We start from the raw sequence: 72,089 nt of genomic DNA, 5'->3' as shown, positions 1-72,089 counted from the left end.
TTCCTCTTGCCCTCCTGGCTCTCCCAGAGCCAAGCCCGCTGACTTTTAAAGCTCCAGGTGTTAAGCCCCACTGATTGTAAGAACTCATGAAGTTAGGCCCCTCTGATTTTCAAAGCCAAATGTTATCAGGGATTTGTCTTCTCAGTGTGAGTCCCCAGCACCCAGGGTGGTTGCTGTTAGGTCTCCTTCTCTCCCGTCTGCGTGCTCGAGGCATCCCTCCCTCCCACGGACCTTCCTGCCATCCAGCTCCTGACCCCATCTCTGCCCTCTTCAGTGTGGCTTCTTCCCTACATTTGCTTTGGATAATCTGTTCCGCCAGTCTTTGGGTCATCAGTCACACTGACCAGGTGTTATCTACGTGTATCCGTGTGGCAAGATAAGCCTAAGATCCTCCTCCTCTGTCCTTGTCCCCCCTAGTCTAAATTTTGAAAATCTTACCAAGTTGGTGGTAACATGAACTCATTCATGTATATCCAAATCTCTGTAGTCATTCTGTACGTGTTTTTTGAGTAACGACGATATGTACAAGGTGCTAGAAGCATTCAGATATTTTGACTTGGGATGGAAGGGTGGATTTTCCTGGCCGTGTCTCACATTTACCAGCCACACTGAGGGGAATGATAAACAGATGTTCTGGGACCCAAAGGCATGATTATGTTGAGTCTGACCTGCTAATATTTCTCCAAGTCCTTCCTTTCCTTGTGTTTGGCAACGTTATCTCTACCTACAGATCCTCCACCTGAAGTTACTAGAATCAGTTATGATCTAAGAAAGGGAATTTTCAACCGGCTTTCCCCATGCTTCCCACACAGCCTTTGCCTCATAATCCTTATCAGTCTGAAAGGAAGGCTGTGTTAATGTCCTGAGGCTGAGGAGCAAAGTGCACAACCTTGTTTACCACAGCTTTGTGGTAAATCTTGAAATCAGGGAGTGTGAGTCCTTCTACTTTTTTATAATTGTGTCAGCATTTCCATTAATTTTAGGATTGGTTTGGTCAGTTCTTCAAAACAAAGTCATCTATATGCATAAGGAATATTGGTCTATAGTTTTCTTTTGGTATCTTTGTGGCAGCCAGGAATAAGTCTGATTTTTAAGAGAACAATGATATAGAGAAAAATTATAACACAATACTCTGGAATGAATTTATCATTAAAGTAGCATGTTTCTTTTTTTAAAGATTTTATTTATTTATTTGACAGAGATCACAAGTAGGCAGGTGGGGGGGGAAGCAGGCTCCCTGCTGAGCAGAGACCCCCCCCCCCATGTGGGGCTCGATCCCAGGACCCTGAGATCATGACCTGAGCCAAAGGCAGAGGCTTAACCCACTGAGCCACCGAGACACCCCATGTTTGAAATGATTAAAGAGCATTTCAAATCAAAATATTAAAAATCAGAGTTAACCATAGGGCCTAGGTGGCTCAGTTGGTTAGGCATCTGATTCTTGATTTTTGGCTCTAGTCATGATCTCAGGGTCGTGAGATCCAGCCCCACACGGGCATGGAGCCTGCTTGAGATTCTTCCCCTCTCCCTTTGCCCCTCTGTCCACATGCCCCCCCCCCCAACAAAAAAAAAAAATCAGCATTAACCTGAATTATGATAGACAATAGAAGAAAATCATCTTAGCAATGAAGACTTAATTACATTGTTCTCAAATAAGAACAGATTTAAGTGACTATCGACTGACTTTGAGGAGGATAATGAAAACAGCCTAGAGAACTGAAAACAAAGAGGTCAGAAGGATACAAGAGGAAGTAAGAGATATAGAAGATAGGGGATAAACCACCAAGAGTAGAAAATCAGCACATTATTTTTTTACATTATATTCAGGAGAACTTTTTTTTAGAAATAAAAGGTCTGAATATTCATATTAAGAGTCCACCATTTACCTAAGAAAACTGAACTATAATGTTCAAGTTTGAGTCCAAGCCTTACAAACTATTAGACTTGAATGAATTTTTGTTTTGAAGCTGGAAGCTCCAGGTAAAAACCTAGGTCACTTGCCAGACTGATTGTTGTTCTTTGTTATGCACATGTCTACGTCCATGCCTGCTGAGGGGTCCCCCACACCACGGGAGGTGCTCTGTTAATAACAACCTTTGCAACTCCTTCACTTGCCACTTACTGCCCTGTTTGGGGGTTGAGCATTTGAGAGCAAGAGGTAAATCACAGGTCTGTTCGAACTCCACTGAGGTGGAAATATTCTTGGAACTAAAGGTATGTTTTTCTTTCACTCCCTGGGTTGCATAAGGAGTTCTTAAAACCTTTCACCTTGCCATTTTGTTTTTATCCTTGCTTAAACATGTTCTAGCATGTTCTACCATTCAACAATGAATTACACTGTATGCTGCTACATCATTATTTCTTTACCTCCATACTCAATTTGTTCATGATAGTAAAATTCACTTCAGTAACCCCGCAGCCACGCATCTTTTTTCCCCTCCCTTCCTTCCTCTCTCTTATCCTTCCTTCTTTGCATTTTGGGAAATATCGATCTGCTTTTGCTTCCTTGGAGTATCTTGACTAATTTCGTGGCACTGGTTTATAATCAAATGGATTAAAGTTTGGTAATTATTCATTGAGTACTGAGTAATAAAGGCATTTTAAAGAATGCAGAAGCTATTTTAAATATGGAACACCTCATGCCATATACCTTTGTTCTATTGTTGTTTGTTTTAATTTAGATCTCTGCTAGTTGAAACTACATGAAGGGGTAAGAACATCCTACATGAGGGACGCCTGGGTGGCTCAGTCAGTTAAGCCACTGCCTTCGGCTCAGGTCATGATTCCAGGGTTCTGGGATCGAGTCCTGCATTGGGCTCCTTGCTCAGCAGGGAGCCTGCTTCTCTCTCTGCCTCTGCCTGCCACTTTGCCTCCTTGTGCTTGTGCACTCTCTCTCTCTCTCTGACTAAATAAATAAATACATATAATCTTTAAAAAAAAAAAAAAAGAATATCCTACATGAAATCTGAGTTAACAATACAAAACGTGGAAAAAGTACAATGCATGATGGCTGTTATAATCAGGACAGGCAGCAAATAAAATAGGGCCAAGCAGAAAGACCATTCGTGCTACTTGAGAAGTTAGGCATTTGACAGCAGAGTGATTTTTTAGTTCAGCCTTGGAGGATAAGTAGAGTTTCACTATACAGTGTAGAGAAATATGGCTTCTAAGATAAGAAACCAATGCATAGGGCTGGTTTTGGAGAGTTCTTGGAGATCGTGTCAGGAAATAATGTGAAAAAAATGCAGTAAGAGGCTGAGAAGCACTGTAGGCTGAAGGTAGAGCTGAAGAGGTTAGACTTTATCCTTCCTCTGACAGCACAGGGACTATCAGAGGTTTTCAAGCCAGGGAACAAGATGATTGCATCAGAATTTTAGGAATGTTTTTCTTGAAGTGGTGAAGGGGGTAAATGATGGAGGAAGAGACTATCAGAAAAATTCATGAGAAAAGGTGGTCTACCCAAGTAGTCTTCAAATATTTTTGTTCATGAAGTCCCTAAAAAATTTGAGGAAAAAGTTCCTTTTCACATATTTTAAGTTGAGATATGTGTTTTTTATCATAAATTTAAATAATGACAAAAAAGTGCAATTTTTAGCTTACAGTAACAATATTTTCCAGTAAAACAGTATAAGACTATTTTTAAATGTAAATGGAATAAATATGAAAGTAATTTGATTTTTACCCATAACCATTTTTCAAAAATATACAATCTCTTATTTAATCCTTTTCTTTAATTCCATTCTATTATCCTTCCAAGAAGGTTATATAACATATTTTATACTTGAAAGGCTTTTATTAATCACAATTTTTTTGCAACAAAATACACATGTATATGTATATGATATATGTATATATTCGCCAGGCCTAAATCCCTTGAAGCCAGAAATTAAAAATTGACCTACCTGAAATTTTTTTTTTTAAGATTTTATTTATTTATTTGACAGGGAGACACAGTGAGAGAGGGAACAGTAGCAGAGGGAGTGAGAGAGAGAGAAGCAGGCTTCCTGTCGAGCAGGGAGCCTATTGTGGGGCTCAGTCCCAGGACCCTGGGATCATGTCCTGAGTGGAAGGCAGATGCCCAACGACTGAGCCATCCAGGCACCCCTTGAAATAGTTTTAATAGCGGTAGGCATATAAGGAGAACACAAGTGTATCAATGAATTATCCTGCCACCTTTCCAAATTATATAGTGCAGTTTCTGAATATAAACAAAATTCACTCTACACAAAGATTTTTCATCTGTCAAAAAGTAATAAATTCAACTTTATGCTCTAACTCTGAGGAAGGTAATAGTGTTGGATAATGCCACTTCCTGAAAATAAATTTGTAAGATATCCAGTGTTGTTTCTGAGTTGCCTAAGTGGAAATTAAACCCAAATTCCAGATTCACATTCTCTATTCTGCTGAATTTCCCTCCTTCAGTATTGCTGCAAACTAAAGAATCGTAGCTAACCCCCAAAAGCCATGGCAATTCTCACTTTTCTTTTGTCTTCTAAAACAAGAGTTGAATCTTCCCTGTATTTCTCGCTTTTGTTCTTCTTTAAGGATAAGTGAAAAATTTATTCAGGGAATATAAAACTGAATGGCAGAGGACTGATGCTGGACAATGTCAAGTCAAACTTTTTATGAGTAGAGTTTTTAATATCCCAGGTTGGACAGCCTAGAACATTCTCCACTTAGGCCCTTCTGTATTCTTGCCTTCCCTGAGTATTCCTGTTTAATGATTCTGTAGAAGACTATCTTCAGATGTCTGTGTTAGACATATAGTTACAATAATCGTGGTTATTTCTCATTGGAGTACTTACTCTTCTGCTGCATATTTTATATACATTGTCTCTAACCCCCTATTTTGAAAAGGAGAAAGCTGAGGTTTTATATATATTTGAAAACACCTACCCAAGCCCAAACAGCTAGTTAGTAAAGGGGCCTGGATTTAAATTTGGTTGTTTAAAGTGATATCCTTTTTTATTTTTTAAGATTTTATTTATTTATTTGACAGACAGAAATCACAAGTTGGCAGAAAGGCAGGCAGAGAGAGAGGAGGAAGCAGGCTCCCTGCTAAGCAGATTGCCCCATGCGGGGCTTGATCCCAGGACCCTGAGATCATGACCTGAGCTGAAGGCAGAGGCTTTAACCCACTGAGCCACCCAGGTGCCCCAAAGTGGTATCCTTTATACAGAAAGAATGTACTATAGTCTATGAAACTGATAGGTTGTAAAAGTGTCAGTCTTAAAAAGTCATTTAACTTTACTTTCTATATTGTTCCCATTACAAAAGGAAAAATCTTATAAGAATTCTGAGTACCATGTTTTTTTAAATTTATTTTTAAAATTCCAATGTGATTAATGCATGTCATATTAGTTTCAGATATGCAATATAGCTATTCAATATTTCTATGTAGTACTCACTGCTTATCATGTAAGTGTACTCTAAATACCTTCTATCTATTCCCCACCCCCACTCCAAGCACTTCCCTTCTGGTAACTACTAGTTTGTTCTCTATATGTAAAATTCTGTTTTTTATTTGTCTTTTTTCTTCTTTGCTTATTTGTTTTCTTAAATTCCACATATGAGGGAAATCATATGGCATTTGTCTTTCTCTTATTTCACTTAGCATTATACTCTCCAGATCCACCAATGTTGTTGCAAATGGCAAGATTTTATTCTTTTTCATGGCTAAACAATATTCCATGGCATACATATGCCAATCTTTATCCATTTATCAATCAGTAGACAATATGGCTGCTTCCACATTTTAGCTATTGTAAATAATGCTACAACAAACATAGGGGTGCACATTATCTTTTCAAATTAATGTTTTTGTATCTTTTGGGTATATACCCAGTGGTGGCATTACTGGTATCTTATATGGTAATCCTAGCTTTCTTTTGGGGGAATTCCCATGCTGTTCTCGATAGTGGCTGCACCAGTTTGTATTCCCATCATGAGGCTTCTTTTTTCTCTACACCCTCCCCATCACTGTTGTTTCTTATTTTTGACTCTAGCCATTATGACAGATGTGAGATCATACCTCAATGTAGTTTTTATTGCATTTCCCTGGTGATGAGTGATGTTCAGCATCTTTTCATGTGTCTCTTGGCCATCTGGATATCTTCTTTGGAGAAGACATTCATTCATTCATATCTTCTGCCCATTTTTAATTGAATTATTGGGGTTTTTTTGTGGGGGGTCTGGAATTGTGTATGTTCTTTATATGTTTTGGATACTAACCCCTGACTGTATCATTTGCAAATATCGTCTCCCATTCAGGAAGTTGTCTTTTAATTTTGTTTTTGTTTCTTCTGTTGTGCAAAAGCTTTTTATTTTGATGTAGTTCCACTAGTTTATTTTTGCTTTTTTCTTTCCCTTGCCTTAGGAGACCTATCTAGAAAAATGTTGCTATGACCAACGTTAGAGACATTATTGCCTGTTCTCTCTTCTGGGATTGTTATGGTTTCAAATCTCACATTTAGGTCTTTAATCCATTTTGAGTTTATTTTTGTGTATGGTATAAGACAGTGGTCAGTTTCATTCTTTTGCATGTAGCTGTCCAGTTTTCCCAGCCTTTGTTGAAGAGATGGTCTTTTTCCTATTGGATATTCTTGACTCCCTTGTCATAGATTAATTGACCCAAAAATGGGTGTTTATTTCTAGGCTCTCAGTTTCATTCTGTTGATCTATATTTCTGTTTTTGTGCCAGTCCCGTACTGTTTTGATTACTACAGCTTTGTAGTATAACTTGAAATCTGGGATCATGAAACCTCCAGTTTTGTTCTTCTATTTCAAGACTACTTTGGCTATTCAGTCTTTTTGGTTGTTGAGTCTTTTGTGGCTCATACAATTTTAGGATTGTTATTCTGTGAAAAATGCTGCTTGTATTTTGATAGAAATTACATTAAATCTGTAGATTGCTTTTGGTGATATGGATATTTTAACAATATTTGTTCTTAAGACTAGTCGATGGGCATGAAATATCTTTCCATTTGTTTATATTTTCTTCAGTTTCTTTCATACATATTTCATAGTTTTCACAGTATAGGTCTTTTACTTAAGCAGAGTTTATTCTTGGATATTTTATTCTTTTTGGTCTAAATAGAATTGTTTTCTTTATTACTCTTTCTGCTGATTATTATTTAATATTATTTAATATTTATTTAATATTTATAAATTTATATTTATAATTATAAATTAAACATATTAATTTATAAATTAAATATTTAATATTTATTATTATTGTTTTCTTGATTACTCTTTCTGCTGATTATTATTTGTGCATAAAAGCACAGTGGATTTCTTTATATTGACTTTGTATCCTGCAGTCTTACTGAATTCATTTATCAGTGTTAGTATGTTTTTTGGTGGAGTCTTTAAGGTATTCCGTATACAGTATCATGTCCTATGGAAACAGCGAAAGTTACTTCTTTACCAATTTGGATGCCTTTTATTCCTTTTTCTTATTTGGTTGCTGTGGCTAGGACTACTAATCTTATGTTGAATAAAAGTGGTGAGAGTGGACATCCTTGTCTCATTCCTGATCTTAGGGGAAAGGCTCTCAGTTTTCACCATTGAGTCTGATGTTAAGTATGGGTTTTTTAATATATGGACTTTATTATTCTGAGGTATCATAAATGGACTTTAAACTCTGTCAAATGCTTTTTCTGTGTCCACTGAAATGAACATAAGCTTTTTATCCTTTCTCTTGTTGATGTGGTGTATCATGTTGATTGATTTGGGAATACTGAACCCCTTGCCTCCTAGGAGTAATCCCACATGGTCATGGTATGTTGAATGATTTTTTTTTAATGTATTGTTGGATTTGGTTTACTAATACTTTTTGATGATTTTGGCATCCATGTTCATCAGAGATTGGCTTATAGTTTTGGTTGTTTTTTGTTTATTTTGGGTGTTTTATTGTTTGTTTTTTGTAGTGTCTTCATCTGCTTTTGGTATGAGAGCAATTATGGACTCGTAGAATGAATTTGGGAGCTTTGTGTCCTCTTCTATTTTGGGGGAATAGTTTGAGAAGAGTATGGATTGACTCTTCACTAAATATCTGGCAGTATTTGCTTGTATTTGTGTAGGGCCCTGGACTTCTCTTTGTTGGAATATTTTTGATTACTGATTCAATTTCATTGCCAGTAATTGGTCTGTTCAAATTTTCTATTTCTTCCTGCTTCAGTTTAGGGTGGTTATATGATTCTAGGAATTTATCCATTTCTTCGAGATTGTCCATTTTGTTATATAATTTTTTTAAAGATTTTATTTATTTATTTGACAGAGATCACAAGTAGGCTGAGAGAGAGGACGAAGCAGGCTCCCCGCTGAGCAGAGACCCCGATGCGGGGCTCGATCCCAGGACCCCTGAATCATGACCTGAGCTGAAAGCAGAGGCTTTAACCCACTGAGCCACCCAGACGCCCCTATATAATTTTTTATAATATACTCTTACCCTTTGTCTTTCTGTGGTGGTATTTCTCCTTTTATTTCTGTTTTGAGTCCTCTCTCTCTTAGTTGAGTCTGTCTAAAGGTTTATCAATTTTGTTTCTTTATTTAAAGAACCAGCTCCTGGTTTCGTTAATTTATTTTTTTAGTTTTTATTTCACTTATTTCTGATCTAATCTTTATTTCCTTCCTTCTGCTGCTTTGGGTTTTGTCATTCTTCTAGCTCCTTCAGGTGTAAGGTTAGTTTGAGATTTTTCTTGCTTCTTGAGGTAGGCCTATATTGCTATCAACTTTCCTCTTAGAATAGCTTTTGCTGCATCCCAGATTTTGGACCATTGTGTTTTCATTTTCATTTGTCATTATGTAAATTTTGAAATGCTCTTTAGTTTCTTGGTTGACCCACTTGCTTTTTAGTACCATGTTATTTAACCTACATGTATCTGTGTTTGATCAATTTTTTCTTATGTTTTATTTCTGGTTTCATAGCACTGTGATTGGAAAAGGATGATGTGGAGTATGTCTTCAGTGATTTTGAATTTGTTCATGCTTGTTTTGCAGCCCAATATGTAATCTATTCTGAAGAATGTTCTCTGTGCATTTGAAAGGAATGTGTATTCTGCTGTTTTAGGTTAGAATGTTCTGATTATATCAGATTCATCTGGTCCAGTGTGTCCTTCAAAGTCACTGTTTCCTTGTTGATTTTTTGTTTAGAGGATATATTCATTGATGTATGTGGGGTGTTAAAGCATTTTATTACTAATATATTACTATCAATTACCTACTTTGTTAATGGGGCTTTATGTATTTGGGTGTTCCCACGTTGAGTGCATAAATATTTACAATAGTTATATCTTCTTCTTGGATTTTTCCCTTCATGATTATGTAATGTTCCTCTTTGTCTCTTATTACATTATTTGTTTGAAGGTCCATTTTGTCCCATGTAAGTCTTGCTACCTTGGCTTTCTTTTCACTTCCATTTGCATAACTGCTTTCCCATTCCTTCACTTTCAATATGCATGTGTCTTTAAGTCTGAAATGAGTTTTTTGTAGGCAGCATGTAGATGAATTTTGCTTTTGTATACATTCTATCACCCTGTGTCTTTTGATGGAATGTTTAGTTCATCATTTACATTTAAGGTAATTTTTATTATTTTTTAGTTGAGAAAGAGCACGAGCGGGCAGTTCGGGACCAGTAGAGGGAGAGGGAGAAAGAGAATCTTAGACAGGCCCCATACCCAGCACAGAGCCCTTCATAGGGCTTGTTCTCACAACCCTCAGATCATGACCTGAGCAGAAATCGAGAGTCAGTAACCAACTGAGCCACAGGGTAATTACCTCAAGGTAATTATTGATAGGTGTGTTCTTAATGCCATTTTGTTGTTTGCTTTATGATTGTTTTTTACTCTGTTCTTTTCTTCTCTGCTCTCCTTTATGGTTTGTTGGCTTTCTTAAGTGAGATATGTGTATTCCATTTCTTTATTTTTTGCAAATTCTATTACCAGTTTTTTTTTTAATTTAATAGTTACTATTGGGTTTGTATATAACATCTTGAGCATATAGCAGTCTATATTAAATTAGTGGTGGTTTGAACACATTCTAAAAGCACTAAGTTTTTACTCCTCTCCTCCCTCACCCCCCATTGTAGATCTATAGTGTCATACTTTAACCTTTTATTGAAACCCTTAATGGATTTTTATAGATATATCATTTGCTTTTGTGTTTTCCTATTTTTCTTATTCCTGCTTATTGATTTCCCTTTCCACTCAGAGTGCCCTTTAATAATAATTTTTAGTGGTGAAGCATTCCTTAAGCTTTTTTTTTTTTTTTGGTCTGGGAAACTATCTCTCCTATTCAGAATGATGGCCTTGCTGGATGTACTATTCCTGGATGTAGGTTTTTCTCTTTCAACACTTTGAACATGCTACTCCCTTCTGGTTTGTGCAGTTTCTACTGAAAAAGCCTCTGATAACTGTTACATAGAAGAGAAACCCCATAAAGTTTTCTTTTCTCTCACTACTTGTAAAATTCTCTTTATCACAACTTTTTGCCATTTTAATTACTGTGTGCCTTTGTGTGGACCTCCTTGGACTGATTTTGTTAGAAGGTGTCTTATCTCCTAGATCTAGAAATCTGTTTCTCCAGATGAGGGGAATTTTTGGCTATTTCTCTAAAATTTTGGCTCCTTTTTTCTCTCTTCTCCTTCTGGGATCCCTATAATGGGCATATTACTATGCTTGGTGGGGGTCACTGAATTCCCTTAGTCTCTTCTCATTTTCATTTTAATGCAATTCTTTTCTTTCTCCTATTCAGCTTGATTCCTTTCCATTACTCTGTCCTCCAGGTTGCTGATCTATCCTTCTGCTTCTGCTGGTCTACTCTTTATTCCCTCTAGTGTATTTTTATTTCAGTTACTGAGTTCTTCATCCCTGGTTGGTTCTTTTTTATGTTCTCTATCTCTTTGAGATCCTCCATTCTTTTCTCAAGTCCAGGGAGTATCTTTATGACCATTATTTTAAATTCTTTATCAGACATTTTACTTCATTTCATTTAGGTCTCATGGCTTTGTCCTGTTCTTTAATTTGGGACCTATTCTTCTGTCTCATTTTGTCTCTCTGTGTCTGTTTCTCTGTGTTAGTAAAGTCAGCTATGTCTCCTGCTCTTGAAAGTAGTGGCCTTAGAAGAAAAGGTCTAGTGCCCTGCAGGACAATGCCCCCACGTCCCTGTGGGTTGCACATACCCTACTATTGTGCCTGACCTGCGTTTGACTTCAGTTGTCTGCAGTGGCTTTTTTTGCCTATTGTGGGCAGGATTTGGTGCCTGTGATGTTAATATCTTGGGCTTGTGTTGAGTCCAACCAGATATTTGCCAAAGCTGTAGTAGCACTAAACTGTGGAGCGCTCTCCTTGTGTTGTCCTTGTGTTGTGGGTGGGGCCTGCAGTCAGACCAGATGTCTGCTCCCAACCTATTGCTGGGACAAATGTCAAATTGATATGTGGTTATTTCTCCCCACTCCAGTGGCTTGAATCACCTTGGAGTGGTCTTGGCCCTCTTGGGCTGCTTATACACTGCCAGAGTTGTGGCACCATTTTGTGTGGTCTCCTGCTGATGGTGGGTTAAAGTAGGTGGGTCTGTAGAACAGAAGGGCTGGTTTCACTGCTGGGCAGAGTGTTGGAGCTGCACTGGTTCCTGCAGGTGTCTGGGTGTCTAGGCTGGGGGGTGGAGGAAGGAAATGGTATCTGACAGTTCTTTTGTTCTCAAAGAAGTCTCTTAAAGATTCCTGCCCTTCCAGAGCATGTTCTGAGAGCAGTAAATAAACTTCCTTCCAGTATATCCGTCTTTTTTCAAACTGCTGCTTCTATGCTTTATCTCAGTGTGCATGTTTGTTGTGCTGTCTCTTTAAAGGTGGGAACTCAGTTTCTTACTGCACTCCTGCTCTCCCAGAGTGGAGTCTGCTTATTTTTAAAGTTCCAGGTGTTACATCACTGATTATATGAACTTGGAATGTTAGGCCTCTCTGGTTTTCAAAGACAAATGTGGGGGGGGGGGATTCCTTTTTCCAGTGGGGGTCCCCATGCTTCAGGTGCCTGGCATGGGATCTGTACCCTTTTCTGTGCCTTTAGTTGTCCCCCCACCTCCCTCCTGTAGACAGTCTTGTAGGTCAGCTTGGTTCCCGACCTCATCTGCTCTCATTACTGTTCTTGGTGTGGCATCTTTATATTTGACTTTGGAGGGTTTGTCCTGCCAGTCTTTGTGTCATATTCTGGGTTATTTACACGGGTTGGGTGTTATGTAGATGTATCTGTGGGACAAGATGAGTTGGGTATCTTCCTATTCCACTGTCTTTCCTGGAAGTCCTTTGGTTAGCGTGGTCATTTTTACCACTAAACCTAGGTTTTCACAGTCACTTCTCTTGATATTCCCTAACAGCAAACAGTGGAAGGATAATGCCAAATACTCCGAGAGGATTTTTTGTTGTTATTGTTTTGTTTTAAAGGTATATGCCTCTACAGTCATTCTTGACTACTATTTCCAGTTTCCGGTCTTCAAGCTTTTGTGTACTTGAAACATGACAAACTTGATCAGTGCAACCATGCTGTTCATAAAGGTTCACGGAATCACAATTTCAAATAGTAAATCCCAAGGAGTAAGTAGTTGTAGATTGAACAGATGAGCTCTAGATGGCTGGCCATCCCTACAGGAAACACATACAGGAATTTCTAAAGAAAAATATACCACCTGTTGTTTATTGATTTCATTTTTACATAGTGTTTTCTACTTTTTAAATATACCATGGTAATTGTGGTATAATTGTACTTTTGGATTGTACTTTTTCACATGTTCTCTCCATTTGTTACCAATAATAGGCACTGGTTGTTTCTAAGTTTTTGCTGTTCTAGAGACATTAAGAGTATCATCATTCATGTGGATTCTATTTTCTTGAATTAATGTACTTCCTTTAAAATTGGGTCAAAGAATATGACCATTTTAATGATCCTCGATACATACACTGCAACATAACTTTCTAAAAAGGTTATTAGCAATTTACACTGCTCCCACAAGTATATGGCCAAGCCTGACTTGGCCATCTCACAACCTGGGTGAGCTGCTTAAAAACAAGCTTTAATTTCATCACTGTATAATGCCTATCATGTGTCAAGCCTGTGATGTCAGAAAGTCAAGTGAATCATTTCCAGACCCTTCCTTACACACTGACCTTCTTAGAGGTTTTATAACTTGATACGGTGGTAAGGTCGAGCCAGATGCCTGGGTTCAAAGTCAGTTTCACCGCACATTACCTGTGTAAATCCTTTGACAGTCACTTAACTACTTAGTCTTCCAGTTTTCTCATCCGTACAAGGAGAATGCCTACTTCACAGGATTCTTCTGTGGATTAAATATGGTCTTACTACATGTTGAAAGTAAGCCTATGCTCTTTTCAATACCCTAAGCCAGGACCCCAAAAAATCCTTACGCATACATTTAATTTTGGTGAACAGCCAAAAGCTATTTGGAGGCAGGTCTACAAGAGAACTCATTTATTAAAAACTGTTATAAATGTTTAATGTATAAAACCACTTAACATTTTTAAAGTGCTGGCATTTAAGCATTAGTTTATGAAGAAAATTTATTTTTTTATGAAGAAAATTTATATTGAATTCATACTAGGCCAGTCCTGTCATTGCAGATCAATGCCAGACAATGGAGTTATTGCTATTCTGTTTGTCCTCGGTCTGCCTGTGTAAGCTCGCCTTCTTTCCCTTTAAATGAGTCAGTTTGGTCCCTGAGAAAGCAAGATTATTTTTGTCTTGAGGTCTGAGAAAACTACTTGTATTAATTGCTTCTTCTCTTGCACTCTCCTTAAAAGGCTTCTATTAGATGGATGTTAAAATTTGAACCAATCCTCCACGTCTCACACTTTAACGGGTCTCTCCTTGTGTTCTGGAAGGGGCCCCCATCCAACCTTCCACCTCACTCATTCATTCTTTGCATGCATTCTTCTATTTTGCTCATCTACTTATTTTTATGATTCATTCACTGATTCAACAAACTTCTGTTGAATATTTCTGTGGTACCAGGGATTGTCTAAAAACATTTTTTAGATTTCCAGGTTTTTTGGAATTATACATCCTCAAATCGAAGACTGTTTGTTGTCTCATTTAGAATTTTTCCTCAAATTTCTAGGACTTGTCTATTTATCTTTGACATTTGGGATCCTTGTTCATTCTTTCGGAATTGCTGGTTCAGTCACAGGTCACCTGCCTCCATTAACTGTGGGGGAACATAGGGACACACGGCCACATGAGGTAGTGCAGGAGTCTTCTGCGGTCTTAAGAGTGTGGGGATCTACACTCTTACTGGGGATCTATAGCTAATGTTTCACGGGCCTTCTCTCGCCCAGTGTCCCCATTCTGCGATTTGGCTGGAGAACTACTGTTGTTGCTACCTACAGCTCAGCCCAAGTAGGGAAAAAGCCAAATGATCTACTTTTGTCAGGTGTTAGCTCCCCCAGAAATCCTCTGGAGTCTTCTAAGATCCTCCCCTAGTTTGGGGGACAGTCTTCCACTTCCACAAAGCTGTGCTCTCCTCCGTCTTCTAGATCATGTCCTGTTTCCCTATCTCAGAAATTCCTCAAAAGCATTTGTCAACTGATGGATTTTTGGTTTCACAACATCATTAGATTTCATTTTCTTTACTGTCATTCTGTTGGATTTGGAGGAGAGAAGCCAAAGGCATTGCTCAGTCTAACCATATTTATATAGTCTCTCTTCTTAATGGGCATTTATTTCAGTTCAGGGGTCAGCCTATTAAATCTGTCCAAACTGCTAGACACCAGTCATAATACTCGTGAGAGGGTTTATGCACGATTCAGTTACCTCCTCCATCAGTGCCATCAGCAAAGTACAAGGAAAGTGCTATGGAGTTCAGAGTTCTATTTGAGTGAAGGCGTCTGGGTTCCTTGAAGAACAGGAAGATATGGGCATGTGGAGGCGGGCGTATTTAGGGAAGAGCAGCAACTAGCTACTTGGACTTGAAATGTTCAAAAGTGACAGAACTTAGTCATGTCAAGTGATGAGGGTAAGAAATCGATCAGGTCTTTGTTTCCCTTTCTGGATAAATGGTTCGTAAGGTACAGGATGAAAATAATTGTCCAGGGTTCTAAGAAAATCTATAGACATAATAACAGAACATTCATCACAAAATTAGGGTCAAATGATAAAACTCATGAATTCCCATGTACACATATGTATGTACATGTAGTATGTACATGCAGACAGAGATCCTTTCATGCCCATTTGTGTGTGCACTTATCAGCCGTAGATTCAGCATCAGGTAAATCCTACTTCTTTCTCCTACATATTTTGAGAACTACAGGTAAAATCTGCATGTGTATTACTACCCGGACACTACTCGACAGGCATTCAATAGTTTATTATAAGAAAGTTTACCACTCCAGAACTACCAGTAAGGTACTTTTGGGGAATGGCCCACTCTTTCAACAAATCCTTAATTAGCATAATTAGCATAAATTAGCTAATTAGCACAAATTAGCATAATTGTGGGGGCAAAGGAGAGTTCACTAGACAGTCATTTGTGAATATATTTTTTATAAGAATATTCGCTGTTCAAAGACTTATCTATATTTGGAAAATCCTACCCGGGAAATTGGGGCCTGGTGTTTAATCTAGGAATCTCCAATGGGGGTAATGTGAAGAATCATGTCTTTACCCTAATTCTAAATGTTGAAAAATGGTACTTTAAAGGTTTGTTTTAGGGTCTAAAGCCACCTTCAGACACTGGATTATTTAGTCAAATATGATCAAAAGAAGTATTTTGAAGGCTATAAACTTCTCGTGTCACAAAACAATAAGCAAAACTCATCTGATCTTTATGACACTGACCTAAAATATAAGAAAAAAATTATTATGAATTTAGCTTTTATTCAAAATTAAATAAGCAAAAGCAAAAGTTTAAGAAACTTTTACAAAGTACTTACATAAAAGAAAGTTAATAGGGACAGTCACAAGTTTGCAACAAATAATTACAAAAGTATCTAGGGCAGCAAGAATATAAACCATGTCACAGCATGGTGATCTAATTGTGATATGAATAAGGCATAACTAACATTTGCACCAAGACCAGAATTAAAAAATAAAACATACCTTAAAAGCTTAGTTCTACATTAAGCTTCTCCTCCTCCCCCAGATCCTTAATGCGTGTATCCTATGTAATTCTTTTAAACACATCATGTCAAACTATAAATTATATAGATGGGCAGTTAATGTGAAAAGCCCCCTAAAATGTACAAACTAACTGGTACTGAGTTGAGTTCTCCATTTACCTTTATGTACAGTTAAATGTAAACCATATTTTCACAGTTTTGAGTGTTTTATGAATAGATGCACAGTACCATGGCAGGTTTGCAATTGTTCCTGAAAACTGGCTCTAGATTCTGCATCCCCAGCCTGCCGGCCTCTAGGACGCAAGTATTTATATAAATAAGGAACTGTGTCATAGTCAGTGGTCAAGACAGTTCAGCAAGAGCAGGATTTCCAACCGAGAGAGATACTCAATACCGTAGCTTACAGACTTGTGCAAATAGAAGCATTTAGGACAGATACATCTGAGGCGAATTCAACTCGCAAAAACTTGTCTCACTGCTGTTGTAAACTCGGGCAATAACCAACCCTCAGCAAGGTCTGCTCTCTATGGCTTTTTTTTTTTCTTTTAAAATTTTAAAGCCAGAGAAAATGCACACACGCGCGCGCACACACACACACACCCCACATACACACGGGTCTCATTTCGTTTTTTTAGAATATGGTACATAGTGCAACTTCATGACAATGTAGAGGTCTGACACACATTCAGTGCGTGTTTTTCTGTGCAAGTTCTTAGTGGTCTCCGTCCTACTTGAAGGTATTGATTTGCAGAACCACATGATTCAGGAGGTTGAAGGAAGGGGAAAAAAAAAAAGGGTTTCCTTACATTTCTCAAACCAGCACTGGATGTGCAAAAGGCAGCAGACAATCCGGCCGTTGGCACAGCCAGATCAGGGTAACTTTAAAGGAAGATCCAAGCAGTCAGTTTACTTAGATTGGTCTCTAGAAAAATAGGTCAGTATATGCTGTATCTTTGTCAACCGTTCTTTCAAAGACTTCATCGACAAGACAGACAGCTGGTACCGGGGATCTACAGGGAGAACGGCCAGCAGCCACCAACACCAAGCCGGTCCGTTAGGGGTTGCCTAAAAACGATCAAGTTCATAGTGTTAATACAAGGCACATCTCTGGGACAAAAGCAGTAACAAACCAACAAGCCACTGGTCACTGAGCGCTTTACTATGTGTCCAAGAGTGTCTCTCAAATTCTTCTAACAGGCAGGTAAGGAAGGCTCTTATGCCCGAATGAAAGGGGGCAAGGGGACACCAGACTAAAACCCAGACCTGACGCCAGGGCCGGCCCTCTCTCCTTGGCCCCGCGCTGCCTTGCGCCAGGGTCTCTCTGCTTCAGGCTGCGGACCTCTGGGGACCGTCCTGTGCCTGGTGTCCTGTTCAGCAGCAGGTCTGACCTCTCTCCACTAAGACGCCAGCGGCGGCAGTGAAAAGTTCTCTCGAATTGCATGAGGGGTGAGGTCTTCAATGGGAAAGACACACATGGAGTAGCCAGGGAAAGAGGAGACGAGCCGTCAAAGACAGCGACACACCAGATGTACCACGGGGACAAACTGTCCTCAGAACTACTTTCTTAAAATACATATCTAAAACGTTAAGTGGATATTTAAAAATGTCTGCAAAGAACTGTGGAATCCTAGGCAAGATACGAAAAGGCCTCCGCCTCTAGCTTTGTTTAAAAAATAAACATTTCCAGCAAAGAAGTCCTTCGGATGCTGCTCTGGTGTTGCAAGGGCTGTCTGCGAGCTACTGGAAGAACTTGGAATTTGTACACAAGAATTTTTAAGGCACTTCTGTTGCACACGGGCTTGCTTCTTATTGAACCTGAAACCCAAGGTTTCAGAATGGCAAAAGGTGCTCCCTCTAGAATCTCCTGGAATCACACTGAGGTTGCTGTGTCCGTGGACTATCCCTGCTCAGCTCAGCATCACTACCTCCTTCTCCTCGCGTTTCAGGGGGTTGGAAACGCTTCCCAGAATCCGTTCCCTCACGTGGTTCTGGGTTAGACTTGGCTAAGGAGAGGCACACTTCTGTGAGATGTGGAAGTTGGAAAAGAAGAAACCATTGTTCTCCTGAGACTGTTGCAAAGTGTTGGCAGATCCGCAGGAGCATTCCAGAGAATTCTGAGCAGCCACCTGCTACAGACTGATACTGGTGGGTACCTCCCTGGTCTTCCTAAGAATTACAGAAACTTCCTGCAAGTTCTTGAGAAGATGGTGCTTCACTGCGTCAGGCTGAGATCTATGGCGGCAGGTCCCCTGTCTCCCACCCATGAGGTCCCTAATCTTCAGTCCTCCAGCTCTGCCAACAGCTGTGTCAACTCTACGTCCTACAGTAAACCCCTCCCGCCTGGATCATACAGCGTGGCCGCTTTTGTTTTCCTGACGGAGTCGACTCCCGACAATACGACCAGAAAGCAGTGCTAGAGGACTGGATAATAAAAGGGAAGGGTGTTAAGGCAAGGTTGGATTTTTACATTTAAAATCTACTTGTTCAATTTGACGATTATCAAAGGCCATTCTGTCCCAGCTGATCAGATTCAGGTAGCCACGATAAAACAAATGTGTGGCAACTGCTGGGACGCAGAGGGATACTCAGTTCAAAGAAGATGGTCCGGTGTTAGAAGTTCAGGTGAAGGATTCAACTGGGATTCAGACAGACTTAGGCGAGCCTTTGAAAACCAGAATGAGAGGCAGTGTCCATCACACTGGGATCTAGTCTCTCTCCCTCTTCATCTCTTTCTAGACATTCCATTATGAAATCTACTACCCTCTGACCATCAACATTTTAATCAATTCAAAATGCTTAGGTCTAAAAGTTAGTGTTTTGATGGATCTGTCATCAGATTTTCCAGAATGAGGATACCTCTTTTTGTGCGTCTTACAGTGCTGACTGCACCGATCGGCTTGCACAGAAAGTGCCTTCTATACATTAAAGTTAAACATAAACCTTAAGTACCTGAGCAAGACCATCAGAACGAAAGTTTCTTGAGGAGTGAAGTGTTAAATGTGAAGACACACAAAACCCAGCTGTCACGGAATAGCTGACTGGCTCCAAGGCTGACAAGGTCTCTTAATCACAACTTACTAGGTGGGTACCATTTTACCAGAATATTCTACCTTCCACTCCTTATGCCTCCTTCAAGCAAATCCCCTGTGAAGGGCTTTGTTCTATGCACTCACAGCTACAGCTACCTCAGGTAACAACTCTGTCCTTGCCCATTCCTGTGCAAACTGTAGTGGACATCAAAGGAGAACAGGGTCATGACTTGAAAGACAGCAGGGACAAGGAAATGCTGTGCAAAAGGAAAACAGAACTTAAAAATCCACTAATGTGAGTTTATTTAAAGAAGACTTTTGGAAACGATACCCAGGCCGTCCCACCTGCAGGTTCTCCTCCGTCCCAGGCATTGAGCCAAAGTGCTGAAGAATCTGGCTTCGAAATCTGTCCCTTAAATTCTGAAACCAGCTGCAGGCTTGTGAGTAGACCAGATCATGAAGCTGTCTGAGGTTCTTGATTTCCTCCTCATCCTCAACCTAGAAACAACACAACAGTCAGTTAAGACTTGTGTCTAGTCTTCCGGTGCCTTATCACTAACCCTACAGAAATGAGAAAATAGTAAGAATTTAGAAAGAGGCAATCCCTAGTCCAGCGCTGGATCAGAGTACTCTGCAATATATATGTATATAAGAAATATATATCATATATACTATGCATTTCTGCTTCACGTGCTGCCCACGGCCAGACGGAAGAAGCACCAGTGGAGGGCCACCCCACTTGTCCACAATACTGTGGAACCCTCCCGACAGCTTCCAGGTGGGAGCGGGACTCCTGAGGGTGAGTTCTTGGATAAAGGGCTATGCAAATTTAGCATTCCTTTTCGGCTTTATGGATTAATGGCCCTTGAAAATAGTGGAACAATAAAAGGGAAGAGCAGCGGGGAAAGTTTTAGGCAGAGCTCGCCCAGCAGAACCCAGGAACGGGATGGAGGACAACCATGAGGACACCTTTTTACCAGGGAACTGGGTAATAACAAGAAACTAAAACCAGTATATCAGAAAAGAGAGAATAAATTATGCCAAGATGAAGTGCTTCCTCTGAAGGCCAAGGCTGGGCTACCTCCATCATCCCTCCCTGCATCCTGCAGACAACACGAAATTCAACGCATCCGCCTTGCAACCTAAGATCCAGAAGGAGTAGCCTCACAGAACCCACGAGAGAAAATAGAGCATTAACTCATCCATTCTGCATTGATTTCTTCGGCACACGCTTCTAGCCCACTCGCTCCGTGCCAGGGAGTGCTCCACTTCACATACATTAAGTCCTCCGAACAAACACCAGGCCTGACTCAGCCTTTGATACTTTTAGAGTGACTCACTATAAAAACAATATACTTTTTATTTTTGAAAGATCGGAAATGAGAAATTAAAAATCACCTGCTTTTTGCACAGTGTGAATGTACTTAATGCCACTGAACTACAGACTTAAAAATGATTAAACTGGTAAATTTTGTTAATAAAAAGACAGAGGAACCATACAATTGAATTCTGGTCTTGGAATGATGACAGAAGGTTCAATCCCCTGCTAACACACATTGGTCTTGACAGGAGCTGGAAACAAACTTGTGACTTGTTAAAAGTATTAAAGAAAACTGCTACTTTGCACCCTGCTAAAATTCAAGGAAACCACGTGCTGGAGAAAACAATGACAAAAAGGTGAGTGCCTGAGATGGAAAATGGAGCTGGCTAAAAGCGAGTAGAACTTGAAGTCTTCAGTAGACGTCAGAAAACAATCACTACACTAAGGAAAAAAAGAAAAGGGTTTGCTGTAAAAAACAAACTTGAGAAGCTCTTCCAAAGAAGACAACAAATCATTATGGGGATGAGGCCTTAGGAGGAGGAAAAATTATGAGACATTCCTAAGACTACAAAGACAGAGAACTGTCTCTAAACCTCAAATCCATAATGCTTTCAATATGCTATTCTCTTGCCCCGTATCGACAGTCACAGGCTTAGCTATATACTCAAGGGATTTGTCATCAAATCCAAATGTGAAGATGTAAACTTGCAAAAAGCTAAAACTTTTACAAGGAATATTGCCTTTAGCACATGATTCCGTTAACCAAGTGTGTCTGGTTATCAAGGCACAGACGTTATCAATCAGCTCAGAATTTCAACTCCTTTCGACGTGATGGGGAAGGGGAAGGGAAATATGTGCCATAGGCCACCGGCAAAGAAAAAGCGTCGTGTCCCCATGGCATCGGGAAGGGAAATTTGTGCCACAGCCCACCAGAAAAGAAGTGTCATGTCCCCATGGCATCTTTAAATAAGCTAGGACAGGCAATATCAGACTAATCGAGTTCACCAGAGAGGCAGTACCGCATATGAAAGCAGAGCACTCAGGGGCCAGAAAGCTTGCTTTCAGTTTTAGGACTCTGCCTCTAGGATCTTAGGCAAATTTAACACCTTTTTTTTTTTTTTTTTTTTTACCTCCCTCATCTGCTAGCTGAGTTTTGCAAATTCAATGAACTTATGTCTGTAGAAGTGCCTAATGTCAACATTCAGTAAGCAATTAAAATGAAGGGCCCAGTGGGAAAAGTCCATGAACAGAGGGAGCGTAAGTTCAGTGGTTTGATAATGTCCTTCCAAAAGGAACTGCCTTTAATTTGGTACCTAACCTAACTGCAGATGGTGACTGAGCTACTGGAAACATCAGAAGGGCCCCATGAACCCTCTCCAAGAAGGTCATCCCAATAAACCTCCCCAGGTAAGCCGTCACCAGGAAGTGTAGTGATGGTACTTTCTCCGTGAAGCCCTAGACTTTGAACACATCACCCAACTATGTCCCTTTATCATTAAGGTTATGTCACACACATATAGAGCAGTTTTTAAAAGATTTTGTGTTTACATTTATGTCACATTTCAGTCTGCTGATTGTATCAGTTTTGACTACTAAATTTAATCAAGAAGGGCAGGGGTTAGCAGCTTTCCTAACTTAGATGGACTCAGCACCCACCATGCCCACATACTTCCAGGCACCATGCTGGTTCTAGAGCCTGGAGAAATGAAGACCTACGTTCTGGACACCCAGGCTCACCTGGAACTCTCCATAAGAATGAGACAAGAAAAAGGTAACTTGCAAGTAAAATGTCTACCTCTAGAACTCTAAACTGCTTTCCTCCAACGGTATCAACCACAGACCTTCCAACAGGTAAGAAATGTACATTCCTAATTTGTAACATACAGCCATAATCTGCAAAACTAAGAGAGAACTTCTGATAAATACCAAAGTTCAGATCAGTGAGGATCTCTGAGAGGAAGAAGCGTTTTATGTGCCTGGAAAAGTATCAGCCTGCATGTCTGTGTAAGGACTCGGGCAGAGGATACTGAGGTGGTGAAAATATCATTTTTTCATACCTTCACATCTTCCAGATATTCAATGTCTGCAGTGCAATATCCATCTTTCATTCCCCTTTTTAAAACTCTAAACCGTTTTCCTCCAACGGTATCAACCACAGACCTTCCATCAGGTAAGAAATGTACATTCCTAATTTGTAACATACAACCATAATCTGCAAAACTAAGAGAGAAATTCTGATAAATATCAAAGTTCAGGCATGCGAGTTCCGATACAAACAAAAATATTTATGCACAGAAAAGCGTACCTATTTTGTGTGTCACTGACACACATTCCAAATTGCTTAGTCCCAGTTTGCATACTTCTTCGAATCATCAATCTGTATCTTGGCTCAAATACATGAAGAGGGCAAGGCACAGTGGGGTAGGCCATAGTGCAAACAAATATTGGAACATTCTTGGTCAAGCTGAAGAAGAAAAAAGTTTCATTATCACACATCAGAACATAAAAAAATCTGTGAAGCTTGCCACATTATAAATTAATATAAACAATTAGCTCTAAATGCGGTGATTTTTATTTTTGCCAAGAGCAAGAATCAGCATCTCTTCATTATGCTCTCACAGATGCAATAGTAATACTAAAAATCTGTGATCCTTTTATCAAAGTAAATCTGAATTTAAGATACCAAGTTATTATATAGAGCTAAATCATCTTTACGAATAAAAGGTATAATTAGTATTTGGTATTAAAAATTTGTTTAAAATATATATAAGTTTAAGTTAACCTTTTGTCCAGAAAATACTCTTAGAGAAGGAAAAATGAGCTCCCACAATAGACAAAAAGCAAATCCCTAAGATTCTTAGTGCATTTGAACTCTTTTTTCAGGATGATTAAAATTAGAGAATATTTTTCACTGCCAGATTGGCAGGAAATAAGAAGGATAAAGGCAACGCCCAGTCCTGGCAAGTTCGTGGGAAAAACCGGCAGTGCGGAGGACAGTCTGAAACCAGACAACCCTGCTGGAGAAGAATTTGGCTGCGTGTGTCAAAAACTTTAAAAAGTTCATATCCTTTGAACTTCTAGAAATAATTCTATAAGCACTTTAGGACAGTTTACTGTAACGTTGTATACAGTAACCAAAACTTAGAAGAGGGACTACTAAAATCCTATAGGCCTATCCACAAAATGAAACACTGTTTTCATTAAAAGATGTGTACATGTTGACTTGGAAAAAAAAAATAAATAACAGGAGATTATAGACTAACAGAATAAAATGATCTCATTTTTGTTTAAAATGTATTTATACATATATTAAAATCTAGAAGGATATAGATCAAAATGCTCATGGGCGATTCCTTTCAGGTTATAGATTGTGACCTTCCTCCTCCCTTTCCCCACAGGCTCATTTACAGTATTTTCTAGTTTTTCTTCAAAAAGGCATAACTATATTAAAGTAATATTTCATAATACAAGTGCTCGTTCCTCTTTTGAAAATGTGTATTCTACCCTCACTGAGCACTCTCTTGGGTCTTCTTACAGCTCCTACGTTGACGAGCAGTGGATCTATTACTTAGGAAAACTCTCGAGTACCTGGGGATGAGCTACCTCTTAAAAAAAATCCCCCGTTGGTAAGCGGCAAGAGTCCCTCCGACCTCCCTGCCTCACTCAGCACCCCCTCCCGTGACTCCTTCCTCTGTCATTTGAAGATTCCAGTCTTTGGCAGAGTTTGGTTGTGTTACTATATTTAAGATTTCTAAATTATATCTGAGGCTTTCTTATATCTGGCTTTTCACACTGTTGACCAAAAAGGTTCATAATCCTCGTATCAAAATATTTTCTATCCTAAAAATCACACAACAGAACACGAGTTCCATGGAAGACCAATCAGTACCCATTTTGGTACAGAGAACACTGGAAATCGCTCTTCTGTGGAAGGCCCCTGGCCCAGTGAAGACAGTCAGCGGACACATACTAATTTTGCAAGCACAGTTTTTTCTTAGAAAGTAAGAAAAAAATGTATTTTGAAAAATAGTGAAAGCAAACAAAGTATTATGTAAAAACTGCAATTCTGTTCTTCAGGGTGGAAGAAAAAGTCAAGAAATTAAATACCTAGGAAAAATCTGAGAGACTCGGGTGACTGGAGCAAGAGGGAAAGACGGGAAGGGAAAAGAACGGAAGAGAAGGACGAGGAAGAAAGAATACAGAGCAACAGAAGCAGGTCCGACCTCCCCAGCCCCGACTAGCCCTGTGTGCTCGCTCTTCACAGCGGTCTATACCAGCTGTACCAGTCAATAATCCTCACTGACTGAGAATTTGGCCCCTAAGTCACTCCTTCCAATTTCAGTCTCAGGCCTCAAGGTCCCACCCTCTTCCCCAAGCTCTAATTGGCTCCCACGCCTGCCAATCAGGGCCCTCTCTCCTCAACCCTCTTCTTGTCCTGCCTCGGGGCACCGAGGCACCTGAGGGCTCCATTCCCAGTTCCACGGCCTGAAGTCCCTGCAGGAAATCCCTCCTCCACCTAAAAACCTGCTTGGGGCAAAGAGCCGAGTTGCCAGCCTCCAGTGGAAGATCTGGAAGTTACCAGAGAAACTCTTAAAAACTTCTGTCTGTTGAGGACAGGGGAAGCTGACCAGGGTTTGTTTAAAATGCGCCTCTGGCTAGATTGGCTTGGACTGCAGACAGGATCCAGCTCGCTGGGAGGAGGTCTCTCCTTACTGTGTCAAGGGGTGGGGATCACAGTAACTTTATGAGAAGAAACTTACTGTGAGAGCTCAGCAGTTTCTTCATCATATATTTTTTTTCTCTCAGACAGCTCATCAGGCAGATACTTCACTATCAATTCTTCCAACAGCTGTGTGACACAGTACCTCCTATCTGCTAGATACTAAAAGACAATATTATTTTACATTCCAGTGCTTTTCCTACGGTATAAAACAGGCAAAACAGTTGAACTGAATAGAGTAAAGCCTCAAAGACATATTTATACAGTCGAGTCTGAATTAATGGGGGAGGGGGGACATGACAATGGATGGTGCCACACGGGTCCACCTGCCCAGGCCGTGCCTGAGACCCTGAAGGCTACACGGCTGCAGTGGAAACTGCGCCCTGGACAGAAGGCCCTGGTCTTGCGGTGGCCACAAATCCTCTCTCAGCAGCAGTCAGGCCTGCCCTGCCCTCTCCCACACCAAAGGCCAACTTCTCTCGCGTGGCTCCTGGGTACTTCAAACTAGCATTTTGTCGGAGGAACAAAAGCTAAGAAATAAAGAAAATAAGGCCCTCGCCTTGTTTAAGTTGGGTTCCCTATTTCAGGGGTGAAGTTCCCAGATCATTTTTCTTTCAGATTTTCCTTCCACCGTCACCTGCTATCACTCAGACCCTGAGGGAGCGGTTGCTTTTCCCCCGCTGTATAAAACGGTGCATTTGTACTTCTCCCTCAGCCCTCCGAAAAACTGCCCCTCGTGCATTTCTGTCCTTCTCTGCTGCAGCTGCTAAAGGCGTCCCTCTTCCTCCTGCCTAGGAAGAAGCCTGCCTGTCCTGCTGCAACTTTACCTTTTCCACGAAGTCTGCTTAACTAGTTTTCCGTCTCCCAAGAGGCCCATTTTTACCACCTTTACCACATAAAAGGCCGTCATCACAGCCTGCCCCGGACGCCTCGGTGGACAAGGAGACCTTCTACTCCTGCAGGTAAGTTAAAAACTGCCTGAGGCCAGGGACCAGGTCAGAGTGTGTGTCCAGGATTTTGAAACAAGAACATGACCAGTATAATTTCATAAAACTAGTGAGGCACAACTCTTGGGAAACAATCACAGGATTAAAGAGAAGCCGTACTTTTAATCTGCAGATGCGGCAAAAAATAAGGGTTTGTCATTATCCGATGAGGAACAGAGGAGGAGGGAATGCGAGAGGTTGGGGAACGGGGGACAGGAGTGGCTTTCAAACGTGAGCCTCCGTCAGGGCTTGTTAAAATGCAGATTGCTGAGCCCTAGCCCAGAGTTTCTGACTTAGTGGCTCTGCAGTAGGGGCTCAGAATTTGTATTTCTAACAAGTTCCCAAGTACAGGGGAACACATTTTGAAAACCAGGGTGCAATATGTTATACGTAATATATAATGTAATACTCATGTACTCAATTTGGGGAAATACAACCTCTCTTACATTACCGACAGGAATCTAAATTTGTACAATATTTCTGGAGGACCAAGCAACGCAGCAATTGGTTTTAAGAGTCTTATGAATATATGACTTTTGATCAGTAATTCAACCTTCCAGAAATTTTATCCTAAGGAAATAGTCAAAGACGCAAAGCATAGCATATTTAAAAAAAAAAAAAAAAAAAAAAAAAAAAGAACAAACCAACTTACATACTCAACATGTAAGAGAAATGTTAAATCAATGGACTATTACGCTGCTATAAAAATCCTATCTTTAAAATACATTCAAATGAAAAAAATGAGCAAAAGAAAATGACAAGCAAAAGTAAAACTAGAGAGTATATCAATTTGTTCTTTAAATATTAGAAATTTACCTATTAAACAGGGTATCCTTAGGGCACAGGGTAAGATTATTTTCAAACAGTACGTTAACTGTATTTATGACTAATATGCTTGTAAGGTGAGCTCTCTCTACATTTGAAGCCACATATTTAATTATTAACTTGAGAGAAAGCATAATAAATATACTACAGAGTATCTAAAAACCTGGAAAAAAAACAGCACGGTTAGAGTACTTCACCTGAAAGTATAGCAGTTGGAATGTAACTAGCAAACTCTTTGAGTTTATCTTGTTTCTGGACTTTATGAAAATTCTGTATATGGTTTTATGTCTCACATACCGGCTTGTTATGTAAGACCCATATCAAATGTAATAGCACGTATGTATTATTACGGTATCTGTACAGAGCTGAGTTTTCTATATAGAAAATAACTATGTACATTGAACTGCAAAATGTCTTATCCATTTTTCATTCATATTGGAAGGCACTTTTTTCTTTAAGCAGTCCTGTCACCCACAGAGACAGGATCACTCTCCCTGATCAATGCTATTCCTGCAGTTGGAGCTTCGAGTTCTACAGCCGGGCCTCAGCCTATGGGGGCTCCAGTCACCCAAGCAGGACTGGGAGAATGCGGTCCTCCCACTGGCGACAGAGGAGATGCACCTGAGATCTAGCTGTTTCCCTAACACAGGTTACCACTGACCATACAAGGGGTGTGGGAAGTTGTGCCTCCCTCTCTTCTATCTAATATAGCACTTTCTAGAGCTGGGCTGCCCAAAGGGTAGCCACCAGTCAGTCACATGTGCCCACTTACATGAGAATTACAGTCTAAAATACAGTTCCCCAGTCACACTAGCCACATTTCAAGTGCTTAATTACCACATGTGGCTAGTGACTACCATGTTGGACAGCACAGATATAGAGTATTTCCAACAATGCAAAAAATTCTATTGGACAGAGTTGGTCCATACCTTAAGGGGGTAGGACTAGGGCTGAAATCTAACCTATTAAGGGTGGAAGATAGGGCAATTGGGTTTCCCCAATAGTGTCATCATTAAAATGGAACCAGTTCTAGACCAGGTACTTGACCATCCCCCACCTTCTTCAAAAATAAGTAAGTACATGGGACTTGGCCTCTAGGACCACCCTACTTTCCCCTGTGCTCTCTAAACTCACATTTCTCCAGCACTAGCATTTGGATACTGAAATGTCATCCTCCTTGGTCACTCAGCCTACATAATGTAATTTATTCTGAACACGATAATCACTATTTCTATGGTCAAACAGAAATCAACGTTGCCAAGCTTAAGACAAATAAGCAGATAAATAGACGAATGTTTACCTCTTTTAAGCTTTCTTTGCAAAGAGGACAATATGGTGTATGATCTAAACAACGCTCAAGGCAATTCTTACAGAATGAGTGTCCACAAGGGGTTGTTACTGGCTCAAAAAACAACCTGAAAACAACCAAAATACCTGTTAGTTTTCACATTAAACACTGCATTGGAAAATGTGAACACTACTCTCTAAGGAGGGGCTGGGGGGCAGGAGGGGAAGGAAGGGGCAGTGGTAAAGGTAATTATGCCCTCCTGAACCTTTTAAAAGTTCTCATCAACAGGGGTACCCTGCCAAGAGCCTAATGCTAAACTGACTAATGGAACAGCCACTCACCACATGGGGCTACTGAGCACTTGAAATGTGGCTGGTCCAAACTGAGAAGTACAATGAATGTAAAACACACACCAGATTTCAGAGACTATGTGCAAAAGAATTAACATAAAATATTCACCATGACTGTATAGATTCTTATCACTTTAAAATGGCCTCTTAATATGCTTATAAAAGCCTTACTATCTAAAATTTATTAACAAGAACCCAGTAAACCTTACAGTTGAATCTTAAATATTAGGTTTAATACCATGTGTAATAAACAATATAGAAAAGACTGATTTTACTTACATTCTAATTCTTTCCTGAAACATGATACTTCTGAACTGCCTCGAAGTATTGTTAGATACACAGGTACTTGAGCAGTCATCTGCCCTAGCCCTCGGCTCAGAGTCGAAGACGTGAAGGCTCAGAGGCAGGGGACCTGCTGGGAACTCAGCTAGTTCCTACCAGCCCGAAGTGGCTGGCACCGGGTCTCCTGACTCTCCATGCACTGTTCCCTTGACTCCACCACAATCTCAGTGGAAACTGTTCTTTTGAAACTCTTAGTCTTCTAGAACTACAAGCATTCTGCATGATGGAAATCTTTATCCAATTTTACTTTAAAAAAAAATGGATGTACCTACATTTCAATAATATGTGTAACTTCCACAGTATTTCCAGTTTCCTAGTAACTTTTTTATATTTAAGTCGGGTAAGTCTTACACCACTTGCAGTGTAGGCTATGCAAATACTGACTCCACTTTCTAAGTAAGAAAAATCCAAATAGTGTTCAGAGATTAAGTTATTTGCCCAAGGTGTGCAAGGTATTTCTATCTTTTGATTTAGTCCAGGATTCTGTCACTTTACAATGCCTGTTATTACCGTGGGTTACCTTTATCTACTCTGTACTTTAAAATATTCTCACTGATAAAACCTTATGTACTTACCTCATGCAGAGAGAACACTCAAAATCTGAGACATCGATTAATTCTTCTGGGATGTCACCAGAAGTTAATGAAAATGTACAGACTTCATTACGAGTTTCTATTAAAACAAAGAGACAGGACTATTATCTTTAGGAAAAAGTTTAAAGACCATTCTAAATAAGTAAATGTGTTTTCTACGACTGTAGTGACATTTTTACCTCCTTGTTTTTTAAGCTTATTTCTTCCATCTTCATCTACAATCACATCCTGGTCTAAAAGAGACAACTTTCTTTTCAGCAGAGCACCTTTTTCTTGAACAGACAGTAAAGGTTCAGAGGACACTCTTTTTAAACAGTCCTCTCTGGCAGGCATTTCTGTTGAATTTATAGCCTGTGCTGACCAAGCGCGGTTTAAGCTTCCTCTGATAAGCTCAGACGTGACCTCTGGTACTTCTTCATTCTACAAAAATACAATAAACAAGGGTAACTGTGTATCTTCACTATCCTTTGTTGCTCTCACCAAGAATCCACTGAAATGAAATACCAATGTCTCACGAGGTTCATTTTACTGTTCAATTAAAAACACCAACTATGGGCGCCTGGGTGGTTCAGTGGGTTAAGCCGCTGCCTTCGGCTCAGGTCATGATCTCGGGGTCCCGGGATCGAGTCCCGCATCGGGCTCTCTGCTCGGCAGGGAGCCTGCTTCCTCCTCTCTCTCTCTCTCTGCCTCTCTGCCTACTTGTGATCTCTGTCTGTCAAATAAATAAATAAAACCTTTCAAAAAAAAAAAAAAAAAAAAACACCAACTATTAATTCTAATACCCTGATAGATGACGTTTGCCACTAATTATGCATCTCTGGACGTCAAGCTAATATTACAATGAGGTTTACACAGTTATGCTAATATACTTGTTCCAACCCTGAGGCTACTAAAATAAATACCGTGTTCTAAATTTTCCAACAAAGTTTTCTAATACGCAGGGTGACCTAAAATTGTGATTAATGATCAAGTACTTTACATAAAAGTTTAGTGTGAAATCAAAGGCTACAGACAAAAATCTAAGACAATGCTTTATAGATTAAAAGTGCCTAAATAGATTCTAGTACTCCAAACAAAGGAAGTGAGAATCGTAATGTGTAAAGAAACAGATGCACCACACCCATGAAAATCCTTCCTCACCCCTTACCTGCTCTGGACTAAGCTCGCTGGCAGAATGAGACTCTTCCATTACTGAAGGAAAACCAAAATGTTTGTTTTTACTACATGGCAATGAGCTCCAGGAAGAGTCCTTCAGGCCTTCTTTTAAGTTCTCAGGTGATAATAAATCACATAAAATCTGTAAGAGAAATATGATAAAAGTAATGGAAAATATAAAATATTTGGTTAGGAATAATTTAAAGTATCTAATATTTATGAAATTTAAGAAAATTCCTAGCAGACAATGAGCAGAGGAGGAAGAGATTAAGTAATAAGCAGAACTGCCAAATTATTCGAAAGTCTTGTAAAACCAAGGTGTGCTTTAAATGGGGGTCAGATCACCTCAAAGAAATCAGTCAAAAGGAAGGTATGGGAGCAGCTAGACTACTAGCCCAAGAAGGAACCCAAAATAAAAACCAACTTTTTAATGAAGGATTGTAAAAAGAAGAGATCTTAGGAGATCTTATGTACCTCTGAACTTTAGGGAGTCCTATCCTGTCAAAATGGTTCACAGTTCACCCCAAACTATATTGTAAGGCTGGGCTCTGAGTGTTTAAGTGAACTAAAGAACTCACCTAATTACAAAACTCTTAAAATTCCATGCGTTTATACTGACTTTAGCTACTCACTGAACAAGTAACCTGCGCGGGCAGCTGTCAGTGCCCAGCTCGGGGATGGGAGCACCATACGGCAGCTGGCCCAGAGTAGCTGGGCGTGCACCTGGAAGGCAGCCATCATATTCTATACACATCTAAACTCTCAAAACAACCACCACCACCACAGTAGGTTAAGTTAGGGGAAGAACCTGGCTAGAAGGAAATGAGAAGGGCTCAGATGTCTTTGTCAAATAAGTTGTATTAAATGAACAGCAAAGCATTTCTTAAAGTCTGCATCCAGAAGTTTGGTCATTCAGTTATACTCTCTCTCAATCTCACAAAAATGAGATTAGTCCTGAATCATTACAATGTAAATAAACAGGAGATATAGTCAACGTAAATAAAAGAATATCTGGTAGGAGCTCTAGCAATGCCCCCTTTAATGAACAAGCATTTAAAAATTTGTATGTTTTTACATTTCCCCTGGTCTGAGTCTTAAACGCTCACCTACTCTAGGCCCCAGCAGATCCAGTAGGTACTTACCAAAGAAATAGAAAAACACATCCACAAAACAACTTATACAAGAACGTTAGTTCATAGCAGCAACTGTTAACAACGCAAATGAAAATCACTAATACCATAAGTTGTGCTATGCTTCCACAATGGAATGCTTAGTGAACAATGAAATTTTTAAAAAATTGCTAGATATATCTCAAAACTATTATGTTCTGCCAAAAAAAAAAAAAAAAAAGCCAGACACAAGATACATGTTGTGTGACTCCACTTGCGTGAAGTTTAGAATAAGCAAAACTACTCTATTTATACTCTAATAAAAATCTAAACAATAATTGCCTCTGGGAGCAGGGATACAGGGGATTTGTTGAAAAGGGGATGAGTGAGATTTCTAGCATGATGGAAATATTCTACATCTCGATTGGAGTGCTGTTACATGGATGTATAATTTCCAAAACAGTGGACTATAAAATCCATGCATCATATGTAAAATATACCACAATTTACAAAAAGCATATTGGGAGAAAAATATTTCAAAGCATCAGCTGTTTTGCCTTTTCCTAACCTTATTAAATATTTACAGAAATAGAAGGATATTTATCAGCATGGAAAATGCAAAATTATAAGCCCTTATAAAGTCTGCAGTCTCCTCAGGGAGAGACCACTAACAAATATAAAACAGAATACACACAATAGTAAACAATTTTTCATTAAATCAATGGGCTAGAAGCCTCGTGGAGGATATACTGATTATCAGCCATATTCATGAGGCATTGGGGATCTGAGAACATTTTCAAAGTTGTCATCCTTCTAAACGCACAAGAATCTCCCTGGGTTCTTGTAAAACTATGCCCAAATTCCAGAGATTAATTCCAACAGTCTGTGGTGAAGTCCAGGAATCTTTACATTTACCAAGCACCCAAGGTGATTCTGACAAAAAGCCACAATGTAAAAAACACTATCAAGGTGATAAATAACACCTCATGTTTTGTGGATACTGAAGGGAGCATCATGATGACACTACAATTATATGGGGACAGATATTCCCAAAAAATTTTTCAAAGACTCTAGTCTTTCCAGATGCTCTGTGAATATGTTTGACAAAAGCTGAATGCTGCTCTCATGTTAGCAGAGCAAAACCTCTGAGAACTTCTGAAGAAACCTGTTTACCTTGGTTTAACCCATTGTTCCCCAAAATCATTTAATCAGAGGACTCCTCCTTTTTACTTAACACCTACTAACATACCATAAAACAAACTCTGGAAAGTGGTATGTGGATTATGGAGAAAATTAAGGCAAAACAAATTGGGGCACTACTATGAGCACCTTGAAAATAAGCAAATCTTATACTGGAAATTAAAAGCAAAAAACAGCCCAATAAAAATTCCTTAGTTAGGGGTCCCAAAAAAGGGCCAGAAAGCTTCTCTAACCTGGGGAAGAAAACAGAATCTCTAGGTCAAGGAAGTATAGGGTACCAAAGAAGATGAACCCACAGAGATTCAACACATTATAATGGAAACAGAAAAATTTCAAGACAGAATTCTAAAAGCAGCAAAAGAAAAACTTATTATTTGAAAGGGAAACCCCATAGGCCATCAGATTTATCACCAGAAACTTTGCAGGTCAGAAGAAAGTGGCATGACCTATTTAAAGGGCTGAAATGAAAAAACTTCCATCCGAGAATTCTCTACCCAGCAAGACTGTCATTCAGAACTGAAAAAAAGATTAAGAGTGTTCCATACAAGCAAAGGCTAATGGAATACATCACCACTGTACTGGCCCTACAAAACATGTTAATGGGACTTCTCTGAACTGAAAAAAAGTGGCACTAATTGAAAACATCAAAGTAAACATCTTAGTGGAAAATAGTAAAAGTAAGTAGATCAATCACTTATAAAGCAAGTCTAAAGGTTAAAAGTAAAAAGAATTAAACTACAATAATTGGTTAAGAGATGCATAAAATAGATGTATAAGATGACATATAAAAATATAAAAGGTGAGCAGGTGGAGAAAAATATAAAGTTTTGGAATGTGTTCAAATTTAAGTTGCTATCAACTTGAAACAGACCATTACATACAAAGGAAGTTCTATGTGAACCTTTTGGTGACCACAAAGCAAAAACTGATGGTAAATATCCAAAAGAAAATGGGAAAATAATTTAAGCAAAGCACTAAAGAAAGCCATAAAACCACAAGCAAAGAGAGAAAGAGAAAAAAGACAAGGAATGATGAAAAGAGTAAAAAAAATTATTAACCAAATGGCAATATACACATACCTATCAAGATTTACTCTAAATGCAAACAGACCACACTCTCCAATCAGACGACGCAGGATGGCTGAATAGATAATAAGATCCATCCATATGCTACCTGCCAGAGACACACTTCACAAATAAGGACACATACACAGTGCAAGTGAATGGATGGAAAAAGGTGTTCTGAGCAAATGGAAATGAAAAGAAAGCTGGTATAGCTATATGCATAACATACAAAATAGACTTCAAAGCGAGAACTTTAATAGTAGAGAAGGGCATTCCATAATGATAAACAAGATCCAACAAGTAAACATAATATTTATAAACATATATATACCCAACACAAGAGCACCAAGACATATAAAGCAAATAAAACATACCTAAAGGGGAAAACTGACAGTAATACAATAATAATGAAGGACTTTACCACTCCATTTACATCAGTGGATAGTTCATCCTGACAGAAAATTAAGAAGGAACCATTGGCCTTAAATGACACATGAGACCAGATGAACTTAAGAAATATATACAGAACACTGTATCCAAACTGCATCCAAAAATTTCAAGTGCACATGGAACATTTTCTAGAATAGATCACGTTAGTCCACAAAACAAGCCTGACTTAAAGAATAGAGAAATCATACCAAGCGTCTTCAACCACAATGGTATAAAACTAATAATGACTTACAAGGCAAAAAAAACAACCAAAATGTGGAGATTAAACATCTTGCTACGAAACAACAAATCTTTGTACCATCAGATAAATAAGAAACTTTAAAAAATAGCCAGAGATAAAACAGAGGGACAAAAAAAAGAGGGACAATTACTAAAATCTTTGGGATGCAGCAAAAATGTTCTAAGGGGTCTACCTCAAGAAATAAGAAAAATCTCAAACAAACTAACTTTATACCTAAAGAAGCTAGAAAAAAAAGAGAAACAAAGCCCAAAATCCTAGAAGAAAGGAATTAATAAAGATCACAGCTGAAATAAATGAAAAACAAAAAAAGGGAAGATCAAAGAACTAAGAGCTGGGTCACTGGACACATTAATAAAATTGGCAAATGTCAAAACTAAAAAGAAAAGAGGGCTCTTGCATTATTAGAGAGAGAGAGAAAAATTGGACAGACCAATTCCTAGCAATGAAATTGATCAGTAATTAAAAACCTCCCAACATATCAAAGTCCAAAAGCAGATGGCTTCATAGAGGAAATCTAACCAAACATGTAAGAATTAATATCTATTCTCAAACTATTCCAAAAAAACCTAAAGGAAGGACAGATTCCAAATTCATTCTGAAGTTAGCATTATCCCAACACCAAAACCAGATGAAGACAATACAAAAAAAAGAAAACTACAGGCCAGTATCTCTAATGAACACAGATGAAAAAATCCTCAACAAAATACTAGTAAACAGGATCCAACAGCACGTTAAACAAAATCATTCAGCATGACCACATCCATTAAACAACCCTTGCATCCATACTTACAAATCAGTCAATGTGATATATCACATCAGTAAGAGAAAGGATAAAAAACTATATGATCATTTCAGTAGAGACAGAAAAAGCATTCGACAAGGTAGAACATCCATTCATGAAAAAACCTCTTAAAGTATGTTTCGAGGGAACATACTTCAACATAATTAAGGCCTTATATGAAAAACTCACAGCTGATATCACCCTCAGAGGGGAAAAAACAGAGATTTGCCCCTAAGGTCAGGAATGAAACAAAGACGTCCACTCTCACCACTTTTCCGTAACACAGTATTGGAAGTCCTGGCCACAAAAATCAGATAAGAAAAAGGTATAAAGGCATCCAAATTGGTGAGAAGGAATTAAAGTTCACTATTTTCAGGACATAATACTCTATATTGAAAACCCTAAAGACTCCACCAAAAACTACTAGAACTGATAAATGAATTCAGTAAAGTTGCAAGATAACAAAAAGATAGCAATCCACTGCACTTCTATACACTAATAATGAAGCAGCAGAAGGAAATTAGGAAAACAATCCCATTTATAATTGCACCGAAAACAGTAGGATACCAGGGAAAAACCTAACCGAAGAGGTGAAAGACCTGTATTGTGAAAACTATAAAAGATAGATGAAAGAAACTGAAGATGACACAAATAAATGGAAAGACATTCCATGCTCATTGATTAGGAGAACAAAAGTTAAAATGTCTGTACTATCCAAAGCAATCTTTGGATAGTACAATCCCTATCAAAATACTAACACCATTTTTCACAGAACTGGAAACAATCCTAAAATCTGTATGGAACCACAAAAGACCCCAAACAGCCAAAGCTATTTTGAAAAAGAAGAGCAAGGCTAGAGGCATCACAATTCCAGACTTCAAGTATATTGTAAAGTTGTTGTAATCAAAACGGTATGGTACTAGTACAAAGCCAGACACATAGATTAATGGAATGTAATAGAAAACCCAGAAATAAACTCACAATTATATGGTCAATCAATCTTCAACAAAGTAGGAAAGAATATCCAATGGGAAAAAGTCTCTTCAACAAATGGTACTGGGAAAACTGGTCAGCTACATGCAAAAGAATGAAACTGGACTACCTCCCTCCCTCCCACTTTCTTATACCATACACAAAATTAAGTTCCAAAATGGATTAAAAACCTCAATGTGAGGGGCGCCTGGGTGGCTCAGTGGGTTAAAGTCTCTGCCTCCGGCTCAGGTCATGATCTCAGGGCCCTGGGATTGAGCCCCGCATCGGGCTCTCTGCTCAGCAGGGAGCCTGCTTCCTCCTTTCTCTCTCTGCCTGCCTCTCTGCCTACTTGTGATCTCTGTCAAATTAATAAATAAAATCTTTAAAAAAAAAAAAAAAACCTCAATGTGAGAGCTAAAACTGTAAAAATCCAGGAGACAGCACTGCAATGATGTCTTTGACATTGTTCATAGCAACATTTTTCTAGGTAGGTCTCCTGAGGCAAGGGAAACAAAAGCAAAAAGAAACTATCCGAACTACATCAAAACAAGAAGCTTCTGCACAGTGAAAGAAACCATCAGCAAGGGCACCTGAGTGGCTCAGTGGGTTAAAGCCTCTGCCTCCAGCTCAGGTCATGTCTCAGGGTCCTGGGATCAAGCCCCACATGGAGCTCTCCGCTCAGCAGGGAGCCTGCTTCCTTCTCTTTCTGCCTGACTCTCTGCCTACCTGTGATCTCTCTGCCAAATAAATAAATAAAATCTTAAAAAAAAAAAAAAAATCAACAAAACAGAAGACATCCTGCTGAATGGAAGAAGATGCTTGCAAAAAATATACCAACAAGAGGTTAATATCCAAAATATGTAAAGAACTTTCACAACTCACCCCCCCCAAAATAACCCAATTAAAATAGGCACAGGACATATAAAAGACATTTTCCCAAAGAAGACATACAAATGGACAACAGATTCATGAAAAGATGCTCAATATCTCTAATCATCAGGGAAATGCAAATAAAACCACAAGGAGATATCTTCTCACACCTGTCAAATGACTAAAATAAAAAACAAAAGAAATAAAAGGTGTTGGCCAGGATGTGGAGAAAAAGAAACATTTATGCACTGGGGTAGGAATGCAAGCTGGTACAGCCACTGTGAAAAACTTGGCGAAGTTCCCTCAAAAAACTAAAAATAAAGTACTATATGATCCACTAATTCCACTACTGGATATTTACCCAAAGAAAAAAACATTAATTCAAAAAGTTATAATGCACACTGTGTTTATTGCAGCATTATCCACAATAGCTAAACTATGGAAGCAACAGCTGAATGGATAAAAGAGGAGGTACATACACACAATGGAATTTTACTTGGCCATAAAAAGGTATGAAATCTTGCCATTTGCGACAACATGGATGGATCTAGGGAATATAATGCTAAATGAAATTTAAGTCAGTCGCAGAAAGATAAATACCATATGATTTCACCCCCGTATGGAATTTAAAGAACAAAACAAAAGGACAAAGAAAGAAAAACAGACTCTTAAAGAATGGGTGACTGCCAGAGGGGAAGGGGAGGACAGGTGAAATAGATGAAGGGATTAAGAATATACTTAAAATGATAAACACTGAGTAATGTATAGAACTACTGTATCACTACTATAGTATACATGTGAAAGTAATATAACACCGTATGTCAGTTATACTAGAATTTTAAAAAGTTAAAAAAAACCCTGCCAAATAATAAAAAAAAAGAGCACTCTGATAAAATCAGAAATGAATTATGACTGACACCACCAAAATATAAAGGATTATAAGACACTACTACAATTACATGCCAACAAATTGGACAACCTAGAAGAAATGTATAGATTCATAGAAACACACAATCCTCCAAGACTGAATCATGAAGAAACCGAAAATTTGAATAGATCAATTACTAGTAAGATTGAATCAGTAATCAAAAACCTCCCAACAAACAAAAGTTCAGGACCAGATGGCTTACTAGTGAATTCTACCAAACATTCGAAGATTTAATACCTATCCTCCTCAACTCTTTCAAAAAAATTGAAAAAGGAACACTCCCCAAATCTTTCTGAGGCCAGCAAGCTGACAAGAAACCACAGAAAAACAAAATTACTGGCCATTATCAGTGACTAACATTAATGCAAAAATCCTCAACAAAATATTAGCAAACTGAATTTAAAAATACAGCAAAAGTTCATACACGATGATCAAATGGGATTTATTCCAGGAATGCTCATAGACTGGAGGAATTACTATTGTTAAAATGTCCATACTCCCCAAAGCAATCTACAGATTCAGTGTAATTCTTATCAAAACCCCAATGGTATTTTTCCATAGAACTAGACCAAATAATTCTAAAATTGTCGAAAATCACAAAAGATCCCAAATAGCCAAAGCAATCTTGAGAAAGGAGAACAATGCTGATTTCAAACTACAGAACAAATCTACAGTAATTGAAACAATATAATAATGGCATAAAAATGCACACATTCCATCAGTGAACCAGAATTACGAACCCAGAATTAAAGGCACACATATACAGACAATTAATTTATGCAATTAATTTACAATGGAGAAATGAGTCTCTTCAATAAATGGTGCTGGGGAAAGCTGGAGAGCCACATGCAAAGGAATGAAACTAGACCAGTGTCTTGCACCAGAGACAGAAATTAACTCAAATGGATTAAAGACTTGAATATAAATTCCTAGAAGAACATAGGTGGTAAGCTCCTCAATATGGGCTTTAGCAGTATGTTTGTGACTCCAACACCAAGGAAAAGAGCAATAATAAACAAATGGGATTGCATCAAACTAAAAAGCTTCAGCACAGCAAAAGAAATCATCAAAACAAAAAGGCAACCTACTGAATGGGAGATTTTTGCAAATTGTATATCTGGTAAGGGATTAATATCCAAGATATATAAAGAACGCCTACAACTCAGGTGAAAAAGACAACCTAATTAAAAAATGGGTAGAGGATCTATCTGAATAGACATTTTTTTCCAAAGAAAACATACCAATGGCCAACAGGACCATAAAGGATGCTTAACATCATTAATCAGGGAAATACCGACCTAAACCACAATAAGGTATCATCTCACAATGGTTAGAATGGCTATTACCAAAAAGATAAGAGATAATAAGGTTTGGAGAGGATATGGTAAAAAGTGGACCCTGTATACCATTCTTGGTAAAGCCACTGTGGAAAACAGTATGGAGATTCCTCAACAAATTAAGAATAGAACTTCCACTTCTGTGTACTTATCATCAGCATGCAAAAACAGTGATTTGGAAAGACGTGTGCATTCCTATGTTCAGTGCAGCATTGTTTACAATAGCTGAGAAGTGGAAAAAACCTAAATGTCCATCAGTGGCGGATGGAATAAAGATAAGTCATACATATACAATGGACTACCACTTAGCCCAGAAAAAAACTTATGACAACACGAATGGACCCTAAAGGTATTATGACAAGTGAAATAAGTCAGAAGGAGAAAGATAAACATGGTATGACTTCACTCACATGTGGGATCTAATACAGAAACAAAAAAGAAATGAACAAACAAAAACTCCCAGATATGGAAAAAGAGATTGGTGGTTATCAAAGAGTAAGGGGGTTAGGTGAAATGGGGGAAGGGAGCCCCTATATGATGATGGATTGTAAATAGCCTTTTAGTGGTATCTCTTACAATGTATATGGAAACATGCAATGTTATAGACTAGTTTTGCTTTAACTAGAAAAAAAATATTTCTGAGCAGGAATATCATGACAACAATTAAGGATGATTAGTTTGGCTCTAATCAAACCAGTAGAAAGCACCTAAATTTAAGCAAAAATAACACATTTAAGTATCTGCAAATGAAATGTTTTGATTTCAGTAAAAACTCGATGCGCCAAGTGTACGACCCTGAAAGCCCACTTGTCGAACTGCTGCTAAATTTGACTTACTGGACTCCTTATGTTCTTACCCCAAGTTTCTAATTATAATTAGCATTTTTAAAAAGACCTGTATCTCAGGTCTTTTTAAAGACCTAAAAACCGATTACCTTTTCCACTTCTAGCTTTGCAGGTGCAAAATCCTCATCCAGAGCTAAGCACTGAAGAAAGAGCTGTAAGGCATCACCTAAAAAACCAGCATCCTGGAGTACTTTTCCTTTCCTGAAGTAGACCTTCAATGAAAGCACAATACACAACTTTTACTGACACAATTATGTTTGAAAAATCAGTATCTAGGGAAAAAAATGGTTTGCTTGGAAATGTGCATTTTGAAATTCTGAATAACTCTGAGGAGTCCATAGCATTTCAAGGTATGTTTACATGCTTCCCTGGAGAAGCACTTATGGAAAAATTACTTCAAAACCGTATTTCTAACTATATCACCTCAGTAATAAATGCAGAGGATTCCTTCTTTTTTAATAGTTTTAAAGCTGTCCATACAGATCATTTTCCATCATTACGTTTGCCTTATACTAGCCAGTCAAGCCAGCATGGGATATGGTATCGTTTTTCATATTAATTTATAATTTTTTTAGAGCATCCTTAATATATTGTCCTCAAAGGCATCGTTTCAAATGGGGGAAAAGTCATATAAAATAGTAACTTCTAGCTTGAAGAACATATACGGGACATGAACTGATTTGCTTTGGCAATTGGATAAAAAATTAGTAAACTGATTACATATATTTGCCTCAAGTCTTTTTTAAAATTGTATGGGCAAGGCAACCTCTGGTGTCCCCATTTACTGTGTTAAATCACTCCTCATCTGGTCCCCATGATGATGCCTCCATTTTCCAGTCTCTTCCCTTCCCATCAGTACACCTCCTCCACCAATTTTCAGTTTGGATCCAGCAGGACCAGTTGTATCTCTTTGAGGAAATTTTGCATACTCAAGTCTCTTATTATTATTACTTTTTTTCCTCAGTGCCTTAAATTCAGGTTGTTCTTTGGTTAGGAAATGAAGGTTTCTTAGGGTTTAAAAAGTCGCTTTATAGCCATCTGCTCAAAATACTAACCCTAGATTTCTAGAATGCTATATGTTTTTTTAAAGAGCCAACAAATCTATTTTGTTTAAACTTATAACCGTAACTGAATTCATGTTCCCTACAGGTGAAATTTTTAAATATGTAAATGTAAAACAGTAACTTTACCTCAGGCCAATTTGGCAGTTGAAAGAGGACTGCATTTAAATCTTCTATGGCGGCTTTAAACTCTTGAAGACCAGCGTATGATTCCGCTCGGTAAATTTTTAGAGTCACATCACTGGGCTCTGAAACAAATATTTTACAAAGGTTTATTTTTAAAATATTATTGTCAGATCCACAAAATACAAACTAGATTAAGAATTGACTTAGTGATTCCAGCTAATAACCACCAAAGCAGAGTATAGGTGCAACCCATGTAAGTGTTGAATTTTATCTAGACATTTAATCGTTAAGACTGTATGTAGATAAATTTAGCACAGGAGCGGATCGTTTTTAAGTACTGAAAATATTTTATAATGTAAAGAATCACCTCTAAGAAAACAAGTGTTTTCTTAAAATAGGGAGGGCATTCTACACAGACCTGAAAACCAGATCTTAGAGGTTTAGAAGATTTGCCTCTTCGTGGGAAATCTTAATTTTTCAAACCTCAATTTCTAAATCCTCACTGACAAACAACCATACATGCAACTACTCCACACACAATTTCCACAGGAACAAAGACTGACCAAGGCTCAAACTTAGGAGGGATCACAATGGTCCTGATTCTGGAGGAAATGGATTGATAATTTAAGAGGTCAAAATTTTAATTCCTGCCATTAACAGAAATGATATTTTGTCACTGCCAAACAGATCTAATTTCGAATGTTTGAGACAAAAGCTTTGTTGATATTTTGACTACCATCCTCTACCTCTGTACTTGAGAAACCAAATTCGTACCCGATGGCGGTCAGAATTTCAGTTAGGTGGCACCGTCTGTGATACTACCATCACTTGTTACAGGTACATAGATTCAAAATCTGAAGTCTAAGCCAGAAACTGATTTTCAGCACATCTACAGACAAAATTAATCTGACTCTTTTAAAGCTAGTCATCTTTGAAGCCTTCAAAAATATATGCTTATGAAATAAGTCATTCATTGTGAAGAGGGGAAAGACCCATAATGCCTCATTGAAATAAAAAAAAGACAAAACGGTAATAAAACTCAATAGCTCCCTGGTTTACTTTACTTTTTAGATGATTGCTTTCCTACAGAGAACTCCCGACAATGGGACTGGCCTTTTTCAGCTGATGCTTAAGAATTGGAACTATGTTGTTCCTTCGAATTTATACCAATGGAAATTTTCAAAGAAGAATGAAATATTTCAAGAAAATATTTCATGCTTCCTAAATAAAAAAGACACATCTAGAATATTTTGTCTTTTGTTTCGTAAAGGAATGTAACTGGAAACCATTATCTCTGAATAAAAACACATGGAAACTGAAAACTCAATATGGATTCATCAATCAAGAATGAAGAGTCCTGGCACAAAACTTGACCCTGTTGGTGCTCGGAAGATTTTTTTTTATCCCTGTCTTTGAGGAGTTTACAATCCAATTAGAAAACTTTATTTTATTATGAAATGGATCATGTAATCTTGATTTGACAAAAACAACTGCAGTTCAGAAAACTGAGAGCAGCGCGTGCCAAAATGGTCCAAGAACGAGTAGTTCAAAAGCACCAAAAGAACCGGGACCGTTAAGGACTGCTCACCCAGAGCCCGGTGCTTCCCACAGCATCCTTGAGCCTCCCTTCTTTGCATCTCAAAGAGAGCGAGTTCACTGTGGCAGCAAGCAGCCCTTTCCATTCTTGGTTCCCTGAGGGGCTTTTTTCATTTCAATTTTTTCCTTTTACAGCAGGTCCCCCACTGCATCACACTTGATGCCGCACACATTCAAAACTTCTGAATATCCAACCCTTTTATCAATGCTTTCAGCACTGAATACAGCTTCTTTGGGTTAGCACTGTAGCAAGTGTCTGAGGCCACGTCTGTCGTTGTTGACAACACCCAGCCAACGTATCACACTTCTCCACTCTGACCAAAGTGAAAAAAGATGGTTTCCCCTCTCCTCTCAACACAAACACACTCAGGATCTTGAGATGCTCTAAAGGCAGCCTAAGAAGTTAGTATGTATTGGGAGAAGAGAGAAGATACACATAAAACGACAAGAGGGCTAGATTTTAAAAGTCTTGCTCTCTAATACTTTGTAGGTAACATTTTTGTTAAGAACATCAAAAGTTAGGGGCACCTGGGTGGCTCAGTGGGTTAAGCCTCTGCCTTTGGCTCAGGTCATGATCTCAGGGTCCTGGGATCGAGCCCCACATCGGAATCTGCTCTACAGGGAGCCTGCTTCCCCCTCTCTCTGTCTGCCTGCCTCTCTGACTACTTGTGATCTCTTTGTCAAATAAATAAAATCTTAAAAAAAAAAAAGAACATCAAATGTTAATGGAATAATTATTTTAAACGACTTTATAAGGGGGGGAAAAAACCTCATCAAGTGAGTTGAAATTCCTAAAGCTTCTTAAGAGATTAGGGTCATCCCGCCCACTTATTTCAAACCCTTAATTCTAAAAAAGAACCAAATGCACTAATTGAGACCCTGGAATCATCAAAGCATACAATGTCTGCCCTCCATGTAAACTTCTGTGAAAGGGAACTATAAACCACTCTTCTTTACTCCCCAAAAAACAACTATCAGCCCAGTTGTGTTAGAACTCAAGTCTGAAAGGGTCAACAAATGTTCCCAGTAGGTTCTGCACCTGGCCTTGAGGACCTTGGTGTGAACAAGTCACCTCATAGAGCATGCTGTTGGAGAGGGGCCTCTCAGGCCACTGCTGTGGGCACCCTACTGCCTGGCACATAACGGAGCCAATCTGTTGAAAAGTGAAGAAATACGGTTTGGGCTAATTGTACTAAAAGCATGATTTAACTCCCAAAGCTTTATCTTCAGTTCTGAGCTTTTCAACCTGCCTTCAGATTCACCAAATTTCCAACTGCCTGCTATAATTTTCACACACTCAGTGCATTTCCATTAAAAAAAAAAAAAAAAAGATCTTGGGGTACCTGGGTGGCTCTGTGGGTTAAGTGTCTGCCTTCAGCTCAGGTCATGATCCCAGAGTCCTGGGATGGAGCCCCAGAGTGGACTCCCTGCTCAGTGAGGAGACTGCTTCTCTCTCTCCCTCTGCCCCTCCCCCTGCTTGTGCTCTCTCCCTCAAATGAATAAAATCTTAAAAAAAAAAAAAAAGTCTTTTTACTGTATTCTCTACTAGTAAAACCACTGACTTCCCAAATCAAATCCCCAATTTTGTCAATTTTACTTCCTATAATATTTCTCAAATCTGTCCCCGGTCTTTTCCAATCTTTCTGCTAACAGCCTTACTTAAGGGTCTGGATCTAAATCTCTTACGATTTTTGCAAGAGCTTGCTAACTGCTCTCCCTGCCTCTAGTCTTCCCCTACATAAATCCTCACCATCCAGAAGATCAGATGGGTCTATTAGTACAACACACAAATTCCTACCCACCTGGCGCCTGCCCCTCTCCAGCCTCACTTCCCGTCATTATCCAGCTCCCATTTGAGGTTCCAGTAATACCTAAACTCAGCCTGCCCCACGCCTGCCGTTCTAGTTCATGCCTCCTTCCTTTGCTCACAGACCTCTCTCCTTGGCAGAGCTCTACTTCAATACCGCACCTCCCCTTGGTCTGGGGAACTATTTTGCAACCAAACGGGACTCAGCTCACCAATCTCTTTCTCAAGATGCTTTCTTCTGAGTCTACCCTCACTTGGCACATCACTGCGGATCAAGAACAGGAGCTCTGAGGTTCTCACACTGCTGGGTTCAACTTCTGGCCCCTCCACTCACTGCATCTGGGGCAGACAGCCAAACACCTCTGGTACCTGTTTCCTCAACTACAAAATTGAGAGTGTTTCCCCAAATTTATTTTTATTTAAGAAACACCACTTCCTATGATTTGCAACCTTCCGAACAATCCTATGTGGGTCTGGCACTGTCCACATTTTCCCAGATAAGAAGACCGAACACAGTTTAAGCAATTTGCCCAAGATCAAAAAGCTAGGAAGCGGTGGATTCAAGATTCTCGCTCAGGCAGTCTGGCCCGAGAGTTCTTGCTGTTCACCTCTGCAAATAACAGTATTTATCTCCCAGTATTACTCAAGAATAAGTTAATATATGCAAAACACCCAGCACAGGGCTTGGTCCATTATAAATGTTGGCTATTATGACTGTGTCCCTTCACTGTATGTGCACTGCATTCGGTCTAAAATCTATTTTTGAGCTCTCTCCATTATTTCCTGTCTTTGTGTCCTCAAATCCTGGCTTTGCTAAATGTTTGCTGAACAAGGGAAACTTCATTAAAATCTGTCCCCTTATGCTCCTTAATGCACGCTCCCATTTTCTCTTCTCTTAGACCCAGTAATATTGCCAGTCACCAGGCAAATAAAAAAACGGAGATAAAATTCTGCTTCACATCTGAGGGAAGCAGGTCTTAAGCGGCCGAGGCATTTCAGGGGCCGAGGAGAGCTCTTCAGAATCCCCATTAATCATCCTTGTTCCAATCCTAAGGTAGTTTCCTTAGTTCATCTTCAAGAAACTTTTTTTCAGGTTATAAAAATGTTTAGTTACACAATTTGAAAAACCTACATATTAAGAAAGAAATTTTTAATTAAGAAATGTTCCCACCATAAAGAAATAACCAGTGTTGGCCAGTTTTTCCTATGTGTGTAGATTACATTTTTAATTTTACAGTTTTATGAACTCTACCCTATATACAGTTTACAACCTGCTTTTTGGTCACTGTAATTAAATCCACATGGTTTTTAATGGTTGCAAAATATCCTACCATATTCACAATCTATTTCAAAATACACTACTCAGCAGTTTTTACTTCTAATGTTTGCTAATATAAAAAGTACTACAGGGACCCCTGGGTGGCTTGGTTGATGGTCCTACTCTTGATTTCTGCTCAGGTCATGACCTTAGGGTCCTGGGATGGAGCCCAGCCTCAGGCTCCACACTCGGCAGGAACGTGCCTGAAATTCTCTCCCTCTGCCCGACCTTTCCATTTGTGTGCTAAAATAAATCTTTTATTAAAAAAAAAAAAAAAAGGAAGTACTACAAGGAACATCTATCTGTATGCCTTTATATATCTATTTCCTTAGTCTAGAAAGTTGAATGGCTGTGTAGAAAATTATATATACAAAGTTTCAATACATTCTGCTGGCCCTTTTATAAAAACTTATTTTTACATTCCCACAAGCTGTGTATTTTTGTTTCCTAGAAAAATACAAAAAAGCATTGTTTTAATGTGCATTTCTTCAGTAAGCCTGACCTTTAAAACTATATATTTACTGGCTACATTGTTTATGCATAAGAATAAACATTCCACGTTCATAATCTTTTACTCATTCCTCTGAGTGCCTTTTTCTTAGATTTGTATGTTGAGCTGTTTCAACAACCTCAGTGGCCAACCAAAATGCCAAATTTCTTTTCTTCTGTCACTTTTTCAAGTTCAGTATGGTAGGGCTTGGTTATCACAGAAGCCACTTGGGTGGCTCAGTGGGTGAAGAGGCTGACTCTTGATTTGAACTCATGATCTCAGGGTCCTGAAATCGGTACCCCCACCTGGACTCCACGCTCAGCCAAGGAGTCTGCTTGGGATGCACTCTGGCCTCACCCTCTTGCCTCTGCCCCCCCACCCCCCGCCCACACCTCATGCTCTCTCTTTCTAAAATAAATCTTTAAACTGAAAGCCACCAATTGACAAGTTATTAGTGATTGATTACTGGTATACTATGAACGGGACAGTCTGGCATTAACCATTGGATTCAGAGCATCTGGGTTTAGATCCCAGGTTGAACAGTTTACCTTACTCTTTATTCATCCGGCTCCTGACCTGTACAATGCTGGTGACACCTATGTCATAAGACAGTTGTAAGGACTACACAGACATTAACACAATGCCTGGCACACAAATAATAAATAATAGGTACTGTTACTATTATAAAATGTTTCAAAATAAGTTGAATAGCAATGAGATTAGCTCTTGATACAAAGTATTAGAGTGTTTTCCTTTCTCTTCCCCAAATAAATCTTTGCTGCGTGACAAACATCTTTAGGGATTGGTAGTGCAAACCAGACAAAAGGAGGGGAAGTGGGGGGACCAGACTGATCCCATCCGACCAAAGAGGGGGAGGGGGTGGAATTTGAACAGAAGTTTCTGTCTTGCATTTTAGAGCCTAAGTCATTCACCTACAGTTAAACATAGTAACAATTTTGAAAAAATATCTTTACAATGCAAGGCATGGGATACTATATAAACCCATTTAAATTTTCACTTGAATGTATCTAAGCCTCTTAGAATATTCCACTACATAGAAAAACAAATTCTGAATACACCAAAGGTTTATATACAAATTAAGTAGAAATCTAATATAACAAGAGTTTTGGTAAATTCTGCATTGTTTGATGAACAAAGGAAAAAAAATGAACAGAACACTTAATATTTACATAACCTGTTTTCCCATCTTCTATATCAGTAAGAATCTGCCACTGTAACTGGTCTTTGTAATGACCCTGAGGCATCACAAAAATCCTTAACATGACTTCTGATTTTAAAAAAGGGTGAATCAGAAATGTACTGCATACGGGCTCGATTTGTCAGAGGTCAAGTAAGCAATAAGCCCCTTTTCAATAAATACAAGTTTGCTGTGATTTCAAATGAAATAAAAAATATATAAACTCCATAAGGACAGGGTCTTTATTTTGTCCACTTCTCTATTTTCAGCAACTAAAACATAACACGTATGTAGTAAGTCCTCAGTAAAAACCTGCCGAATAAGAATACGTGAGATTCAGGATTTATATGCTAATTTTTAAAATCAATTTGAGTCTTAGAAGCAACATCCACACACTTGGTGCTCCTGCTTTCAGTTCTAATTTGCTTATTTGCTTGCCTCAAGAAAGGCACTTAAAATTCTTGGAGCTCTCTTCTTCAGTCTCGGAGCTAGGAATGCTCAAGTTGCCCTTCTACCTCACATGATCTTTTGTAAGGATCAGTTAAGATAATGGAAAAGAAAATATTTTGTGCACTATGAAACACCAAGTAAATGTCAATGTTTGTTTCAAGCGTTTTACAGATTAAGTTAGGACATATTAAGTTTACTGATTAAATCAATTTAAATCTCTTCACCTTAACCTAGTTAAGATATTAAACACCTTTACAGGTAAGTGTAAGTGTATTTCTGTAAGTGTGTTCAGCATTTACCTACAATTTGGCTCATCTTTTTATAACTAAAGCCTTTCAGGATCTGTACTTTATTGATGGATGCTAAAATGTCACTACTAACTCACATATATAGGCTAGAATCAGGATTTAACCCTCACGCTGGTAATATTATTAATGTGGGAGAGAGAAAAGAACAGGACTTGATGTCATAAAATTTAGATTTTAATTGTAGCTAAATCATCTAGTTGCAGCACAGCTTTTACATTTAAAAAATATATTTTTTAAAGATTTTATTTGAGAGAAAGCAAGAGCCTGAGAGAGAGCATGAGCAGGGGGAGGAGGGGGCAGCGGGAGAAGCAGGGAGCCCAGCTCCCCAATCAGGAGCTGTATCCCAGGACCCTGAGATCACGACCTGATCATAAGGCAGATGCCCAACGCACTGAGCCACCCAGGCACTCCTAAAATTTTTTAACTAATATTTACCAGGCATTACTCTGTCAGGTACCATTCAAAGCATTTTACATCTCAGTTCTCCTAACACCCCTAGGTAGTTGTTAACCTACTGTGATCCATCTGGGAGTTATCTATCTACCAGATATTCTCACTTTTCAAATAAGGAAACCAAAACAGTAAGGTCAGACAACAGGCCCAAGGTCAGAGAGTTAAGTGGAGGGCTGCGCTGGGACACACGCCCAGGCAGTCAGCTGCCAAGATGTACAGCTTTAACCACTAGGCCACCCTGCACTCGAATGACGGCTGCCTCAATTTCCTTCTGAGGTAAGGGTATTCCACAGGATTCTTTGTGAAGATCAAATGATTAAATAATTTTTTTAATGCTTGATAATATGCAAGAACTACATAATTAATACTAAAGACAAAAATGTACAAGTATTTTAAATAAACTGCTCTCCCCTGAATGACATTCTTAAAAAAACAAAACAAGAGCAGTTCAAACTGTAATTTACAATGTTCTTTTGTCTTCTTTTGAGAGAGGGGGATATATATGGGGAGGAGGCAAGTCAGTGTAAAAACTCATTAAAAATTAAAGGGAACACAGCATAGCAAACTGGGATAATTTCAGTAAGTATAAAGACTCAACACAGAAGAGACTTTTACACAATAGCCCTAAACTAAAGAGACAGAAAGTTATGAAACATCTGAGTTAATACCAAAAGATCAATAGATTAAATGTTATCTGAATATATTTCAATTCAACAGAAACTTATATAATCTCAATGGGAAACTTCTGATTTTGGAAAAAGGTTTTCAAGCCTTCTTTTCTTGTCAACAGGGATAAAGGAACAGGTGTGGGCTAACTGCAGACTAGATTCTTTTTCTAGTTAATAGTATTTCGTTTTTCATGATAAGAATTCTTAAAAGAAATCACAGTGAAGGTCTTTCAGTAATGAAAAGTAGCATGGGGAGCTACAACTGTACAATTATATAAACACATTTCAAACGCCTATCTAGTTAACTAGCTGACACTGAAAAAGTTAAAGCCTAACTACAGATTTATAACCCTACTGAACATTTTTATTCACCTCCATAAGTTGTTTATTCACCTCCAAATTGTTAGAACACTCGATATCTATATTTCACCAACTACAATTTGTTAAACTCTTGAGATTTTTTTCCCCTCCTATGTTGCACTAAAAATTTATGGTATCAAAAAACTTAACCTTGTTACTAACATTCAGATACATTTTTGAGTATGACATTAATGATTTTTCAAAGACCTCAGAAGAGGGAAAAAATAGGTTAATGAGGTGAACGAAGACTTGAGTTCTAGTTCCACACTAGTAAGATTTCAGTGGCTGAACAGGCAAAATTCCCATGTGCTGACCATGCAAATTGTCTTTACAAAAGGAAAGCAGATATGGGGTTTTTTTCTGTTAAAAATAATATCCTCAATCCAAGGCCCAAATCTTCCTTAATTAAAAGATTACTTGTTATAGAACATTAAGCCAAACCTAATAGTAAATGTGTGCACTGTTCTGTAGACTCAGACCTGAATTCCTAGTAAGTCCTGATTAAATTCTTACAGAGTGCAGTATTTAATGCCTATAGTGCTATCAGTAAGTTTCAGCCTTTATTTTATACTAGTGACAAAACTCCCCTGGGAATTGGTTAAACATTTTCAATGGTTGAGCTATAAAGCCAGGAGCAACCCTGGTGCAACAGGAGAAACGGATGATACAATGTTGCCTCTACACCCAGCTAGCTGTGTGACTGTAGACAAGTCATTTCACTGCCCTAGCTTGGGCTTCATTTTTTTTTTTTAAATGAAGACTGTGGCCTAGATGGTCTGCACTTCCTCACTCAAACTACCCAGAAAGGCGGAGCTGTCTGTATCAGAATTTTGTACTCCAACTAGTTCTCTTTTGTTCTGGGTCTATCATTCTACTCCATTTTATAACTGCCTACACTTCCCATAAAGATTCTGAAAGACTATGAAAATATGCCAAGTTTATGTTTTGAACTCTAAAGGTATTATTAAATAGTATACTGTCACTATTCGAAATGACTAAGCACCTAGGATAAAAAAAAAAAATCCCACAAAAAAAGAGAGTTTCAGTTAAACAGTTTATAAATTTACCTGATACATAATATCAGTTTATATTTTAGATGTCTTTCTCCAGGATTATTCTCTCCAGCATTATTTCATGCCAATAAAGACACCAATTTTGAAATAGGCTTATTTAACACAAGATGTAACAGTGACACTGTTGACATTGGGGGGCTGGTAACTGTGTGGGAGGCTGTCCGGTGCTCTCTCCAATGTTTAGCGGCATCCCCAGCCCCTATCCACGAGATGTACCAGCACTACTCCCACAATCGGTGGCAGTCAAAAATGTCTCCAGGTATTACCAGACACCGCTCTAGATAATGCCTCCTGGGGGGTAAAATCCCCGCCCCCCGGGGTGGGGGAACCACCGATTTATAGAACTCTTTATTCTCCCTAGAAGAGTCTGGCAGTTTCCCTTTCCACAGCCTAAAACCATCTTAATAAGTGCTAACCTAGGTTAGGAAGCCGAAGCTGCTTCTTGGAGGAGAAGAAACAGACCAAAGATCTAAAAGGCTTTTCCCCACATCTTGATCAAGTGTGGAAAGGCAAACAAGGGTGTCTAAGAACTCATCAGAGACTACCCCTTCATCTTGACCGTGAAACTAGGGGTATTCGAAAAGTAAGCCACGTGTGTTTACGAAATAAGTATGATCCGGGAATAGAGAGGTAAACCGGCATTTTCAGGTAAGCCTGGACACCCCCGAGCAGCTCCGACACCCGCCCGAAGCCCAGCGGCCGGCGGGGCCTCCCGGAGCTGGGTGCCGGCGCCGAGCTCCCGCCACGCCCACCGGACGTCACCCGTTACACAACCCCCCCCCCACCCAGCTTATGCAATTCTGCCCTCCCGCGGCTTCCAATTGCCCCAGTGACTTTTGTGGGGTACGACCGTAAACGTTGCACGCCCAGCCTCGGCCGGAGGGATCCTCTCCCCGCCCCGGCTGTCGTGTGCCCGCGGCGGACCCGGCCCGGCCCGGCCTGGCGGGCCAATTACAGGAAAGAGCGCGGCAGGAAGCGAGCGGTCGCTCCGGCTCGCCCAACTTCCACCCCATCCCGCGCTCCCGCGGCCTCGCCCCGACCACCCGCTCCGCTCGGGACGCTCCCTCCAGACCGCAAGGCCGCGGCCGAGGGAACCCCGAGCCTGTGCGCCCCTCCCCGCGCAGCGTCACACTCGGCTCCGAAGGCGATCCCCATTGTGACCGAAGCACCCCGGGGCGCCGCCCCCTCCCACACCCTCCAGGACCCCGAAACCCTACAAGCGGGAGTCGGGCGGCCTCGGGGAGGCAGCGAAGTCTCCCTGGGGCGCAGACGAGCTCCGGGTAGCCGGGCCGTCGGGGAAAGGAGGGTGGGGTCGGCCGGGCCCACGCCGCATCCCCGCGCGGTCACCTGCTCGCAGCGCCTCGCAGGCGGCGGCCAGGGCCTCCCGGTAGCGCCCCTGGTGCAGCAGCTCCCCGAGCCGGCCAGCCGCGCGGGCTCGCTCCCGCTGGCCCGGGAACCACTTCTCGGCCAGGTGGTTGAGGACGACGCTGGTTCTGAAGCCCGAGGCGGCGATGGCGGCGGCCAGAGGCGGCGGCCGCGGGGTGGTGCCCTCAGCATCAGTGGCGGCGGCAGGCGGCAGCCGGTCCCGGCAGAGGCGGCAGCGGGCGCGGAGCTCTCTCCGCAGGCAGCGACGGCAGTAGCTGTGGCCACAGGGCACGGTCACGGGCTCGCTCAGGAAGCCCCGGCAGCCCAGGCAGCTGAGCAGCCCGCCGGCACCGAGGTCTGCGCCCGCTGCCAGGGTCGCTCTCCAGCCCAGCCCGTGGCGGAGCCGGTAGTTGAGCACCAGGCAGTCCACCAGGGTGCCGAGGCACTCGGGCCTGACCGGGGCCCCGCGGCGCAGCGCCGCCGCGTACGCCTCCAGCGCTCCCTTCAGGTGGCCGCCCAGCGCCAGCAGCTCGCCGCGGCGGAGCAGCAGCTCCCAGCGCTCCGACTCCGCCGCCGCGCGCTCCAGCCGGTCGCCGCTGCCGCCGCCCACTTCCCAGAACCGGCCCCGGCTCCGCGGCGTGGGGGCCATCTCCCGGCTCCCTCCTGGGGAGCTCCTCGCCACGTCCGGAGAAGACATGGCCCGCGGAGGGCTGCTCCGCCGCCGCCGCCCGCCGCCACGGTCGCGGAGCCTCCGGGGCGCGCGGCTCCGCACGCGGCCCGCGAGCTGGGGGGCGTGGCGCGCGGACACAGCGGGGCGGCGCGCGCCCGGGAAGCCCCGGGGGCGGGGCCTGGCGGGCGCGGGGCGGAGCGGAGCGTCGCTGAAGCGCCCGGGACTCCCCCGCACGGCCTGCGCCCCGGGTCCCGGAGGAGCCTACAGCCTGGCCCCGCCCCTTCCGAAGCCCCTCCTGGGGAGGAACCCGAGGTCAGATGATCCCCCAGCGGGGATCTAATTGGCTTCTCCTGAAACAGGGGCCTGGCTTGTAATTGAACAAAGCCCCTAGGAGCCCGGGCCTCCACCCACCTCGCCTTTCCGCTGGACGCGTACCCTCACCTGCCAAGGCTTCTCTCCTAATGCCTGCCTGGTCGGTACTTTTCTGCCGGCGGCTGGCCTCCCGGGACTAAAGCCCAGATCGCCAGCACTCCCCTGACATGGCCGGCGTCCTGAGTGGGGACCCGCCCTCTCTTCCTGGCCGGTGGGAGCTTCCCGGTGAAGATGTCAGGTGCAGGTCTGCATTTTCTTTACACCCAAGTTGCAGATGGACATGTAGAGGCAGAAGACCTAAGAACGCGCAAAGTCGGTCTGATGACTTAGTGCCGCCTCAAGTCTAGGCTAGGTCAACTTTAGAGACGAAATGACCCCGTCCACGTTCCTGAGCCGACTCCCTCCAGTGGCAAGTTACTGTGACCTTTCCCTTTTAAAACACCCCCACTTCCAGGAAGGAAGCCCACAAGTTCCCAAGGTGTCAGATGGTACTCTTCACATCTCATTCAACGCTGTAAAGCTGGCTAAGCCCTATATTTGACATTTTAAAAGAGAAACCACCAAGATAAAATAGTTTTCATATGTCAGTCACAATAACACTACAACCCAAGCAGGGTCTGCAGTACTGCCAATGGAAGAAAAAAAAAAAAGATCTGGGTTTTATATAACGGACTATATTTCCTTTAAACTTGATGTCAGAGTTTAAAGCTCTCAGCTAAAAATACAGATTTGATTAGAGGCCACTAGATTGTTACTACTGGAAGTGACTTAGAACTTTCAGTCCTTTTTCAGATGGTTAGAAGCAATGGCCCAGAGAGGGAAGGTTACCTGCCCCAAATCACACAGCTAATAAAATACAGAGGCTCTGCTTCCTACTCTCATTTCACTCTTAGGTTACTGTGTTAGATCTTAGAAATATATTACACAAGATTTTCAAAATCAAGGAAGTTGGTAAATGAAATGTTAACCTGAGCCTGCTATGCCTGAAATTGGCAAAGGTTTAATTAGCATCCTTCTTTATATGGAACAGGCAGTTAGGCTCAAAACTGCTTTTTGAGTTACATATGTTTCTACTACACAATGAGCAAATTCTGTAACTTCAGAAAAGATGCAGCTATATTGCCCCAAAAGGAACAAGGAAAAAGCTAGCTGAGGAAAAGCTGAGGTTCCCACTCCTGACAGGGTGCAGAGGGAACAGCCTCATTTACCATTCACACCTCACCTGAAACTGTAGCCAAGAAACAAGGAGCAGCTCCTCAATCATTTGAGGTGGGGAAGATTGGGATTAAATCATACGCATAATCTTGAATTTAATCCTCTCCCCCCCATATTACCACCTTCCCTCAATATTATTAAAAATGACTCTAGTCAGATGCCCACATTCTCATTTGAGACTTGAAACCATAACTGGTAAAACAAATATCCATATATATATATGGACATTGACTTTTTGTGATACATACATTCCAGCAGCTGGCAAAATGTACATTAATAAATACTTAATGCATGTGTTCATGATTACACATGAAGTATAAATTGATAAATCTTATATATAGTTCAAATCAGGTTTTCTTATGGAATTTCCCCCCCAAGTAAAATGTGTGGTTCAGAAAGTAGTGTGAAGTATCATCTGTCCTTTGGAGTTTCTTTCCCTAATAAATGTGACAGATAACTACATCTGATTCTGGTGTGAAATAAAATGGTACAATTGCAATAATGTGAGAGGGGAAAAAAATGGTACCGTGGGAGGAATCTTGCCGTGATCTCCTTGGCATTTGTGAATGGTTATAATTCATGTTTGCTGGTTTATACATTTACATAACTGGTTCTCATTTATGTAACTTATTTATGTAAGAGGCTGTACCGCCTCTCTCGCCTTTGTGTGCTGCACAATTTCCCTCTGAAACAGGAAGTCTGGGGCAAAACAATCACCGGCTGTAGACAGGTCAGTCTTCCATCATTCTGTGCCACCAAAAGAGGAGAGGTATGCACTTTGATGTGACTGCCTTTTAAATGAAGAGAAGAGAAAAATGAGTCCCTTTCTTCATTCATTTTCTAAAATTCAGACTTTGGTCTCTGGCTCGCCCCGGGAGGCTGCGGTGGAGGAGAGGGAACCCCCAGGGGAGTGCGGAGAACAGCGCCCTGGCAGGAAGGAGAGCACTGGGGGGAAGCTCTCCCCTCTTTTCCTGCGAGCATTCCTTGCTTCTGTCTTTGCTAACAAAGTAGTAAAATCATGAGATTTGTATTTCATTTCAGTTTTTTAGTGTTGTCTTCTAAAATAGATCAGTTATGTAAGAGAGTAAGAAGAAAAGCATATCTGTTTCCTAATTTGGAAAATGCTTATCACCATCATTCCCTCCGTATCCCTGCCCTCCCCCCTCAGCCACACCAGAAGGAGACTTTTCCTGATATAGTTAGGTAAACTCCTATTTAAGAATAACGTAACATAGTGCTTTTCCTGGACATGAGTCAGCTGAAGATGTGTATTTGAGCCTCTTTTTTTTTTTTTCTTTCTTTCTTTTTTTTTTTTTTTTTTTTTGCCGTGGGTGAATTTACCATTTGTTTCTTCACATTCTTACCATTAAAAAAGAAAAACTGAATTTAAGCTTTAAAGAGCCAAGCAAAATTATGTCCTCTTCCTGGTAACATTCTAGCCACTGCATGGAACACAGTAAACTCTAAAGTCCAATATAATCAGTACACACCCAGTAGCATATCTGACCATAATGCACAGATGAAAGGGTCTTCAGAGACCACCTCTCACATAGCCCTAATTTTATGTGTATGAGAACACTAAAATCTGCAAAACTCCTGGTTTAACGGAAGTCCTCCCGGAGGGGCAATCTGGGGACCTAAGGCTGCCCATTTTTGTGCTCTCTCTCCGGGAGGAAGTCAGCGGGCCTCCCTGAGCCTCATTTGCCATCTGTGAAATGAGGGAACTAGAACCATCTCTCAGGTGCCTCTGCCTCTGGAGCTGAGCCCCAGGGGTTTGTTGGAACACAACTGACAGGAGGCAGAGAGCCTTCCAAGCTCAGGAACACAGCAACGTGACACCTGTTACATGAAAATGTAACAGCAGAGGCAAGGCTGAGAATAGAAGTGGGTATCAGGAAGCACATTTTGCAGATACACACCCAGCCCCGTCCAGGGAAGGGGGAACCAGCCTCTAGGACGTGAGCATTTTCCATCCCAGAACAGGGATCTTCCCATCATGCACATGTCCTCGCCTCTACTGTAAGTCTCTGAGAGGCTGGAGAAAAGTCTGGGGGGGGGGGGGTTATATAACTTGGGCATTTGTAGGGAAGTTTATATAAGATGCTAAAAATACAGTATATGATTGCTATAATGGTGTTCTAAGTGAAAAGCCCTAATGAGGACAACCTGAGTAGGTTAAATAGAGGTGATGCTATGTAGATACCTAAACCCAATTGTCTGCAGTGACTACTGTCTAAGCAAGTACTTTGCTACTCATTATTCAAATATTCTGTTATCTTCATGGGTAACACTGTACGTGTGCTCAGGGAGCACACTACACTTAGCCTGGGTGCCATTCTTCATTCTTCTTTCCAATACTGTAATAAATCTAGAAATACTAAGTATGTGACCCATATTCTATTGTATTGGTAGTCAAATTGATAAAATGAATATATTTCCCAGTATCAAGCTGTTAGAAAGAGATGCAGGAATAAATCCCAGATATTATTTAATAAGCTCTAAGAACTAACCACATATGAACTTCCCTGGTCCTCTCTATTCTCCTTCCTTGTCTACACCCTGCCCCATTCATTTAGCACTTATCCTCATCTCCTTATATATAATTTGTCTCCACTCTCGAGAACGTAAACTCCTGAAGAGCTGGGATTTCTGCCCATCCTGGTCACCGATGTGTCTCCAGGACCTAGGGCACTGAAAAGACACTGGACAATCCTTGTTGAATGAGTCACCGACAAATTAATGTTATCACCTAATAGTCTTCATTCTTGTTAGTGATGAAAACACATTTACCGCTAACACACTAGGACAACTGATTTTCTTCATTTCTCCTCTCTGCCTCTTATACTTCTCATCTGGTCTGCCAAAAGATCTTTTGGGTTCTGCCTTCAGAATATATCCAGAATCTGACCCCTTCTTGCTGCCTCCCCTCCCCCTCTGATCTTTCACCCCGTCCCTCCCTCGTTCCACACTCCCACAGTCACCCTGGCCCAAGCCACCAACATTCTCCAACTAAAACAGCACAACTGGTTTTGGTATTCTTTAGATAAGAATCTTGCAAGTGGAAACAGATTTAAAGAAAATTATACTCAGCCACACTATATATGTATTTGCACCTCAGAAGAACAAAGAAATGCATAGTTGAACAACACAAGTTTGAACTGTGCAGGTCCCCACTTATACGTGGATTTCTTCTGATAGATACAGGATAGTACTGTAAATATATCTTTTTCTTATGGCTTTCTTAATAATATTTGCTCTACCTTATTTATTGTGAGAATGCAGTATAAATACATAGAACATACGGTATATATGTTAATCAAATGTTTGTGTTATTGGTAAGGTTTCGGTCAACAGTAGGCTATCGGCAGTCAAGTTAGGGGTGTCGAAAGTTATACGAGTTTTTGACTGTAAGGGGTGGTCAGTACTTCTATCCCCTGCATTATTCAAGGGTCGACTGTAAAATCACCTAACATAGCAAATGAAGCTTTAAATATTTGAAAATTATAAAGCACTAATGCTTTGGTGCAGTCATTGTGCCACTGCTAGCAGGGAGGGTGAAGTTTATGGAATTAAGCATGTGGCATGAAACCTGCAACACAGTTTCCTCTGACAGGATCTAACAAAAGAGTAATTATATTTAGAAAGAGAAGTAGAAATAAAGTTCCAATGTCAGCTTACTTGAAAAGGAATCCCTAACCCTAGTGGACAGCACCAAGCAAATATACTTTTGGAAAATTCACGTATGTCCTGGAAAGCTAATAAATTCATCATACCCCTGAACTATAGAGGAACCCCCACTCTGTCCCCCTCCAATGCAGTTTCATTTCATTTGTACATTCCCAAGATTATACAGTTTGATCAGACTAACACCTGGCTCAGAGGATAAAGGCTTCCAACGCACTTTTGCCTGGCTCATTTTCAACTCCTGGGTGACTTTTTTAGAATCGGAGTTATTGAATTGTAAAAATTTCAGATTGAATTCATAGAAGAAAGAATGATGTGTATAAAGTGAACATGTGTATAGTTTCCTCTGAAAGACTGAAATAAGTTATTTGGGAGGGTAGGCATTTGAGTTGGTGAAGGAGATTCAGCACGTTAAGAAGGCTATGAGTAGCTTAGGTCAGATGACCTGTGTCCTAAGATAGTCCACAAGTTCTCCAAAAAAGGAGACAGGATAACTTCAGGTAAGAGTTCACAACCAGGAGATGAAAATATACAGATGAGAGAGTCAGGGCAAGGAGATAATGGTGGAATGAGCCACCAGGCTAAGGTTGAAAGTTAAGAGAAAACCAGAGGAAGATGAAGATATGGAATGTATCAGGTGGACAGGTGTTATAGACCACCTTTATTCAGTGTCCAGTGTGTGCTCTAGACCAGGCTGGCTTAGGGCCTTGGGAAGACAGAAGAATGTTTTTCTATTCCTTTTGCAATTCTGATATAGCTAGATGAAGAGACATTCTTATGATTTACAGGAAATAAGTTAAGTAAACAACACAGACTCTGTCATCCAGTATGGAAAACTTATTATCCCCAAAATAAACAGTTTTGAACAAGTTTAAGAATGATGGATACATTAAAATACCACTAAGGGAAGTCAGGCCCAACCAAAGTTTTAGGTCAGCCCAGAAAGACAGTGATGCTTGCCCATGATTCACCCTTTGGTGTTTCTGTCAGTAAGAGAACACTGGGCTGGATGGTCTGGGGATCTAACCCCGTAAGATCGTTCTTACATTATTATGTCATGTCTTAATTCATCCCATTAGCTCCCTTATGAAACCAAATCACAAACACATAATAACTCTGAATAAATTGGCTTATAATCCAAAATGTCTTGATTGGAGCTGTAAGTAAACTGGGAAGCATGGGAGTATGTTCCGGTATGTATATGGCTTTATGGCGACCCCTTCTCCCTCTTAGCAGGCTAGCTCCTATGAACTCCCAGAATTCTGGCCACTACTTTAATCTCATTCTGACCCTGATCTTTGTAAAAATTCAGGGCCTGACATCTTTGACTCTGACTCATTTGTTAGGTGACGATCCTTCTTATCCAGTGTGGAGGGAACCAATGCTTCTTCCCGCAAACCCATTTATTACCAGGGTGACTTCGCTTCGAGTGCCTTCAACTTTGGAGGATTTCTTTATCCTGGTATCACTGTATCATCTCCCTTATTACATCAACCCAGACCTAAAAGAATTAAGGCCTATCCCATAGCAAGTGCTCCTCCAGATTTAGAGCAAATCTTTCTGAGCAGAAGAGGCATTTTGAGTAATAGAACACCTCCATTTTTGTTTCTCCTAAATTTGATGTAGTCAAGTTACTTGATTCCAAATATAGCTAAATAGCTCAAATGCAGCTCTCAATAGCGGTGAACACTAAGCTTCCATCTACAACTTACCCTTAAACAATGTACGTTTGGGCTGTGAAGGTCCACATCCAGGAAGACTCTTTTTCCATAGATACTGTACAGTCCTATAAATGTGTTTTCTCCTCCTTATAATTTTCTTAATAACATTTTCTTTCCTCTACTTGCTTTATTTTAAGAATACAGTATATAATACAAATAACATATAACACATAACACGTGCGTTAATAGAATGTTTATGTTATCAGTAGGCTCTCAATAGTTAAGTTTTGGGGCAGTCAAAAGTTATCCTCAGATTTTTAGGCAGGGGTCAGGCCTCCCACCCACCCCTACACCCCCTCATGTTTTTAAGGGTCAACCGTACATCTGTTAAAACAACTTGTTTCAAAGAATGTTTTGGATTTGTTCATAGGATAAATCAAACTTGCTTTGTGTTTATCTGGGGGGTGGAAATGCCACTTCTATATATAAGGAAAGTTTGCAAATGCAGAGATGCTGTCAGTTGAAGGACACTGCGTGATGCCGAAAAGCATCTCAGTCAGAGGTCAGCCTCCTGGATTCTGGGTGCCTGTGGGAAAAGTTACTCCAACTCTGTGTAAGATGAGGGGGTTGTAATACATAATTTCTGAAGTCCCTTCCAGCTCAGAAAGACTGTAATTTCTGAACAAATACAGCACCTGCCTTTTGATAATTTTCCAGTGGAAAACGATGCAGTTTGGGCCCACGTGTGAAATCTTTAACTTTGTAATTACAAGCCCCCTTCTCCCGCCCCCAGAGGTTTGCCAGTCCCTGTAGAAGGCGCTGTCTGCGCATGCGCCTGCAATTCCGCCCGGCTGTGGGCGGGGTCTTTGAGTCAGCGGGGTGGAGTCCCTACCCATAGGGGTCTGCCCTGGCAAAAGGAGGACAGAGGGTGGTGGGACGTCTGTAGGTCACAATGGGCAAGAGAGGGTTAAAGGTGGCCCTGGGGTTGGTTGTAAGGAAGGCTCGGGAGGAAGGCGCGTTTGGGATTGGCTCACGTTGAAGGGTGACAATCAGCCTCGGTGGAGACCAAGGGGGCAGCTAGGGGAGGCTCCTCCCCCGCGCGGCCCGCATCTCCTGCCCTCTGGGAGTAAGTCAGGCTTGTCCCGGGCCGGCTGCAAAGGGCTGAGTGGTAGGTAATCAGCACGCCCACACCTTTTTGGCTGATCCCCTCGGAGCGCCCGGGAACCAAACGGGGTCTACACAGACCCGGCTCAGCCACCTGTCACCACCACCTGGGGAGTGCTGGTGGCCTGCCTTGTGAGGTGTGGTGAGGGAGGTATGGAGGACCCACAGAGAGATGTCTTGGTAAAAGATAGCCCTGAGCAGCGAGCCTGCCCATATTACACAGCGGAAAGCAGTGCGTAATGACTATTTGTGTTACCTCCACGGGGACACTGCAGCGACAACTACACAAGGGAGCGACAACTGTCCAAGGGAGAGTGTGCTATATTCAAGTACCCACGGATCTTTGAGACAGCCTTTATCCAGATCAGCAAAAGAGAAGTGATGGAGGTACACCATATGCTGGTGGTGATCTTGAACCTTGAATCCACCAGCCCAGCAAGCCCTGATACTGTGATGCTGGCCCAGCTGGCTGCGTGCTAGGAGAAGCAGGACAGATGTGGAAGACACCTAGAGAAGAGGCCACCAGCCTACTAAGACCTGGGAGCTAACCAGGCACCTTCCCTTGAAGTTTGTAAAGATAGCCATCCAAGTCATGAGAAACCGCAGTGCCACCTGAAGCTTGCCACCGGCCACATTTTTAACTGTCAGCTGCGCCTCCCCGCCCCCGTCCTGGGTACAAGGATCTTTTTTTTTTTTTTTTTCCATTAGGAAAATCTTGTTTACCCCCAAGACCGCCATGGAGGCTTACAGCTGTACCCAGGCCAACCCAGGGGAAGACACAGTGGACACACCTGTGTTTGAGGCAGAGCCCCATGGACAAGGGCATCACCATGAGGTCAACATCACCCCTGAGGTGTTTGAAGCCACCTGCTGTCATTACGATCCATGCTCACGGAAGTACACCCTTTCCTCATCCCAGGGCCTACAGTGCCTGACAGAGAGGCAGCGGTGGTAATTGCTGGCAGTGGTAATGATAGGCACCACCGCAAGGTGATGTGGACAAGGAGGCAACTGAATGCAGATTTGGCATGAATACAGCACCGGCAGGAAGAGCCTCATGGATCCAGCAGGAATTGGAACCCACATGGCCGTGACAGGTGCTTATGCTGTGGCCTCAAGGTCTTCACGTACTTGCTTCTAGTGCATACTTGCAGCATGTCCACAAGAGCTGCTGGTCCCTCCCTTGTGGGTAGCATGCGTGTGGCCACCGTAGGGCAGAGGTGACCAGCAAGCCTGGGGCAGAAGCAGTTACAAGCCCCACAGCAGACCTCGCCTCTCAGTCTTGCAGAGTGAAAGCTACTCAGTGGATGGGATGGAAGCCCGAGAGCCCCCCAACCCAAGGCAGAAGTCTAGAGGGGGTGAAATGAGGACAGAATTCCCCCAGAAGTCCATCCCAGCCCTACAGGACCGGGGAAGAGAGGCAACCTTAATATCGTCCTTCTTCTCCTTAGCTCCCTAACACTAAGGGTGAAGAAAAGGAAGAAGCCCCAGCAGCCTAGGGAGCTGAGGACACAAGTCCTCTCCTATGAAAACACCAGTCTCGGCCTTATCACAAAGGAGTCTAGGTGATCCCCAAATCAAGAAGAGCTGAACTACTGCTAGCGGAAAGTGTTCTTCATGAACTTCAATGCCTGCCTTACTGCACAGAGCAGAGAGGCGATCAGTTGGCATGGAGGCCACCATGCAGTCATCTCAGTGTGACAGGGCCTCCAGCTCCCTGGGACTGTATCTGAGAACAAGGACAGAGTAATTTTGAAGCCTATCCCAAAAGGAGTCAGGGCATGGAGACCTAGGTGTTTTCAGTTTAGTTTGCCTTAGATTTAAGTAAATAATTTTTTAAAAATGAATGATAAATTCTAAGAATAATAATAATAATAAATCACCTTAAAGCACAATTCAAAGGCACATCTCTTTTCATCATGACATTTATGTATGTGTGTTGGTGAGAAGAGTTTAGTAGGTGATGGAAGAGTCCAAAAACACCTGTATTCACACCGAAAATGAAACTGTGACTCAGTGGGCCTGTGCTGGTCAGAAGAGGAGTCTCTTACCTTCTTAATCTGGTTGGACTGCTGTGACAAAAATACCATAGACTGGCTGGTTTAATAAATAAACATTTATTTCTCACAGTTCTGGAGGCTGGGAAAGCCAAGATCATGGTGCCAGCAGATTCACGGGTGAGAGCCCACTGCCTCATTTATGGCTATCTTCTCACTGGCAAGTGTTAGCTCTGGGGCCTTCCTTAGAAGGGTGCTAATTACATTCAAGAGGACACCACCCTTAGGACCTAATCAACTCCCAAAGACCCCACCACCTAATACCATCACTTTATGGGATAGAATTTCAACAGATGACTACTCAAGGAACACAAACAGAAAAAACCCATAGCACCTCCTTCCTTTTCTCTAAAATGCACTTATTTAATTAGCCCAGTGATTCTCAAACTGGATTGAAGAATCAGTCGGGGTGCTCTCCAAAAATGCTGATTCTTAGCCTCAGACAAACTGGTATAAGACCGTCTTAAGTGATTCTGATGGAGGTGACCCAGGATCTTCACTCAGAAAAACACTGTGACATGATCCAATTTAAGAACTGACCTTGAGAGGCAGCAGGTAGGCCCTGTAGGTTTTTCATGTAGGTGTGTTCATCTTTTTGAACTACGTGCTGGTTCATTTTGATCATAGCTACTGTAGACATTTACCTTATTAACAAATATTGGAAGAAGGGCTAACTCTATGCCAGGCATCGTTTTAGGTGTCTACCAGTTAAACCTTTAGATTTTAAAAAGATCTGTTTTTTTATAATGCTACACATAGTCTACCTAATTTTTTAAGCAACTGGATTGTATAGATGAGTGCTGCATAGCCTGAGAGACAGAGCACGGGATGGAGAAGGGAGACAAGAGCCTTGTTTGTTCTTATCCTTCTGGTAATTAACCTTTGCAAAGTAGAGGGCAAGCACTGAGCTCCCAAGGCTTATCATGTTGCCAAAAATAGAAATACAAATATGCCACAGAAATATGTAGGAAAAGACAAGTGTTTTCCAACAGTGGGTTGGGGGCGGGAGGTCAGAAGCAGTGGCTGTACAGGACAAAAGAAAAGGACACGTCCTTCTGCTGTTTTGAGAAGGTATCCGAATTGGGAAACATAAACTCTACTGTCTCCCCTCTTAATCACTGGGGACTAGAGTGAAGGAGAAACGACATACACATTTAAGGAAAGGAAATAAAATGCCTAAGGTACCAAATGATTGCTTCTGTCTTACAATATTACCTTGTCACAGTCTGGTGTCATATGTAGGGAAAAAAATAGGGTCCTTTCGCAAATGACAGTCCCCGTTGGGAAATCCATTTGCTCTGGTTTCTACAACAGAGTGAGAGGTTCACAATGTTGACAGGTATGGTATAAGGCCTCAAACTAAGGCTCTGTGTTATGGACCACCTTGACATCTGGTGAAATTGCGGGGGGCCTTGAATGTCCTAGTGGACCTCATGGATAAGTCCCTCACCAAATAACCCTCCTTATCAAGGAAACCATAGGTCATTCTTACTTGTCCTGGAGCTAGCAGAAGTATTCAAACAGGCCACCAAAGGAACCCCCTGCCACCTCCCTCTCTTGGCAACAGTTTGCCACAGCCCTTAGCTGTTCATTTTGTTCCTGTGTGGCCCTGCATGACATCAGTGTCCTCCTCTGGGCTCTAAGTCTAGTGACTCATGAACTTCCATAGGTTTCTGTCTTCCGGGATGGGTGTTATTGATTTGGCCATCCCTGTAACCTTAGGGCAAGAATCCCTCCCTCGTCAACAGCAAGAAGAGGAGATTAAAACATGTCTTATCCACTGAATAGGATCTTTGTTAAAGGGAACTTCTCTAGTTTAAATAAAATAAGCTTGTGCGTAATTTTAGAAGGCTTTTGTTTGTTTGTTTGTTTGTTTTTGTTAACCAACAACGAGTTGGTCAGAAAAGGCATCTCCTGGGATACTTTGCGTCCTAACCTGCGCTTGTGAGAGACTGGTGGTAACGGTTGAAATATTTGGCCAGTTACGCTGTTCCTGCAAGGGCCACCGATTATCATGACCACAGTGAGCCCAGAAATGAGTCAGTCCGAGGTAAAAGAAGGAACCTAAAACATGCACAAGGAATAGGGCCTCCTTCTAATGTATGTGTAGGTTAAAAGTGTGATTAACACCTGTTGCTTAGTTAACCACAAATTAGAGCTAAGCTCCCAAGGGCCACGCAGCACAGGGGACTTGAGGGCTCCGGAAGAAGACGTGAGGGAGAAGGAAGGGACGAGCGTGTTTGTGCCCTCAATTCCAGGTTCTGCCCCAAGGGCACGTGCCCAGCAGGGGCACGGGGACCCTTTGTGATTTCCGCCCAGGGATGGTCTCCATCCAAGAGCATGTGGTGGCCAGGCAGTGAAGGCCCAGTGAGGCCACACAAAGATTATGCTATGTAAAGAATGCTCTGGAAGGTGAGGCCAGCAGGTAACAGGGAAGCGGCCTTTGACTTACCAGGGACAGCACTGGGGTTGAGCGGCTGCCTCTGCTCCTGTGTGAGAGAGACTTCCCTCACAGTCCTCCCCTGAAGTGGGCCATAAACGCTGGTTTGCACACCATCAAATGCACCTGGGTGTTCTATAATCAAAGTAGCTAGCATCTATTAGCTCCTATGTGCCACCCACGGCTACATGATCTCCTTTAATCTGCTTACCCACTTTTGGAGATAGGTGCTATTATCCACATTTTAGCAAAGAGAAAACTGCATGGAGTAATTTATTCAGAGTCGCATAGCTAATAAGAAGCGGAGTCTAGATTCAAACCCAGAGCCAAGGTTCTTCACGGCAACCAGGATGTGTCTGGGCATTTCTGGAGAGAAGGAACTAGAAGAAGGGGGGCTATCTAGGACAGTCAACTCCATGCACAACGCTAATAAAGAAATAGGTCATGGGTGCCTGAGCGGCTCAGTCAGTTAAGCGTCTGCCTTTGGCTCAGGTCATGATCCCAGGATCCTGAGATAGAGTATTGTATTGGGCTCCCTGCTCTGTGGGGAGTCTGCTTCTCCCTCTGCCTCTGCCCCTCTCTCTGTGTCTCTCATGAATAAATAAATACAATCTTTAAAAAAGAGAGACTGTGAGAAAGAGGTCATGGCTCTACCAGAAATACAGTTTTGTATTAGAGCAGGAAATCAACCAGGTGTCCCAGAAGCATCTATGTCGGAATTGACAATCCAGTTACGATGAAACAGACTTAGAACCACAGAACCACACAGCCCCGCTGTGTATTTTGATGCCATTTGCTCCGTAGCTTGCACCTTCTTGCACAGATCTATCGAAGTCGTGTTTTGTGTTGTACATGAAGCACGATTCAAAGCAGGCAAGCTCTGGCATCGCTCAGCAGCCAGCAGGACATACCGGTTGCGTGTTTATTTCTCCTTCTCTTATGTAAGCATGTTTACATAACATCAATACCCAACGCGGGAGCCAGCTGACGTTACACTCACTGATGGGAGCAGAAAAGTTCTGCGGAGCTCAGCACTTTAGGACAGCGTTGTCTTCTGATGGGATCTAGTAACGCAAAGCCCTCCACCTGGAGAACACACCTCCTGCAGATGCGGACTCAGTTCATTTCCTGCGACTGCTTCTCTTGGGTGGATGGCAGCCCGGCTCTAATTTCCACTGATGACTTAGGATTTGATTTAAGCAGTTTTAAAAGCCACTGAGGCTTTAAAAAACAAAAAACGAAAAACAAAAAAACTGACCCAGCTGAATGGGTGGTGACCTTGGGGAAGGTCTCTTGTTAAAAATTCTTTGTTATAAATTATTTTCAACATAATGATCTATGATGGCATTTGCGGACCTTAATGTTAGGTCTGAAGGAGTCACTTGTAAATTATGTAATTTGAGCAACAGTCACGCTAATTGTGTTAGTTCAGAAGAGTGTTTACAGGGACACGAAATCACTGTTTTGGAGACACTGCAGTCTCCCAACCAGATGAGGTTAGTCCCCCCGAACTTCAACACTCACTTTAATTAGTATTTATGTACACCCTATAAATATGTAATTATTTGCACACGTCTGCTCTATGGTCTCTAATTAGCTTTGACTCCTCTTTATTACTTCGGAAAAGAATTTTATTTCAGATGCATGTATGTTTCCCTGCTCTCCCAATTCCCAAACTCAGTGCTGAAATCCTCTGAGCACTGTGAACACGCAACCAGGATTTCATCTGGCAGCAAGACTTTCAAGCCAATTAACGATCTCACAGCTTTGCAAGCCTCTCACAGGAATCAAACCTAAATGACTCTTTCCAGAGACAAGTCATCTCTTGGGCAGTTTCTTGTCTTAGAGTAAAAACACTTCCAATTGCTTGTTTATGTATTCAAATGGCCATGCACTCCTCTGAGAGCCCACGTTAGAAGAGTCAGTATCTAAAGAAGCATTCATTTGTAAGAGATCTCCCGGTATCGAGGGGCCAAAGAGAGTTTGAATGTATATGTTCTTTCTATGTTATTTACCTACTGATTTACCTAATTTCCTTTTTTTTTTTAAAGACTTTATTTATTTATTTGACAGAGAGAGATCACAAGTAGGCAGAGAGGCAGGCAGAGAGAGAGAGAGGGAAGCAGGTTCCCTGCTGAGCAGAGAGCCCGATGCGGGACTCGATCCCAGGACCCTGAGATCATGACCTGAGCCGAAGGCAGCGGCCTAACCCATTGAGCCACCCAGGTGACCCCCTAATTTCCTATTCTTATTTTTTTTCTCAGCCTTTTTGCTCAGAGCTATGAGCAACCCTTGATTTTTCCCAGGTCATGCCTATAAGTATTTCTAAAGCTCTTCTGTGTGCTTCAGTTACCTGATAGGTGTTTTTAATGAAAATCAGGCATATTAAAGCCTGATCTTGGGGTGCCTGGGTGGCTCAGTGGGTTAAGGCCTCTGCCTTTGGTTCAGGTCGTGATCTCAGGGTCCTGGGATCGAGCCCCACGTCAGGCTCTCTGCTTCTCTCTCTGCCTGCCTGCCTCTCTGCCTGCTTGTGATCTCTGTCTGTCAAATAAATAAAATAAAATCTTAAAAAAAAAAAAGTCTGATCTTCTCTAGTGGTTAAATTGGGAAGGACTTTTTTCTCCCTTATATTGCGAAGGATCCTTTACTGCACAAAAGGGACCACTGGCCTCTCATCTCTTCTTTCTGTAAATATTATTGAGCACATCTGTGAGATAAAAAAGGAGTTCTTTCGATGACACTACAACAATGTGAAAGTACTAACTGCCACTGGCCATGGCCCTGAGTTCCCTTCACTGCCCACATGCCCACAGGGTAGTCTAGCGCACTGACCACGTAATGCAGGAAACGTGGCACAGTGCTCTGCAAGGTATGTTGCTCAAATGGACTATCTAGCAGAGGGATCTCACGTACATACAGGGGCTCAGAGAGCGGCCTAACATCAGGAGGTATGTTAACGTGAGGGGTGGTCAGCCTTCTCACCCATGCAGGGAAGGGCTTCATGGCTGAGGGATCAGCATAGCCCAAGGATTTAAGGTGGGAGAGAAATCAGTGTATCTGAGCAACTAATAAAAGGCAAGTGTGGCTGGAGAAATTCAGAGGTGGAGAAAAAAGTGGAAAGAGAAGAGGTTGGAGAGGAGTCAGAATCCCCATCACTCAGGCCAAAACTATTGGATTTTATTCTGAGTGAAAGGAAAGCCACTGGAAGACTTAAAACTGGGAGTTGACAGGATCTTGTTTATATTAAAAAAAAAAAAAAAAGCCCAACACCCTGATTGTAGTTTGTAGATGATGACTTGAAGGGGATAGTAGAAACAGACAGAATGGGGACTTCTTTGACTACTTTCTCCTAATGTATTCAAAAATATAACTTGCCTTTAAAACACAAAGCCAATCATTAAAAAAAAAAAGGGGGGGTGGGGGCGCCTGGGTGGCTCAGTGGGTTAAGGCCTCTGCCTTCGGCTCAGGCCATGGTCCCAGGGTCCTGGGATCAAGCCCCGAATCAGGCTCTCTGCTCAGCGGGGAGCCTGATGCCCCCCCCCTCTCTGCCTGCTGCTCTGCTTACTTGTGATCTCTGTCAAAAAAATAAATAAAAACATTTTTTAAAAATTAAAAAAAATAAAACACAAAGGACATTGTATTTTTCAGGGGTACATTTCAGGCAAAATAAAATGCAAAGTATATCCATTGGTAATTGTTTCATTATAAATGAATTTATATAAATATATATAAATATAAAATATAATATAAAATATAAATATATAAATATAAATTTTTTCTCTGACCTTTTCTACTCTGCCACTCCTTAATTTGCTTTCCCTTGTATTTTTCCTGAATTTTCCGGGGTTGTTTTTTGACCAAATAGATCATTTATGATAAATCTATAACCTATAATCTAACAGTCATCATATGCAATGTATTATTATTGTTGTTATTTAAATATCAGATGACAAAGCACTCTAAACAATATTTTCCTGGCTCAAAACATGTTCCTAAATTATTGATTATTGCCTTCCCATTAAAGGTGAATATTGCCTTCCCTTTCATCTTATTTGAAACATCTAATTCTTTCCTGACAGATGAGCATGACCCCTGGAGATCAAGTAGGAGGTCCTGAAAAAGGGCAAAGCTCTGGAATAAGCCACATACTGTAAGAAGTATCTGTTTCAACACTAATAATAATAATAATAATAATAATAATAATAATAATAATACTTGAATTGCCCAAACCAAAGACTGGCATAAAACCACACATGGAATGAGCACAGAATTCCCATGACCGATAGTGAGAATAAAGTGGTACTGAGATGTACCAAGGCGCTCTGTCTCTCTTCATCTTCAGTCTTCCCTTCCAAGAGCAACAACCACATCCAGCATAAGATAATACCTCGTAAGGGTATAACTCAGCATGCTGAGGCTGTACACACTAGAAAACAGGACCTTGTGTCTCTCTTCCCAGGTTTAGGGTTTGAGAGGCAGCCTATGTGATGTCCTCCTACCTACAAAATTCCCACCCTCAACTGCATGTCTCTCTATGCCTATCTAGATCCAGCCACTTTCTGAAAATAACTGTGATGGGAAGGTGTAGAAGAAAGACAGTATATATTGGTTTAAATACATTCACTGCTGAAACAAATAAGCCTAACATGTCAGTGGCCGTAGCAGAAGTGTTTTCCTCCCTCACACAGGCGTCCAAATTGAGTTGCAAGATGGTGAGGAGGGCGTGGGGCAAGGTCCACTCTACACAGTGACTCAAGGATCCAGGTTGCCACAGGCTCTGCCCTCTTAAACAGGTGGCTTTTGGGGGAGGGAAGTGGGCGGGGAATGGGAAGTTGTTCAAAGGGTATAAAATTACCAGTTATACAAGACCTATAAATTCTAGAGCTCCTATCAACCCAGAGCCCCTAGTGAACAATGTGGTATCGTGCACCTTGAAACATATATACCATAGGTGCAGTTTTTCATATATTAATTATACCTCAATAAAAACCATGTGGCTTCTAATGTTTCCTTGAGTATTAACCGCCAGTGAACAGATGTGGGAAGCAGTGGGCCACATATGGGAGCTCTGGCTTGGTCAGATCTAGAAGAGCTGTATATCACTTCTGCTCATTCCTCTGGCTAGAATCGTAACTGTGAAGGAACTGAGATAGCTAGCCTGGCCCTGTGTCCAGGAGGAAGAGGAAACAGGGTTGTGATCAACACCTCAGTCTCATGGAGGATGCTGTGGTTCTCGTGTGTGAAGACCTAAAAGCGTAGATGTGGAAAGTGGGCTGCTGGAAGTTGTGTTTTATTTACTTGTTTGCTCACGGTTACAGAGAACCAGAAATTGGGGGTGGAAAAACAATTTATTATTTGGTAGTAGATGAATATCTATTAGGAATTTGAAATAGCTATCAACTTACCCAAACATGTGAGAAGGGCAATTATTTATCACCTACATTCATAGGGCAGAGCAACAGTGATTCAACTTTGGCATATTTATGTTGGCAAACACTGAATGAGTCCGTGCTGATTACAATACGCAGAAAGACCAAAAACTAAATGGGGCTTATAAAATTCTTGGAAAAAATTAAAAGAAATATCATGGGAAGACAGACTAAAAACATACCTCTGAACAGAATTTGTCATAGAAACCAGAAGTAAAACACTCTCAGTAGAATGAGAAACAACAAAGCTTCTAATACATGAAAGTTGTGTGAGGAATGAATTGTCCAAGATGAGAGAAAAATGTAAAAAGAGAGGAAATGGTAGGAGGGTCATTAATGACGTAAGAAAGGATGGGAAAGGCACTAAGGATGGAATAAGTCCATTAAAGTCATCCTTGGGGGCACCTGGGTGGCTCAGTGGGTTAAGCCGCTGCCTTCAGCTCAGGTCATGATCTCAGGGTCCTGGGATCGAGTCCCGCATCGGGCTGTCTGCTCAGCAGGGAGCCTGCTTCCCTCTCTCTCTCTCTGCCTGCCTCTCTGCTTACTTGTGATCTCTCTCTGTCAAATAAATAAATAAAATCTTTAAAAACAATAA

At 41.0% G+C, this 72,089-nt stretch overlaps 1 protein-coding gene across 1 annotated transcript; it reads right to left on the bottom strand.

Annotated features, from left to right (window-relative positions):
- Window positions 1-15,864: 15,864 nt before the first annotated feature.
- On the bottom strand, window positions 15,865-53,617 carry LONRF1 (LON peptidase N-terminal domain and ring finger 1). Its single transcript, XM_032328879.1, has 12 exons — window positions 52,785-53,617; window positions 41,720-41,838; window positions 40,619-40,741; window positions 30,725-30,874; window positions 29,757-29,997; window positions 29,560-29,656; window positions 28,305-28,419; window positions 25,234-25,355; window positions 22,779-22,937; window positions 22,531-22,693; window positions 19,498-19,650; window positions 15,865-17,188 (listed from the first exon to the last, which is right to left on the bottom strand). Exons 1-12 carry the CDS (start codon window positions 53,497-53,499, stop codon window positions 17,030-17,032), a joined length of 2,316 nt encoding a protein of 771 aa, XP_032184770.1. The 5' UTR covers window positions 53,500-53,617; the 3' UTR covers window positions 15,865-17,029.
- Between the last annotated feature and the right edge of the window lie 18,472 nt (window positions 53,618-72,089).

Source organism: Mustela erminea, chromosome 21 (genome assembly GCF_009829155.1).
Source record: "Mustela erminea isolate mMusErm1 chromosome 21, mMusErm1.Pri, whole genome shotgun sequence".
NCBI lineage: Eukaryota > Metazoa > Chordata > Mammalia > Carnivora > Mustelidae > Mustela > Mustela erminea.
The sequence above is the reverse complement of the archived record's forward strand: the minus strand, read 5'-3'. Positions and strand labels throughout refer to the sequence as shown.

Excerpts from the sequence above, each read along its gene's own strand:
- LONRF1 (XM_032328879.1), bottom strand. The coding sequence starts at position 53,499 with ATGTCTTCTCCGGACGTGGCGAGGAGCTCCCCAGGAGGGAGCCGGGAG. Across the intron at positions 41,839-52,784 it reads CTGCGAGGCGCTGCGAGCAG|AGCCCAGTGATGTGACTCTA; the intron begins GTGACCGCGCGG and ends TATTTGTTTCAG. Across the intron at positions 30,875-40,618 it reads CAAAGCTAGAAGTGGAAAAG|ATTTTATGTGATTTATTATC; the intron begins GTAATCGGTTTT and ends TTTCTCTTACAG.